General features: G+C 45.9%; 3 protein-coding genes across 8 annotated transcripts; 1 reads left to right on the top strand and 2 right to left on the bottom strand.

Moving 5' to 3' along the window:
- Window positions 1-31,829: 31,829 nt before the first annotated feature.
- LOC123062651 (RNA polymerase II C-terminal domain phosphatase-like 2) lies at window positions 31,830-41,837 on the top strand. Of its 5 annotated transcripts, none has more exons than XR_006429819.1 (17): window positions 31,830-32,317; window positions 32,569-33,039; window positions 34,277-34,487; window positions 35,022-35,179; window positions 35,263-35,333; window positions 35,424-35,529; window positions 35,615-35,704; window positions 36,033-36,081; window positions 36,799-36,929; window positions 37,016-37,069; window positions 37,695-37,791; window positions 39,565-39,773; window positions 39,888-39,968; window positions 40,081-40,147; window positions 40,481-40,546; window positions 41,177-41,250; window positions 41,439-41,837. XR_006429819.1 is itself a non-coding variant. In XM_044486261.1 (16 exons), exons 1-16 carry the CDS (start codon window positions 31,979-31,981, stop codon window positions 41,449-41,451), a joined length of 2,220 nt encoding a protein of 739 aa, XP_044342196.1. In that variant the 5' UTR covers window positions 31,832-31,978; the 3' UTR covers window positions 41,452-41,837. The 5 variants fall into 5 exon arrangements, 1 of the variants encoding a protein (XP_044342196.1); XR_006429818.1 differs by having other exon boundaries at window positions 40,081-40,235; XR_006429821.1 differs by lacking the exon at window positions 41,439-41,837 and having other exon boundaries at window positions 31,831-32,317; window positions 40,071-40,147; window positions 41,177-41,240.
- A 959-nt stretch (window positions 41,838-42,796) lies between these two features.
- LOC123062649 (uncharacterized) lies at window positions 42,797-44,514 on the bottom strand. The gene is made up of 5 exons (XM_044486260.1): window positions 44,167-44,514; window positions 43,960-44,056; window positions 43,716-43,876; window positions 43,286-43,639; window positions 42,797-43,216 (listed from the first exon to the last, which is right to left on the bottom strand). Exons 1-5 carry the CDS (start codon window positions 44,353-44,355, stop codon window positions 42,980-42,982), a joined length of 1,038 nt encoding a protein of 345 aa, XP_044342195.1. The 5' UTR covers window positions 44,356-44,514; the 3' UTR covers window positions 42,797-42,979.
- Window positions 44,515-46,229: 1,715 nt separating this feature from the next.
- On the bottom strand, window positions 46,230-49,905 carry LOC123062648 (F-box protein At5g03100). 2 transcript variants are annotated; one of them, XM_044486259.1, is made up of 5 exons: window positions 49,792-49,905; window positions 49,127-49,262; window positions 48,073-48,936; window positions 47,799-47,954; window positions 46,230-46,623 (listed from the first exon to the last, which is right to left on the bottom strand). In XM_044486259.1, the coding sequence occupies exons 2-5, from the start codon at window positions 49,238-49,240 to the stop codon at window positions 46,315-46,317; spliced, it is 1,443 nt and encodes a 480-aa protein (XP_044342194.1). In that variant the 5' UTR covers window positions 49,241-49,262; window positions 49,792-49,905; the 3' UTR covers window positions 46,230-46,314. The 2 variants fall into 2 exon arrangements, with proteins under 2 accessions (XP_044342194.1, XP_044342193.1); XM_044486258.1 differs by lacking the exon at window positions 49,792-49,905 and having other exon boundaries at window positions 49,127-49,783.
- Between the last annotated feature and the right edge of the window lie 20,970 nt (window positions 49,906-70,875).

Genomic DNA, 70,875 nt, shown 5'->3' with positions numbered 1-70,875 from the left:
ACTACTCACACTTCATCGGAGGGGCTAGGATGATGTAGAAGCCCTCCGTGATGACGGCCCTCTTCCAGTGGAGCTCCGGAACAGGCCCCAAGATGGGATCTCATGGATACAGAAAGTTGCGGTGGTGGAATTAGGTTTTTTGCTCCTGTTCTGATCGTTTGGGGGTACGTGTGTATATATAGGAGGAAGAAGTACGTCGGTGGAGCACCGAGGGGCCCACGAGGCAGGGGGCGCGCCCTAGGGGGGGCGCCCCCCACCCTCGTGACCTCCTCTTTGACTCCCTGGAGTAGGGTCCAAGTCTCCTGGATCACGTTCGGTGAGAAAATCACGTTCCCGAAGATTTTATTCCGTTTGGACTCCGTTTGATATTTTGTTTCTCCGAAACACTGAAATAGGCAAAAAAACAGCAATTCCGGGCTGGGACTCCGGTTAATAGGTTAGTCCCAAAAAATAATATAAAAGTGGAAAATAAAGCCCAATATAATCCAAAATAGTAGATAATATAGCATGGAGCAATCAAAAATTATAGATACGTTGGAGACGTTTTAGGCATCCCCAAGCTTAATTCCTGCTCGTCCTCGAGTAGGTAAATGGTAAAAGGAGAATTTTTGATGCGGAGTGCTACTTGGCATAATTTCAATGCAAATCTTCTTAATTGTGGTATGAATATTCAGATTAGAAAGATTCAAGACTAAAGTTTATATTGACATAAAAATAATAAGACTTCAAGCATACTAACAAAGCAATTATGTCTTCTCAAAATAACATGGCCAAAGAAAGTTATCCCTACAAAATCATATAGTCTGGCTATGCTCCATCTTCACCACACAAAGTATTTAAATCATGCACAACCCCGATGACAAGCCAAGCAATTGTTTCATACTCTAACTTTTTCAAAACTTTTTCAATCTTTACGCAATACATGAGCGTGAGCCATGGATATAGCACTATAGGTGGAATAGAATGGTGGTTGTGGAGAAGACAAAAAGGAGGGGAAGATAGTCTCACATCAACTAGGCGTATCAACGGGCTATGGAGATGCCCATCAATAGATATCAATGTGAATGAGTAGGGATTGCCATGCAACGGATGCACTAGAGCTATAAATGTATGAAAGCTCAAGAAAAGAAACTAAGTGGGTGTGCATCCAACTTGCTTGCTCACGAAGACCTAGGGCAATTTTGAGGAAGCCTATCATTGGAATATACAAGCCAAGTTCTATAATGTAAAATTCCCACTAGTATATGAAAGTGATAACATGAGAGACTCTCTACTATGAAGATCATGGTGTTATTTTGAAGCACAAGTGTGGTAAAAGGATAGTAGCATTGCCCCTTTTTATTTTTTATTTTTTGGGGCCTTCTTTTTTTTTCTTTGGCCTTTCTCCCTTTTTTGGGACAATGCTCTATTGAATGATGATCATCACACTTTTATTTATTTACAACTCAATGATTACAACTCGATTCTAAAACAAAGTATGACTTTATATGGATGCTTCCGGCGGTGTACCGGGATATGCAATGAATCAAGAGTGACAAGTATGAAAAAATTATGAACGGTGGCTTTGCCACAAATACTATGTCAACTACATGATCATGCTAAGAAATATGACAATGATGAATATGTCATGATGAACTAGATGGTGGAAAATTGCATGGCAATATATCTTGGAATGGCTATGGAAATGCCATCATAGGTAGGTATGGTGGCTGTTTTGAGGAAGGTATATGGTAGGTGTATGATACTGGCAAAAGGTGCGCGGTATTAGAGAGGCTAGCAAAGGTGGAAGGGTGAGAGTGCGTATAATCCATGGACTCAACATTAGTCATAAAGAACTCATATACTTATTGCAAAAATCTAGAAGTTGTCAAAGCAAAGTACTACGCGCATGCTCCTAGGGGGATAGATTGGTAGGAAAAGACCATCGCTCGTCCCCGACCGCCACTCATAAGGAAGACAATAAATAAATAAATCATGCTTCGACTTCATCACATAACGGTTCACCATACGTGCATGCTACGGGAATCACAAACTTTAACACAAGTATTCTTTAAATTCACAACTACTCAACTAGCATGACTTTAATATTATCACCTCCATATCTCAAAACAATTATCATGCTTCAATATTTTCTTAGTATTCAACACACTCAAAAGAAAGTTTCGCAAATCTTGAATACCAAGCATATTATTATTAAGCAAATTACCATACTATTAAGAGACTCTCAAAATAATTTAAGTGAAGCATGAGAGATCAATAGTTTCTTTAAAACAAATCCACCACCGTGCTCTAAAAGATCTAAGTGAAGCACATAGAGCAAAATTATAACGCTCAAAAGATATAAGTGAAGCACATAGAGCAAAACTACATAGCTCAAAAGATATAAGTGAAGCACATAGAGCAAAACTACTTAGCTCAAAAGATATAAGTGAAGCACATAGAGTATTCTATAAAATTTTAATTCATGTATGGCTCTCTCAAAAGGTGTGTACAGCAAGGATGATTGTGGCATACTAAAACACAAAGACACAAATAATACAAGACGCTCCAAGCAAAACACATAACATGTTGGTGAATAAAAATATAGCTCCAAGTAAATTACCGATGGAAGTGGACGAAAGAGGGGATGCCTTCCGGGGCATCCCCAAGCTTTGACTTTTTGGTGTCCTTGGATTATCTTGGGGGTGCCATGGGCATCCCCAAGCTTAGGCTCTTGCCACTCCTTGTTCCATGATCCATCAAAAGAATTCACCCAAAACTTGAAAACTTCACAACACAAAACTCAAAATAGAAAACTCGTGAGCTCTGTTAGCGAAAGAAAACAAAAGACCACTTCAAGTACTGTAATGAACTCATTCTTTATTTATACTGGTGTTAAAACTACTGTATTCCAACTTCTCTATGGATTATAAACTATTTTACTAGCCATAGATTCATCAAAATAAGCAAACAACACACGAAAAACAGAATCTGTCAAAAACAGAACAGTCTGTAGTAATCTGTATCTAGCGCAAGATCTAGAACCCCAAAAATTCTAAAATAAATTTCTAGACGTGAAGAATTTATCTATTAATCATCTGAAAAAATAATTAACTAAATATCACTCTTCAAATAAAAATGACAACAGTTCTTGTGAGCGCTAAAGTTTCTGTTTTTTACAGCAAGTTCAACAAGACTTTCCCCAAGTCTTCCCAACGGTTCTACTTGGCACAAACACTAATTGAACACAAAAAACACAACAAAAACACAGGCTAGATAATTTATTTATTACTAAACAGGAGCAAAAATCAAGGAATAAAAATAAAATTGGGTTGCCTCCCAACAAGCGCTATCATTTAACGCCCCTAGCTAGGCATAAAAGTGAGGATAGATCTAAGTATTGCCATCTTTGGTAGGCAATCCATAAGTGGCTCTCATGATAGTTTCATATGGTAATTTTATTTTCTTTCTTGGAAAGTGTTCCATGCCCTTTTTTAATGGAAATTGAAATCTAATATTCCCTTCCTTTATATCAATAATCGCACCAACCGTTCTAAGGAAAGGTCTACCAAGAATAATAGGGCAAGAAGGATTGCAATCTATATCAAGAACAATGAAATATATGGGCACATAATTCCTATTTGCAACAATAAGAACATCATTAATCCTTCCCATAAGTTTCCTAATAGTGGAATCCACAAAATGCAAGTTTAGAGAGCAATCATCAAAAACGCGGAAATCTAGTAAATTACACAAAGTTTTGGGAATAGTAGAGACACTAGCACCCAAATCACACAAAGCATAAAACTCATGATATTTAATTTTAATTTTAATAGTTGGTTCCCACTCATCATAGAGTTTTCTAGGGATATAAACTTTCAACTCAAGTTTTTCTTCATAAGATTGCATCAAGGCATCAACAATATGTTCGGTGAAGGCTTTATTTTGACTATAAGCATGCGGTGAATTTAGCACGGATTGCAACAAGGAAATACAATCAATTAAAGAGAAACTTTCATAATTAAATTCCTTGAAATCCAATATAGTGGGTTTAGCAACATCTAGATTTTTATTTCTTTCAATCCCACTTTCATCAATTTCATCATTAAGATCTAAATACTCCGAATTTTTAGAATGCCTTCTAGGTAAAGGAAGATCATACTCAGTTTCATCAAGATTCATATTGCAAAACAAAGATTTAATAGGGGACACATCAATAACTTTTAGATCTTCACCTTGATTTTCATAGGAATTGGACGAACACGCTTTAATAAAGGCATCTTTGGAAGCACGCATCCTAGCGGTTCTTTCCTTGCACTCATCAATGGAAATTATCATGGCTTTGAGAGACTCATTGATATCATGTTTAGGAGGAATAGATCTAAGCTTTAAAGAATCAACCTCAAGAGAAATTCTATTAACGTTCCTAGCCAAATCATTAACTTTAAGCAATTTCTCTTCAAGCAAAGCATTAAAATTCTTTTGTGAATTCATAAACTCTTTAACACTATTCTCAAATTCAGAGGGCATCTTATTATAATTTCCACAAGAGTTGTTGTAGGAATTCCCATAATTATGAGAAGGATTACTAGGATATGGCCTAGGATTAAAATTCCCTCTATAAGCGTTGTTACCAAAATTATTCCTACCAACAAAATTCACATCCATAGACTCATTGTTATTCTCAATAAAAGTAGACAAAGGCATATCATTAGGATCAGAAGAAACACTCTTAGTAGCAAATAATTTCATAAGTTCATCCATCTTTCCACTCAACACATTAATTTCCTCTATCGCATGCACCTTTTTATTAGAAGATCTTTCAGTATGCCATTGAGAATAATTAACCATAATATTATCTAGGAGTTTAGTAGCATCTCCTAAAGTGATTTCCATAAAAGTGCCTCCCGCGGCCGAATCTAAAAGATTTCTAGAAGCAAAATTCAATCCGGCATAAAAAAATTGTATGATCATCCACAAATTCAAACCATGAGTAGGGCAATTACGTATCATTAATTTCATTCTCTCCCAAGCTTGTGCAACATGTTCATGATCAAGTTGTTTAAAGTTCATAATATCATTTCTAATAGAGATGATCTTAGCGGGAGGAAAATACTTAGAGATAAAAGCATCTTTGCACTTGTTCCATAATCAATACTATTCTTAGGCAAAGACGAAAACCAAGCTTTAGTACGATCTCTAACCGAAAAAGGAAATAGCTTCAATTTAACGACATCATTATCGACATCTTTTTTCTTTTGCATAACACATAAATCAACGAAGCTATTCAGATGAGTAACTGCATCTTCACTAGGAAGGCCGGCGAATTGATCTTTCATAACAAGATTCAACAAAGCAGTATTAATTTCACAAGATTCAGCATCGGTAAGAGGAGCAATCGGAGTGCTAAGGAAATCATTATTATTGGTATTGGTGAAGTCACACAATTTGGTAGTATCTTGAGCCATCGCGACAAACAAGCAATCTAACACACGAGCAAACAAAAAGCAAGCGGGCAAAAGAGGCAAATAGAGAGGGAGGATGGAGAGAGAGGGCGAATAAAACGGTAAGCATGAAGTGGGGGAGAGGAAAACGATAGGCAAATGGCAAATAATGTAATGTGAGAGATAGGGATTGTGATGGGTACTTGGTATGTTGACTTTTTGAGTAGACTCCCCGACAACGGTGCCAGAAATCCTTCTTGCTACATCTTGAGCTTGCGTTGGTTTTCCCCAAAGAGGAAGGGATGATGCAGCAGAGTAGCATAAGTATTTCCCTCAGTTTTTGAGAACCAAGGCATCAATCCAGTAGGAGGCCACGCTCAAGTCCCTCGTACCTGCACAAAGCGATAGCTACTCGCAACCAACGCGATTAGGGGTTGTCAATCCCTTCACAGTCACTTACGAGAGTGAGATCTAATAGATATAATAATTTTGGTATTTTTGGTATAAAGATGCAAAGTAAAAAGTAAAAGCAAACTAAAAGGCAAAGCAAGATTAAAGTGATGGAGATTGATATGATGAGAATAGACCCGGCGGCCATAGGTTTCACTAGTGGCTTCTCTCAAGAGCATAAGTATTCTACGGTGGGTGAACAAATTACTGTTGAGCAATTGACAGAATTGAGCATAGTTATGAGAATATCTAGGCATGATCATGTATATAGGCATCACGTCCGTGACAAGTAGATCGAAACGATTCTACATCTACTACTATTACTCCACTCATCGACCGCTATCCAACATGCATCTAGAGTATTAAGTTAAAAACAGAGTAACACCTTAAGCAAGATGACATGATGTAGAGAGATAAATTCATCCAATATGAAATAAACCCCATCTTGTTATCCTTGATGGCAACGATACAATACGTGCCTTGCTGCCCCTTCTGTCACTGGGTAAGGACACCGCAAGATCGAACCCAAAGCTAAGCACTTCTCCCATGGCAAGAACTACCAATCTAGTTGGCCAAACCAAACGGATAATTCGAAGAGACTTGCAAAGATAACCAATCATACATAAAACAATTCAGAGAAGATTCAAATATTATTCATAGATAGACTTGATCATAAACCCACAATTCATCGGTCTCAACAAACACACCGCAAAAGGAAGATTACATCGAATAGATCTCCACAAGAGAGGGGGAGAACTTTGTATTGAGATTCAAAGAGAGAGAAGAAGCCATCTAGGTACTAACTATGGACCCGAAGGTCTGAGGTAAACTACTCACACTTCATAGGAGGGGCTAGGATGATGTAGAAGCCCTCCGTGATGACGGCCCTCTTCCGGCGGAGCTCCGGAACAGGCCCCAAGATGGGATATCATGGATACAGAAAGTTGCAGCGGTGGAATTAGGTTTTTGGCTCCTGTTCTGATCGTTTGGGGGTACGTGTGTATATATAGGAGGAAGAAGTACGTCGGTGGAGCACCGAGGGCCCACGAGGCAGGGGGCGCGCCCTAGGGGGGGGGGCGCCCCCCACCCTCGTGACCTCCTCTTTGACTCCCTGGAGTAGGGTCCAAGTCTCCTGGATCATGTTCGGTGAGAAAATCACATTCCCGAAGATTTTATTCCGTTTGGACTCCGTTTGATATTCTGTTTCTCCAAAACACTGAAATAGGCAAAAAACAACAATTCTGGGCTGGGCCTCCGGTTAATAGGTTAGTCCCAAAAAATAATATAAAAGTGGAAAATAAAGCCCAATATAGTCCAAAACAGTAGATAATATAGCATGGAGCAATAAAAAATTATAGATACGTTGGAGACATATCAGCTCACCTCCTGGAAAGAGAAGGGCCTATCCTGGGGTTCATCGGTGGAGCTGGATGGACTCCAGAAATGTATCCGGAATATGGCAAGCAAGAAGCTCAAGCTTGTCAACATAGTCGAGGTCATGCTCATCCGCCGGATCCTCCCGTGTCAACAACGGGATTTCAACTTGTGGGAGTTCGACCCGGCCCAGCACCAGACTTTGAGCGAGCTCTTCGACATGACGCACAAGGACGTCTGGAGGGTGCTATTCAAGGGCGTCGAGGTCCCTCCCTCTCTCACCGAGGACCGCAGGCTAAGCGCGAAGCGCCTAGCACATTCGGTGAGTTCTATACATCCGGTAGGATATTTATTTCCCCTAGATTAACCATGTGTGGGGTCTGAGCTCCATGCCTTTGACAGGACTGGGTGGAGACGTCGGGGCAGATTAACTGTCCGGCCCCTCTGCCCGAAGACACCGCGGACGCTCTCCTGACGGAGATGCTGACTCCGGCTCCTTACAAGGTGCCGGAGAAGACCAAGAAGGCCAAGGGAACCCAAAAGAGTTCCCGACACCAGGTGTTATCGGACTCATCGTCCGATAACTCCGCGACGCACTCCTCCCCCGAAGATGAGGAGATGTAGATGCTCCCCCTTCAGTCAGGGGAGACAAGAAAAGGAAGGCTGCCCCGACCGGGGGGGCGAAGGGTCCAAGAAGGGGAGAACCCTCCTTCCGGACTACTCCACCACCGCCGCCGAAGGCGAAGACGACTGGCTGCTCAGGGCCAAGCCCCTGGCAAAGTCGTAAGTATTCGGATACCAGAGTAACTCATAGCATACCTTCGTCGCACTGCTTCCCCTAACGCCGAATATGATTATGCAGACCGCCCCAAGCCCGTATCGACGTATCTTCGTCGGGCGGCTCCTTGGACTCGTCGGATATGGATAGCGATCCACTTCCGACTACCACCTCCCCGTGCCCTACGGACAATGCTGAGGTATTGTCTCAAGAGGCACCGGGTAGAGGGGAGACAATCCCGGAGGCGCCTCAAGGCGACCTTTCGGACTCCAGGAGCAGAAGGAGTAAGGCTCCAGAGGGCTCCGAGTTCGGCCCTCAGCCGAACACCACTCCGAAACCCCCAGTGGTTCCGGACTCGGGCAGGCGGCCTCCTTCCAAAAGGGGCAAGACGCCTGTGCCGGTGACCTCTGCCCATCCAGGGGCACCGGACAATCTGCTGGGAGCGCTTCGCAGTGCTTCCATCGACGAAGAGCACCACACTATTATGAGTGCGGTGATCCAGAAGGTTCAGTCCGCCAAGAGCGGACTGACTGAAGCCTGTGCTAGCCTTCTAACAGGCTTTGAGGTAAGTATTTGAAATATAGGAAAAATATTACCGCATAGACAATAGCCCCTGATGCTCTGTTCGGTGTTCACAAAGAAAAGCCAAACATAGGATCAAACAATATCGCAGGAGTCTAATATAAGTATGTCTATATGCGTATGCAGGCTTCGTTGCTGGCCTCTGTCGCACTGACTGCGGAGGTCGCCACACTGAAGCAGGACCTCGAAGGGTCCAAGGAAGAGCTCGGCCTTGCCAAGAGGCAGCTCGAGGAGAACAAAGGTAAGTAGTACCTAGTCTATGGATATATATAAAAAGAATGCGATTGCAAAATGACAGGATCATCGTAAATTTGCCAGGGGCCACGACCGAGGTGGCGACCCTGAAGCAAGCGCTATCCGAGGCTGAAAACAAAGCGGCCCGGGAGCGCACCGAGCGGGAAAAACAAGAGGCACGGGTGGGCGAGGTGCGGCAAGAGCTCCACTCTCTCGTGGCAAAGCACGAGGCGTTGGAGCTTGACTTGAAGACGCGAGAGTCCGAGCTTGCCGCGGCCCTTGAGAGTGCAAAGAGTGCCAAGGCCAAATCCCAAAAGGCCCTCCAGGAGATTGATGCGATGAAGAAGATAGCAGCGGGTAAGGCATTCTATATGCAAAGCAAGCATGTGAAAGTAAATTACTTGTTACTTACTTGAATCCGGAGCTCTCCAGGAGCATTCTCGGATTTGCCCCGCAGCGTGTCAGATGCCGCACAGTTTTACCAGGCCGAGGAGAGAAGCTCAACGGAGAAGCTGTTCTGGTCTCAGTATACTGGGACCGAACACCCGATGCCTCTGAGAAACCAGCTGAAGCAACTAGTCGAGCTGCACAAGGCGGTCGAACAGGCCATGAAGGGCTTTATAGTTCAGATGTGGCCTGGCGACGCCCTTCCCAACAGCTACTTTGGCCTGGTGAGGCGGCTTGTGGATGCCTGACCACGGCTGGAAGTCATCAAGCGGTCCGTCTGCATCAAAGGTGCACGCCGGGCTTTCGCCCGTGTGAAGGTGCACTGGGCCAAGATGGACGCCATGAAGCTGGTGAAGGAAGGGACGCCGCAGGGCAAGGAGCATCGCCACCCCGAGATGTACTATGAGGGTGTCCTGAAGGGTGCCCGTCTCGTAGCGGACGAGTGTACGAAAGATGTAATATTTGAGTAAACTTGCTCGTGTAATCCTGTATTATGAAAACTTGTTCAGAATTTAAAATATTACCTTCTGTTCGGCTATTTATCAAATCTGAGAGATGGCTAGTCGTCGGCTTCTGCCCCCACACCACGAGTGCTGGGGTGTTCGGGATAAACCTGAGCACTCTTGTTCCCATTTTTGGGTCCTTCGAGGGAGGTGCTCAGCGCAACGAACAAGGCAATCGGACTATAATGCATTATCACTCTCACTTAGCCATAGAATTCTATAATTTTAAATTTCGGTGAAGCCCCTAGTATTTGGAAGGCCGAATTCGGGGCGCAATACATGCCTTAAGACGGACAGGGCCGACTCCTCGCTCTAAGCGGCATAAGTCTTTAGGGACTCGAAACCTCTCGAACAGCGACCAGTCTCTCGCCTTATCATGACAGTCAGTTTTAGCTTTCTCTACTGAGGTGCTTAGCCCAGCAGAACCGGGGCACAATCGCAGTAGTTCTCCCAGTGCTACCTTAACCGATATAGCGGAACGTAAGGCACCAAAACATGGGAGCCGGATAAACCCAACTATTGACCCAAGACATGATTCGGAGCTGATGCATATAATGCTATAAGTTCGAGGTGTCGCACTGTCAAAAGTGTTCAGACTTCTCACGCCGCATTATGGGGTATGCTTAAGCCCCTAGCGTATTAGCCGTACAAGAGTGTACGGATGCTAGATGTCGTGAATGAACATGTATATATATATATATATATATATATATATATATATATATATATATATAAAGGAAGAATGCAATAATAGTCTTAATGCTATGCATTGTTTATTCAAAAAGGTGTGTTAAAGCAGAATGATACAAGTAGTGCGATAAGCAAAAAGTAGGACTGTTTGACATGTCCCTTCCAAGGGCAAGCTGAGGAATGGTATTAAAGCAAATATTTCACTCGTTATCGTAATCCACCTGGGAGTTCCGTGGTGTGACGTAGCTTTCTGCCTCCTTGGTTGTTGCATCATGTGTTCGGCAATCATGCTGCCGAACAGGGTTTCCAGAGATTAAAGTCCTGAAAGAGAAAAATAACAAAGCGGGAAGCCCCTAGTGCGGTTTAAGCCGCGACTTGGAGCGTGCCGCAGTCGTGCCCCCCTCCCCGCCTGTGCCCATGGTATTTTTAATGCGTAATTATGTACGCGTGGCACGGATTTCGCCGTTTGGCTGGGACCGGGGTGGGGGCCGCATTGCTATGCGAGCTCAAACATGCCAGGCGGTCATGTTGCCAATTACTCCGGGCGTGCTTGAAGGTGTCCGGGTCCTTAATCGCCGAACTAGTGGATTGCCTTAAGAGGCTGCTTTGCGCTTCTGCTGCGAGGGCCCCAGTGTGCTCCTCCGTTCGGAGAGAGCGCTCTGTGTTTCCATTGACTGTGATGACCGCCCGAGGTCCTGGCATCTTGAGCTTGAGATATGCGTAATGCGGTACCGCATTGAATCTCGCAAATGCGGTTCGCCCGAGCAGTGCATGGTAGCCACTGCGGAGCGGGACTATGTCGAAGACTAACTCTTCGCTTCGGAAGTTATCCGGGGATCCGAAGACCACTTCCAGTGTGACTGAGCCTGTGCAATGGGCCTCTACACCTAGTATGACGCCTTTAAAGGTCATTTTAGTGGGTTTTATCCTTGAGGGGTCTATACCCATTTTGCGCATTGTGTCCTGATAAAGCGGGTTCAGGCTGCTGCCGCCATCCATAAGGACTCGAGTGAGGTGAAATCCGTCAGTGATTGGGTCTAAGACCAATGCGGCGAATCCACCATGACGGATACTAACGGGGTGGTCCCTGCGGTCGAAGGTGATCGGGTAGGAAGACCATGGATTGAGCTTTGGGGCGACTGGCTCCAACGCATATACGTTCCTGAGCGCACACTTCCGCTCCCTCTTGGGGATGTGGGTTGCGTATATCATGTTCACCGTCTGTACTTGTGGGGGGAACCTCTTCTGTCCTCTGGTGTTCGGCTGTCGGGGCTCCTCCTCGTCCTCGCTATGTGACCCCTTATCTTTGTGTTCGGCATTTATCTTGCCGGCCTGCTTGAACACCCAACAATCCCTGTTGGTGTGGTTGGCTGGCTTGTCGGGGGTGCCGTGTATTTGGCACGAGCGATCGAGTATACGGTCCAAACTGGACGGGCCCAAAGTGCTTCTTTTGAATGGCTTTTTCCGCTGACCGGGTTTAGAGCCTTTGAATCCGGCATTGACTGTCGTATCCTCGGTATTGTCGCTGTTAATGCGGCGCTTATGTTTCTTGCGACGTGACCTGCCATTGCCATCCTTGGTATCCAAAGTCCCATGGTTCTTTGATATGTTATTGCTGCGAGCCAGCCACCTGTCTTCTCCCGCACAAAAGTGGGTCATGAGTGTCGTGAGGGCTGCCATAGATTTTGGCTTTTCCTGACCAAGGTGCAGGGCGAGCCACACGTCGCGGATGTTGTGCTTAAAAGCTGCTAGGGCCTCTGCATCTGGACAGTCGACGATTTGATTTTTCTTTGTTAGGAACCGTGTCCAGAATTGCCTGGCCGATTCCTCTGGCTGCTGAATTATGTGGCTCAAGTCATCAGCATCTGGTGGTCGCACGTAAGTGCCCTGGAAGTTGTCGAGGAATGCGGCTTCCAGATCCTCCCAACAGCTAGTGGACTCTGCTGGCAAGCTATTGAGCCAATGTCGAGCTGGTCCTTTGAGCTTGAGTGGGAGGTATTTAATGGCGTGTAGATCATCACTGCGGGCCATGTGGATATGCAGGAGGAAATCCTCTATCCATACCGCAGGATCTTTTGTGCCGTCGTATGATTCTATATTTACGGGTTTGAAACCCTCTGGGATTTGATGATCCATTACTTCGTCTGTGAAGCATAGGGGGTGTGCGGCGCCTCTATACTGGGCTATGTCGCGACACAGCTCGAATGAGTCTTGCCCGCTGTGTTTGGCCTGGCCGGACTTACTTTTACTGTATCCGGCGTGACGATTATCATCTCGCATAGTGGCGCGCCCTCGTGATCCGTAGATCGATCTTGCATGTTTTGCTTTGTCCTCCAATACATCTCGCAGGTCTGGCGTATTCCCCATGCCTTTTTATTTGAATGGCGTCGGGGTGCGGGCTGAGCTTTTGGCTGGAATGTCTCTCTGTTGCGGCCACGAGGTGGCCGATCAGCCGTGTCATACGCCGGGGATGTAGGTTTCGGTGCTTCCTCCTCCAGTTGGGGTAGCAACCTGCACTTTGGGTAACTCTTGAAGGGGCGTTCGAGTTTATATTCCTCGACCGCCAGGACTTCAGTCCATCTGTCAGCTAGCAAATCTTGATCAGCTTGAAGCTGCTGCTGCTTTTTCTTAAGGCTATTTGCCGTGGCTATAAGCCGGCGCTTGAAGCGCTCTTGTTCGACGGGATCCTCTGGCATGACGAATTCGTCATCGTCGAGGCTTGCCTCATCTTCGGAGGGAGGCATGTAATTATCATCCTCCGCCTCTCCATCTACCGCTCTCTCAGGAGGGCTGGCTCCTCCATCCTCCTGCTCTAAATCTTGCTGGAGGGGATTGTTGTTGTCTTCGGCACTGTCCGGAGTGCTATTATCTCCGGTGCCGGTATCACCACTTTTGCCTTGGCGGGACTTAGAGCGGCGCCGCTGACGCCGGTGCTTGGGTTGCTTCTTGGAGGGGTCATCCTCTGTTGTCTCGTCGCCATTGCCTTCTTTGGGTGTGTCCACCATGTATATATCGTATGATGAGGTGGCTGTCCAGTGCCCTGTGGGCAGTGGTTCCTCTTCGTCTCCCGCATCGTTGTCCATACCGTCGATGTCTTCGGAGTCGAAGTCGAGCATGTCGGTTAAGTCATCGATAGTGGTTATTAAGTGGGTGGTGGGTGGGCGGCGAATTTCTTCGTCATCCGCATCCCAATCCTGCTGGACGTAGTTCGGCCAGGACTCTCCTGACAAGGAGAGAGACCTTAATGAGTTCAGTATGTCGCCAAAGGGCGAGTGCTAAAAAATATCCGCGGAGGTAAACTCCATGATCGGCGCCCAATCGGATTCGACAGGAACGGGCGCAGGCGGTTCGGAGTCCGTGGCCGGAGAAGGATCCGACAGTTTGGCAATACGGCTCTCGTGAAGGGTAAGGTCGATATTCGGCTCGATCACCGCTGAGGATACGGCCTCCGTGACGGGGTCTATCCACCCGTCCATGGATGGCGCAACTGGCTCCGAATTGAGGCTCGGAGCGGCTGCCGGCGCGATCTCCTGAATACGGTCCGATGGTAGAGCTAAATCATACTCATTGTGACTGCGTGGCGCACAAGGCAGGGGCTCGAATCCGTCGAAGATCAAGTCTCCGCGGATATCGGCCGTGTAGTTTAAGCTTCCAAACCTGACCTGGTGGCCAGGGGCGTAACTTTTGATCTGCTCCAGATGGCCAAGTGAGTTGGCCCGCAGTGCGAAGCCGCCGAACACAAAGATCTGTCCGGGAGAAAAGTCTCACCCTGGTCTGCATCACTATCGATGATCGTAGGAGCCATCAAGCCTAACGGCGACGACATAGAGGAACTCTCAATGAAAGCACCAATGTCGGTGTCAAAACCGGCGGATCTCGGGTAGGGGGTCCCGAACTGTGTGTCTGAGGCGGATGGTAACAGGAAGCAGGGGACACGATGTTTTACCCAGGTTCGGGCCCTCTTGATGGAGGTAAAACCCTACGTCCTGCTTGATTTATTCTCGATGATATGAGTATTACAAGAGTTGATCCACCACGAGATCGGAGAGGCTAAACCCTAAAAGCTAGCCTATGGTATAATTGTTTATTGTCCTTCGAACTAAAACCCTCCGGTTTATATAGACACCGGAGGGGGCTAGGGTTACACAAGGTCGGTTACAAAGGAGGAGATATACATATCCGTATTGCCTAGCTTGCCTTCCACGCCAAGTAGAGTCCTATCCGGACACAGGACGAAGTATTCAGTCTTGTATCTTCATAGTCCAACAGCCGACCAAAGGATATAATTCGGTTGTCTAGATACCCCCTAATCCAGGACTCCCTCAGGGTTGTCTTCTTTTATTTTGGTTCTGTAGTGAGACCTTGATTGTTTTCTGGATGATGTATGATCTATTTATGTATTGTGTGAAGTGGCGATTGTAAGCCAACTCTTTATCCCTTTCTTATTCAGTACATGGGATGTGTGAAGATTACCCCTCTTGCGACAAGCTTACCATGCGGCTATGCCTCTAAGTCGTGCCCCGACACGTGGGAGATATAGCCGCATTGTGGGTGTTACAAGTTGGTAACCAGAGTCATCCCCGACTTAGGAGCCCCCTGCTTGATCGAATCGCTGACGTTGTTGAGTCTAGAACAAAATGTTTTGAGTCTTAGGATTATATATATCGGAGAGTAGGATTCTTTTTACTCCTCAGTCCCTACGTCGCTCTAGTGAGGCCTCCTGACATAGAAGTTTTGACTTCCCTCTCCTCAAATTTCACGAAATTTTTTTAAGATCACGTGGGTATTTTGGAATCGTTTCGATAGTCTTGTGGCGAGAACATTGTTATTGGTGCCTCCTGACATTTAGGGGTTGTGGAAGTGTCCCGGGGAGTTGAGCTCCGAGGTGTTGTCGTCACAATTTTATCGTTGCAGTTCTGGAATACCTGAGTTCGCCGACATCGAAAATCTCTTTTATGTAGTTGTTGGTGAGATAACCTCGACGCCACCCAGTACTGGGGTGGGAGTTCGGGAGTATTTCCATAACTCGTATAACGGATGCTTTTTCGAAGGTTGAGGTAAATGATTTCCGAAGGTTTCTTGGTTATGTGTTGAAGGATGGATACAGCTGGATGTAGGATTTGTTAGTTTGGGTGAGATATTATGCTTCCCCTGTATCCCCAACACCTGATTGCATAACCAAAAAGTTTCAGGAGTTTATAAGTGGGAATTCTAGTAGCTCCTAGAATATCTTTCCAACAGATACATGATACGATATGGGATCTATCATATGTTTGTTTCCGGCTTATTCTGCAAGCCAAATCCTTTGTTTTGTTTTGGTTTGTGGTATTCGAGTTGCTTCAATGTCAAGTGTTGAATCCATACCTTTTCCTAAATGGTGTTCTCATATTTCTACGGGAATATTAATCCTTCTTGATCATCAAGTTTGTCATCTCAATTTCTTCTCAACCGGTGTGCTCCTCTTCAAGTGGATCTGATCATTTTCAACATCCGCAAGATCAACTCAAAGTCTGCTCAACGTTATTAGTTTCATCCGTCCCAAGTTGCCTTTGTTTTCCCGCCCTTCCACCCTTTTCCTCCAAGGACTCATATTTCTGAATCAAGTATCCATCTTATGGATGTGAAGTTTCTTCATTCTTTCCTCAATGTTCTTATCCGGTGATTCTCATGACGATACTAAGGAAGCCTCAAGTTCGTCACTCTTCACTCATTTTCTTCACTGGTGGATTTAATTCAAGCTTTGCCGATCATATCCTTTGCTCGGTTCTAATGCTTTCTCATGTCGGTGCACCTCTTAATCATCCACTTCTCGCTATTCAATTGTTCCGGAGTGCTCAAGATATCTCAAAGATTCGTGTTTCCACTCTGCTTTTGTTCAAGCTCTTTCGAGGATGTTATCTCATACAAGCTACTTAACTCAACCGGTGCAATCTCCTTTTCAAGTAATCATTCAACGGCGTTTCTTTTGAGTGGGCCCTAATCCACAGGTCTTTTCCCAGGATCTTACCTGACTCTTCTAATTTTCCGAAGTTATTTTTGAATTCCTTTCAAAGTATGACGTAAGTATGAACTGTCATCAGTCAAATGTTTTTCTCCAAGATCTGTCAAATCCTTTTCATTGTTGACACAACCTTTCTATTCTTCATTCCGGAGTGTCTCAAAAATTCATGGTGGTGTTTCTTATCGTCATTCTCGACAGTTGAAGACCGAAGAAGAGTTTTTCCTCCAAATCTTATCCGTTCTCTCAAAGACTCGTGATTCTAGCTTGTTGCCATCCTCTCATAGTTGTTTTCGATTGTGAGAATTCTTTTCACCCATCCAGAGCATTTCATGAGTTGTTTCCATTTCTTTCCATCGAAGGCCATATTTTCAAATATTATTCATTCCAGCTTTCAACTCTCGTTCTCCAAATCTTATCGGTGCATCGTTCAAATATCCTCTAATCAGTTCTTGATCCCTTCGTTCTCTTGTATCTAAATTATCTCATGTATCTTCTTTCATTTTCAATTCTTATGGTGGTTCGTTCAAGAGTTCTCTTCCTTCATTATCATATCAATTCATTCGTTCTTTCCCGGAGTTCAAAGATCTCTCAATTATATCATCGCGAAGCTCCATCTAATCATTGCAAGGCTTAAATCTTATTATTTTCATCCTTTACTTCTTTTGATCATTCTTTTATTACCGGAGTTCTTCATGGAGCCTCTACATGGTGGTTCGTCAAGGATTCTTTTAATTCTTCAATTGTTCTTCAAGATTCCTCTCGGAGTTAAGATCCGTCAAGCTTTACTCTAAAATAAACGTGGTGTTCAACACATGTCTTGTTTTGAGGAGTTCAAGCATTCTTCATCTCGCATTCCGAGGTGCAATTCTTTCATATCTCATCTTTTGAGGTGGTGTTATGTCACTTTTGATAATTTCCTTCATGTTTCATGATTCACAAGTTGTCTGGAATGACATATTTTAAACCCATCATTTTCTATTCGTTCATGAGAGCCTTTGCAACCCATCAATCTCTTCATTGGAGTTATCTTGGGTTATATTTCACCTAAAGCCTTCCCCAAGGATTGTTGCTATTTATGGTGCTTATAAATGACCCAAGTTCTTCACTTATCCTTCCGGCGAAATAAGCTTCTCGTCTCCTTGTTGATATCAATCCAATCTATTGTTTCCATTAGTGGCAGAATTTCACCTCATAATTTCAAGATGTTTTCCATAAGCCCACAACAAGCTTACTCTTTCCGTTGTTGGTTTTCCAACAACTCCGTTCGACCCTTCTCCTAAGGATGCCTTCAAATTCAATTGTGGTAGATGATATCATTTTCTTCTCAATTCTTTTCTTTCCAACGGTCCAACTTCTATTCCTTCGTTCCGGAGGCATTGTATTGTTGCTCTCTTCATCCCATCACCTCATTTTTGCCAAGATCGTATGATTTTCTAACTTAGCCATTCAACCGGAGTGTCGTGTCCTCTTTTCAAGTATCCTCTCATCTTATCAAGTTCATGTTCAATTCTTTCCATTTACAGTTGGAGTGTTGTCCAAATTATATCATTCTTATTCCTTCTCTATCTTGTTTTAACCGGAGTGTTGTGTCTATCATTCCTCTTCTAACCGGAGTCTCATCCAAGTGCTTTTATTTTGCCAAGCTCATATTCTTCACCTTCCATTTCCAACCGGAGTGTTGTCGTAATTGATCTTTATCGTTCCTTGTACATCACGTTTGATCCGGAGTGCTCGCATGTACTTCTTGTCCATTGCAACCCTCTTCTTATGCCTTTCAACCTACAAGGTTCTAGTAATGTTCCTTGTTCCTCTTTTCTAACAGAGTGTTCTCAAATTTGTTCATCTTTGTTGCATTCTTTCTTTCAATTTGTTCAACCTCGCAAGGTTCTTTGGTTTCACACATTTGTCAAAGAAGCAACTTAGTTTTACCTCTTCCCCTTCCTCTTTCGTTTCCCCCGATGCCATCCTAGATCTCGGGATGAGATCCTCTTGTAGTGGTGGAGTGTTGTAATGCCCCGACGACGGTGTTCAAGGAGGAGGAGGAGGTTCGTCCGACGCGGGCATGCCCAGATCGAGCGGGAGGAGCTCGGGAGCGGCGTACGGGCGATGGTGGTGAGATTCGGGCCTAGGCGGGCCCCGGATGGGCTTCACGGGCCACGGCGGTTGGTAGTGGAGGAGGCGCCAAGTGGCGGCGGGGGAGAGGGTGGCTGTGGAAATTGAGGAGGGGGGTAGGTGGCTGGCGGCTGAGAGTAAATCTGGGAGTGGTTTTAGAAAAACTGGTTTAAACAGTTTGGTTTTTTATTATGGGCTTGATTGGTTTAGGTTTTATTGGGCTGAAGCTTTCTTAAGTTCGGTTTGGTTTGGGTTTGGAGGGAAACCAGTTTGGGTTAGCTGGTTATGGGCTGAAACCGTCTGATGTATTATGGGCTACAAACTGTGGGTACAACCCGGTTCGTTGTATTGGTTCGTTGCCTTCGACTACTCCTCAACCCAACCCACGCGTTGCCCCCTGTCTTCTCCCCCGTGCCGCCGCCCGCCCGCCCCCTGTCTCTTCCCCCTCGTCGCCCCTTCCTCGCGTCGCCGCCTCGCCGTCACCCTCCGGCGTCGTCCCCTCCTCGGCACAGCATGAGCTACCCAGAGCTGGCCCACCCATCAGTGCCGCTGCCCCTCCCCGCCCGCTAGGGTTGAGGTCGCCGGGCCGTCTCCGTCGCGCCACCTTCCCTTCGCCGGTAGGTAGCTCTCTCTCTCTCTCTCTCTCTGACCAGCCTGTTTCTTCTCTTTTGACCAGGTTCTGCTCCTCCTGCGACAAGGTCCTGGTCCTCCTCTTGCTCCTCCAAGGTGCTCCGGCGGCAAGGTGCCCGCCCCCTCCTCGTCTGCAGCAACAACAGCAGAAAACAGGTCTGCAACAACAGTTTAGGTGCCCGTCCCCTCCTTGTCTACAACAACAACGCACGAACCACTTCAATTTGTTCTTTGTACATGTTCGGTTCGGGTTCAGTTTCAGTTTGCATCTGTCCATTACAATAGTTTGCAAATTTATTTGAATGCAATTTTGATGGACACGGCAGCAAGTGTATGAGATGCAGTTTGTTCTTCCTTGTGAAGAGCTTTGATGATATAAGTAGCATTTTTAAGTTGCAGCTTAGGATTACAGGAGTTTGTATTAGCACCAAAATTCTCAGTAGGAACAAAATTGCATTCAAATACAGGGACAATAGGACCAAAATATGTGGCGCTTTAAGACATCTGCAGGGTCTCTAACGGGACAACTTCAAATATTTGACACTCGTTGCTTCCCAGATTAGATTGTACTACTCTTCTAAATCCGGCTTTCATTTGTTCAAGTATTTGGCGCTAGTTGCTTCTCAGTTTAGATCCCATATCTGTACTGAATCATCCTTCTATTTGACATTCGTTGCAATATGTAGAAGTGATGGAATTCTCCCGCTCAGGCGAGTACAGTGTCCAATGTTTTGGTTTCCCGATATTCTTTTTGAGAAACTTTGTAGCGATATTGGTCAATCTCTAGAGCAGGAATTATGTTTTGGTTCGACTATTTCCCTTGCTCAAGTTTCTCATTGCATGGAGTGTATGTATCTATACTAAGACTAGAACAGAGTAGCACAGAGTATTCTGTAATGGAATTTTCTCAGTAAGAAATATTAGCAAGACTATAAGATATGCAATTTAATCGTTAGATGGTAAAGCTTAGTTCACAATTACAAATTTCTTTGTTAGGAATAGTGACTTTTATTGCTACTAGTACTAGTACTAACCTGCTTGCACCTTGCATCTGCATTCACAGGCCACGCACCAAGGACGGGAAAAACACACCAACCCAGACCACTCGACCGATCGATCAGTCACTGTAGTAATTACTCACTAGTAATTTGAGGCATGTCTACATCAGAGGGTTCGGAGAGTGCTGATTCCATGGATGAGGATACGAGTCAAGTACCACATGCTAGAAGGTCCAAGGCATGGGAGCATTATGAAGCAGATCTGGTTCTCGTAGAGGGTGATCTCAAGGCTGTGTGCAAATACTGTGGAGTGCAACTTCACACCAAGTTTGGGACAAGAAGTTTGAGGACCCATATTGCAGAGGCTTGCCGATCAATTCCGGATGCTTGCAGGAAGAGGTTTTTGTTGACCATGAAAAAAAACATTCGAAGGTCTGTTTGTGTTTGATGAAAAAGTTTGTCGTGAACTCATGGTGAAGTATTGCATCCATGCTGAGATCCCCTTTCTTAAGTTTGAAGATCCCCACCTCCAGCCATGGATTGACTCAATGCAGCGAACGTTTCAAATCAAGGGTCGTCACACAATTCGTGATGATGCAGTGAAGATGTATAAGGGAATGAAGAAAGATATTGAAGTAGAGCTACAAAATTTGGATTCTCGCATTTGCTTAACATCTGACATGTGGACATCATCACAGGACTTGGGCTACATGTGCATCACCGCCCATTATATCAATGCAGAATTCAACTATAAGAAGAAGACCATAAGTTTCGCAGAAGTGAAGTATCCCCACACAGGCTATGCGATAGAGGAAGAAATAGTTCGTTGCTTAACAGAATGGGGCATAAGAGGCAAAATATTCACTTTGACACTAGATAATGCCAGCAATAATACTAATGCATGTGAGGAGTTAATAAAATATCACAAACATGAGCTGCTCCTTGAAGGTCAACATTTGCATGTCAGGTGTTGTGCGCACATTCTTAATATCTTGGTTCAGGATGGGATGAAAATAATCCATGAAGCTATTGACATGATACGTGAGCTGATGAAGTATATTGACTCTTCTCCTTCAAGACTTCAAGATTTCAATACAATTGCAAGTGGGATGGGTCTACGTGCAAAGAAAGGCATCTCTGTTGATACACCAACCAGATGGAACTCAACCTGGAAAATGCTTGTAGAAGCATTGACGTACAAATCTGTTCTCACTAGTTATGCCAACAGAAAGATGATAGATTCTCCAAGTGAGGAGGAATGGGAGAAGGCAAAAGCTATTTGTGAGTTTCTAAAAGCTTTTGAAGAGCTTACTTTGATTGTTTCAGCTCATAGGAAGCCAACTTCACATAAGTTTCTGCCAGTTGTGCTTTCTATTCGCCATGCATTGAAAGACCCGGGTTGGCAGACCTCTGATGTGTTGAAGGAATTGGCGGCAGTGATGCAAACGAAGCTTGATAAATATTGGGATCCCGAGGAGAAGGACAATGCAGATCCTAACCGTCGTAGAGAAAGCAAGGGCGTTGAGTTTAACCATGCACTTGTCATTGCTACATTCCTGGATCCAAGGAGGAAAGAAGATTACTTGGATTTCTTCTATTGCAAGTTGTTTACCGACGGGGAGCAAATTACAAAACTAGTGGAGATTGCTTTAGAATGGGTGAGAAAGTATGTCAAGGAATATGAGCTACTTGCAGCGACAAGCACTGCACACTCGACACCTTCTAGTCAAGGCAATACCATTATTGGATCACCTGTTGCAGGGAAAAGGAAGTTGGAAGAAGAGTTTGCCCAGCACAAGTCTCGTCGGAGATCACGTGTACACAAATCTGAGCTTGATGCATACTTGGAAGAAGCATCTGAGAAGGTCGGTGATGACTTTGATGTCTTGGGTTGGTGGAAGAGGCATGGCGAAAAGTTTCCTATATTGGCATCTATGGCCCATGACTTTCTTGCAATTCCTTTGAGCACAGTGGCATCTGAATCAGCCTTCAGTTGTGGTAAGAGGATACTCGGCAACAAGAGAAGCTCTTTGAACCCTGATATGCTAGAAGTGCTTGTTTGTGATAAAGATTGGTTGTTCAAACCAACGGAGGGTGAGTTAACCGCTTACATTTTGGTTCTACTACTTGTGTAGAATGGGATATATAAAACCTACAGTATAGAAGTAGTATAGAAGTGTTGATATGCCTTTAAATTAATATTTTGTTTCATTTGCAGGAGATGGACAGTAAGGACGCAGCTAAAAGTTTTGAACCAATGAAAGGTAAAAATATAATCCTGATCATCCATATATATATATATATATATATATATATATATATATATATGCAATGGCTAGTGAAGTTTCAAAGTTGGTGGCCAAGTTGGCTCTTTAGAAAATCCTGATCATCGATAAAATGCTAGACACAAGTTGACATTTTGTAACGGGACAAGCAAATTGTTATGTTTATAAGTCTACCTTTTTGTGATGTTGCACAAGTTAGTGGCACCTCTTTGGTATCCGTTCTTTATTTTACTAGAAAAGGCTAAAGAATCACATCCATGCTTGAGATGTTCTCAAACCTGGGAGAAGCTGGAGCATGGCATGAGCAACTAGTGATCCAGACTCATAGTTCTAAAAATTGTGTCTTTTCAGATCAAGGTACAAGCTGACTACTACCTCTTTGAGAACTTAGTGACATCCATCTTTGGCAGATGGCGTAACGCAATCCCGGCTTGGAATCCATTATCAGCCTTAATTCAGCTCCGTTTGTTATTAGTTATGTACTTCAAGTGCTGGTAGTGCAGAATGTGTAAGCTATCAAGTGTAATATTTGTGCTTCAGAATCTGTGTTTTGTACATGTTATGAAGCTGTCAAGTGTTCATGTTATGAAGCTGTCAATTGTTCATCAATTTAAGTGTTGGTAGTGCAGAATATGTAAGTTGTCAAGTGCAATGTCTGTATATGTTATTAAGCTGGTGCTATGTTTTAGCAGTGAAGTGCAGGATCGTACATATATTGAGTTGTACATGTATGGGTGGGGAACTGATATAGAACCATAGGCTAAAACCATAGTTTCTAGAATGGGTTAGTTTGGTTTTGGGGGATTTGTCATGTGGTTTAGTTTGGCTGGGTGCCAATGCCCATTACGTGGGGTTAGTTTGGTTCAGTTTCCAAAACATCATCACGTGGGTTCAGTTCAGGTTTGGTTTGGTTACCCACCCATTCTCAGATTTAGCTGAGAGGTTAGGGGAGGGTCTAGGGGTAGGTTTAGACTAGGGTTTTGACAGAAATGTGAGGATGGGCGTCTATTTATAGATAGAGGTCTAGGAGAGGGGTTTTTAACTGTTTTCGGACTGTTCGATCAACATCGGATGGTTCCGGATAGAGGGGGAACTAGGTGGGCTGTGTAGGAGGGAAGAGAGGGCAGCCCGGCAACAGTTTTCGGAGACCAAAAATGTCCGACGATTAGACCGACTATATTGTCGCTATAGTTATCGGTTGGGGCGTCAAACGGACTTCGAATGCGATGAAACTTGGCAGGCGAATAACTGGAAGACACCTGGCGCATCGGTCTCGGGGCGTTATAGACTCCTCAAGAGCCAAACGATGACCACACTCTTCCTCAAGAGCATTAGAGAGATCCGATATCTCACCGGCATAGTCACGACTATGTCCCACCATCTTAGAGATGTTGTCTTCGTGAGCCTCGATCATGTCATTGGTTTCACCAAGTTGTTCCAAAAGAGCAACAAAGTGCTTCTTGGATTTACCTTTAAGCTTACTCATAAAAGACTCAAATTCATTTTCTTCCTCATTGTACCCCTCACTTTCATCAATGCAATCCGTCAAAGAGGGATTAGTAATGATGGTAGTTTTTATGTTGGAGGTTACCATGTTGGTGGCTTTAGCCATGAGGCACTTGGCGGTGATGTTCTCATTGGGTGAGTCGGAGAGGGACACCTGTGGAGTTGTCGCAATGGCAACGGAGGCCATGGCAACCGACTCACCATGTTCATCATCATCATCATCCTCATTGTACTCTTCTTGTGCCACCAAGCCCTTGGGAGGAGTCTTCTTGGTGAAGTTGTTCTTGTTGGGGAAGGACTTGGCCTTGTCTTTTCGGATGAGCTTGCCACCATTGTCTTCCCTCTTCTCATATGGACACTCCGCAACAAAGTGGCTCACATTGCCACAATTATAGCATGTACGCACACGTTGCTTGCCCCTGGAGCCACTTGAGTTGTTCTTGTTGAAGTTGGGCCTTGAGTTCTTCTTGCTCCAAAATTGCCTTAAAGCGAGAGCCATGTGCTCATGATAAACATATTTTGTATCTTCGGGCTTACTCTCCCCTTCTTCCTCTTCATCCTCTTTTTCCACACTAGCCTTGGCCTTAAAGGCAAGGTTGGGCTTCTTTGCGCGTTGAGAACGCAACACCGCATTGTCGGTGGTCTTGTCCAAGATTCTCATTGCCACAAACTCATCCAACACTTCACTTGAGGACAAGGTGTGGAAGTCCGGCCTTTGACGGATGACGGAGGACATGGCCTTGTGGTAGGGCATCATGGTCTTGAGAAATTTGCGCTTGATCCAATTGTCATCCGTATCCTTGCTCCCATGATCTCGGAGTGAGACCGCAAGAGTGGTTAATCTCCGGTAAAGCTCACGAGGTTCTTCATCTTCATTCATTGCAAACTCATCGGCTTGATCTTGAACCACTTCATAGTTGGAGCGTTGAATGCTTGCGCTTCCCTTGTAAATGGAAACAACATGTTGCCATGCTTCCTTGGCCACGATGAAAGGTCGGAGATGCGCAATATCTTCGGGAGGGATGGCCACTTGGAGAATGCAAAGAGCGAACTCGTTGAATTGATGATTCGCGGCTTCTCTAGGAGTGAAGTTGCTTGGGTCATGAGGATAGAAACCTTGCTCAATAATTCTCCAAAGGTTAGTAGAACTATGATTTAAATGATGTTCAAAGCGATAGACCCAAGAGGCAAAACCTTCATTTTTCACAAACTTGGGAGGAGGACCAACATGATTCAAATGACTGGAGGGAACCGGTCCTCCATAAGTAAGCGGAGGTTCAACATGGGCAAAGATGCCATTTCCACTTCTACCACTAGATAAACGAACTTTGTCACTCGTAGCTTCCCCCTTGTCGGAGTTAGCATCCGTCACCTTGTTAGCGGGATCTCCCACTTTCATTGGTGCGGTGGATAATTTAAGTCCTTCTAAAAACTTGTTGAACATGCTTTCAACCTCGGTCGTCATGGAGGTTTTCAATGTGTCCAAAGCCGCATTGAACTCCTCACGAGAGACCGAGGAACCCCCATCGGCCGTAGACGAGTACGGAATCACACCGGGGTGCTCCTCCCTACCGTCTATGGTGTCAACCATACTCTTCGGACGGCAAAGTCCTTAATAAAGAGACGAGGCTCTGATACCAATTGAAAGGATCGATATAGTTGACTAGAGGGGGGTGTGAATAGGCAACTAAGAATTTTTAGCTTTTCTTTACCAATTTAAACTTTGCATCAAAGTAGGTTGTCTAGATATGCAACTAGGTGGGCAACCTATATGATGCAACAACAACAAGTACACAAGCAAGCAAGGGATGCAACACAATATAAGCTTGCACAAGTAAAGGTACGAGATAACCAAGAGTGGAGCCGGTGGAGACGAGGATGTGTTACCGAAGTTCCTTCCTTTTGAAAGGAAGTGCGTCTCCATTGGAGCGGTGTGGAGGCACAATGCTCCCCAAGAAGCCACTAGGGCCACCGTATTCTCCTCACGCCCTCACACAATGCGAGATGTCGTGATTCCGCTATTGGTGCCCTTGGAGGCGGCGACCGAACCTTTACAAACAAGGTTGGGGCAATCTCCACAACTTAATTGGAGGCTCCCAACGACACCACGAAGCTTCACCACAATGGACTATGGCTTCGCGGTGACCTCAACCGTCTAGGGTGCTCAAACACCCAAGAGTAACAAGATCCGCAAGAGATTAGTGGGGGGGGGGATCAAATTTCTCTTGGTGGAAGTGTAGATCGAGGCCTTCTCAACCAATTCCTAGAGAATCAACAAGTTTGATTGGCCAGGGAGAGAGATCGGGCGAAAATGGAGCTTAGAACAACAATGGAACTTGCAGATGGAAGAGGTAGACTACTCGGAGAAAAAGACTCTCCTTATGTAGCGATAGGACAAATCCAACCGCCACCCATTTACTCGGCCAGCGACATGCGGTACTACCACACCAGACATGCGGCACTACCGCAAGGGCCTGCGGTACTACCGTGGGGCACAACGGTACTACCGCTTGCGCGACAGGAGCTAGACCAACCCTGTTGCGTTGAAGCAAAGAGCGGTAGAACCGCCGGAGTGGTACTACCGCTCGCCCTTGCGGTACCACCGCAAGGCAGGGTTTGTCTGGGCCGGGAAAGCACAGACGAATAAAAATACATTTGTGGCTACTTCCGCTGAGTATCAGTCTGTGCAAAACTCCGATACGGTACCGCATACAGGGAGCGGTACTACCACGTAGGGCGCGAATGTAAAAAAATACATCCTCCCCTACTTCGGCTCGTGCTACTGTGCTCGGCCCGAGGCCACGGTACTACCGCGCCCGGGGAGCGGTACTACCGCAAGGGCCTGCGGTACTACCGCGCCCCCGATCGGTACTACCGTGGGCCTCTACGGTACTACATCTCCCGTGAGCAGTACTACCGCATGCCACAACACAACAATCACTAGGAGTCCTTCATTTTGCAGAGACACGGATAAACAGTAGTTGCTCCAAAGATGCAAAGGAAAGGTGGTGCAAAAGGAACAGATGTGTACGTGATGATTCCACCCAAACCTTTCCAAAGCGGACCCCCTCGTAACAGTACGACTTTCCTATGACTCAAATCCACCGAAAAGAAACGTAGGGAAAACTCCGTCTTCACTAGACTCCGAGGGGCAACAAATTGTCTTGTGCCTAAACATGAGATATCTGAAATGCTCAATGCACACGATTAGTCCGTAAATGCATTGTCATCAATCACCAAAAACCACTCAGGGATAAATATGCCCTTACATCAGTTCTAGTGAGTTCGTACATCGTAGTATCAAGGTGTCTAGAAACTGAACTAACGAGTAGCGGGTTGTAACAATGGTGGCCCCAAGGTGGTTGTGTGTGCGTGGGTGGGGGGGGGGAGGGGGGGCTGACATCGGCATAGCCTTGCAACGTCACCTGTTTACTTCGATATCACATTTAACATGGATGCAAGAAGAGAGGTGAGTGAGAAGAAGAAGAGTTGAGGAAGAAGCACACAAGGGTCTGAGGGGGAAGAAGACCAGATTCTTTCGAAGAGAATAAGGAAAGACTAGGTGCAGGGCCTATGAAGGCACATGGCGCGCAAGAGCGGTGGCCACCGAAAATGCGCCATGCCGCCATCACACCCTTGGGCAATTGTAAGTAGTATCATTCTAAATTAGGTTCGATGTTTTTTGTATAGAGAATTTACGACATGTTTATGGGCAATCTCAAAGTGCAACAATCATGCACGCACTTTACGTTGTCGTGACACGAAGTCCAAAATCATGTTATTATTTATAATCATTTGGAAATATGGTTAGACATCGAAAATCCATCTCTACGCCCGAGCTCATCTACACCCGCACTGACGAAAAAAATCAAATCAAATACTACAAAAATTCTTGTGTGGTAGAAAATTTGATGCGTGAGGTCCGCTCCGATTTTCAAATCATTTGGACATCTGAGGAGATCTCAGCAAAAAAACACAAATTGAGGGTCTGTAAAAATTTACTGTTTATGTATTGTTTTGGTTTGATTTGTCTTTTTTGCTGAGAGCTGCTCAGATATCCAAATGACTCAACATTTGGAGCGGGTCCCACGCATCAAATTGTCTACCGCACAATTTTTTTTGAATTTATTTTGAATTTTTTACAAATTTTTTTCTAACCGGATGCAGATAAGCCTGGGCACCGAAACACCCTACTCGTTAGACATACTAGTTTGCAGCAAAACAAAAACAGCTCAATACGGTTGCACCAAAACAAAAACAGGTCAATACACCCAAGAATAACATGACTAGAAAAATGAAACGGTTGATCATGTTATTATTTTCGGGTGTAGAATTTGTACTTTTCTAGCCAGTCTCACTAATGTATTATTTTTCTGACACTCGGAATTTCACCTCTCCTCATAACTTGTAACCCCAGCCTCGGTTTTTGTGCTCATATTCCCCCTCTTGCTCTGTTTTTTTTGCAGTTCATCTACTCTATTTACCCTCAGTTGATCAGTTCTGACGAGTTCGTACCGTGTAGCACCAAGGCGTGTAGAAACTAGAAACTGAACTGAATTCGCGTGCGTCCTTGGCATTCGATGCCTGCTACCTTGTGAGCTCCGCGCACATCTCCATGACGAGCCTGCGTGGCTGTATCACTGGCACGGTGGGCCCGAGCATTCAACGACATGCCGCATGATGGTGCCATTCCGAACTGCACGGCTGCTATTCATAAAACTTGGTAGTATTGCCAATCACTGGCCACTCACCGGGTCCAGTCACGAGTCACACGCAGAAAAATGAAACAACTGATTGTTTGGCTCCAAAGAATTTCGTCACTGATCAGACCAGCTAAGCGATCCAGCCTGGAGTAGACCACCTCTCCCTCCGCTCACGTGATCGTTGTTGCCCCATGGCTCTTTCCGTGCAGTTTCGCCCTCGACTCGCGGTACGAGCAGTCACACCAATATTAGACTGCCACCGTATTTTGCTTTTTTGGGGATTGGCAGTGTATTGGACTGTAGCGAAGATCAACAGCGCAGCACTGTAAGTCTGTAAGGCCAACTCCACCGCGCGACCCTATCCTGTCCGCCCCCGTCCGTTTGGGATAAAATGGACGAATAGCGTAGCCCAGCGCACGGCCTCAAACGGACAAATGTCCGGATTCCATCCGTTTTCGACCCATCCCCGGTCCAAACTTGCGCTCGGTTTGGGGTGAAACGGACGCGCGCGGACGGCTTGGACGCACGCCCTTGTCCCTCCTGGCCCGCCTGTCGAGGACACTAGCAGTCCCTCCGTTCCCAAACGCTTCCACCCTCTCTCTCTCGCCCCGCCCCGCCGTCGGCGCCGCCGCTATTTTCCGGCCGCCTCCTCACCGCGCAGCCTCCGGCCGTCCCTACCAAACCACTCGACATGGCCGCCACCACGCCCGTGCTGTGGCCGTAGTTTTGGCCGTCGATCGGAGGTTTGGCCGTCGACGTATTTGCCGGCCGCAGAGGGGACATGACCGCCGGCGACGTAGCACGGCGTCCTCGGCAGCTCCTGACGAGAGCTCCACAGCGGCCAGTAGCCGGCCGGCAACCACCCCTGCCGCGTCGAGGTGATCTTCGCCACCACGCCCGCAAGGTGTTCGGCATTTTGCCCACAAAGGTATGGACAGTGGAGACGAGTTTTTCTTCCATCACTTTCTTTGTTCATCGGATGATTCGTCGTCGGATGATGAAGATATTGTGGTGGCTGCACTGGTCGTTCACGACCACATTCAACGGCAGCTTCCTCGGTACAGGGGGTCACTCCCTGGCCGTGCTCCCAACCTGAACCGCAAATAGGGAGAGAGGGCACGCCCTGCTCTATGCCGATTACTTTGCCAACACCCCGCTCTTCAAGCCGGATAAATTCCGTCGCCGTTTCTGAATGGCAAGACATGTGTTCAATCGTATCCGAGAGGGAGTGGTTGCTCATGACCCATACTTCGAGTGCAAGACGGATGCCCTTGGCAAGCTTGGATTCTCCTCTTACCAGAAATGCACCGCGGCCATCCGCATGCTTGCATATGGAATTCCAGGCGATCTGGTGGATGAGTACGTGCGTATGAGTGAGACAACATGTCTGATGTTAATCTACAAGTTTTGCCAGGCTGTGATCGAGGTGTTTGGCCCAGAGTACTTGAGGCAGCCAACTGCCGCTGATACAGAGAGATTGTTGGCGACCAACGCAGCTAGAGGCTTTCCAGGCATGCTTGGCAGCATAGATTGTATGCACTGGGAGTGAAAGAACTGTCCATTTGCTTGGCAGGGCCAGTACAAAGGGCATGTCAAGGCGTGCACTGTCATATTAGAAGCGGTGGCATCACAGGATCTTTGGATATGACATTCTTTCTTCGGCATGACAGGTTCTCACAATGATATTAACGTGCTGCAGCGTTCTCCAGTCTTCGCGAGGCTTGCAGAAGGCCACTCCCCACCTGTCAACTTTGAGATCAACGGCCACCATTACAACAAGGGATACTATCTAGCAGATGGTATATATCCTCAGTGGTCAACTTTTATGAAGATAATCTTGAAACCCCAAGGTGAGAAGAGAAAGAGATTTGCTCAAATGCAAGAGAGTGTTAGAAAGGATGTGGAACGTGCTTTTGGTGTGCTTCAATCCCGGTGGGGTATCGTTCGAAACCCTGCACTGTCATGGGATGAAAGGAAGCTTTGGGAGGTGATGACTACTTGTGTGATCATGCACAACATGATCTTCGAGGACGAGCGTGATGAGAGTATCTTCGACCAAGGATTTGACTATCAAGGTGAAAATATTGAGCCCCTGCACCAAGACCCGACCATATTTGAACAGTTTGCTCAATTCCATCGTGAGATGCGTGATTGGCACTCTCATTTGAATCTTCAAAATGACTTGGTTGAGCACGTGTGGATCACATTGGCAACCAATAAATGTATTGGTCCATTTTATGTTTAGTCAAGACAATTTCGATTTGGTTGTAAAAATATTTTATTAAAGACAATTTTAATTGGGTTGCAAAACTATTTTAATTTCCATACAAATATTTGGGTTGTAAACTAGTTTTGATGAAAATTTGGGCATTTTGGGTCCTGACGAACAGAATAGGGCAAAAGGATGCGTCCGCGCGGTGAGCGCACGGCCACCGCATTTCAGGACACGCCTGGACACGACCTCAAATCGCTACCCAAATGGATAGAATCCGGACAAAACGGACGTCCGTTTGGGATCGCGCGGTGGAGTTGGCCTAACTCCACACCAACAGCAACAGTGCCTGGACAACTCTAGCAGGATGTTCACGAGACGAGACGTGGCGACAACTCGTGGAGGGTTTCATCATCTTATGTCAACTGGCTATCATCCGCCCAATTTCCGGCCGGCCCAAAAGGCCCGGCCTCGTTATCCACCGCCGCATGATTCCTCTGTCCGCTACGAAACCGACGGATAAAAAGTAACGAGAAAAAGAAACAGAGAGGATAAAAAGGAAGAAAAAACATTCGAGAAAAAAGGACACATGCTAGATAAGAGTCCCGTTAGGCAGGGGCATGGCCCGCGTGCATCAAGTCAGAAGAAAGCGAGGCAGTCCCAGTGGCTCCCACGCGGCACCGCAAAGCCCACACACTGACGTCCCTCCCCCGCCCAGGCTCGGCGCGCGACGCGACCCGACCCGGTCCGAGCGACCGGAGCCAGACCCAGACCCAGACCCAGACCCGGCGGCCGGACCGAGCGGGCGGAACCCTCCTCCTTCCCCCCGGCCCCCGAAACTTCTATATAAGCGCACCCAGAGACACCCCTCGCCCAGTTCCCCTCCGCCCCCTCCCCCCCCTCCCCCCCAAACGCCAAAACCCGCGGCTCCGCGTCCGCCGAGGCGAAGCGGGGGCGCGCACACGCCGGGCGTGGGCTTCTCACACTCTCCCCCTGCCCCCACCCGCTCCCCGGCCCCTCCGATTCCCCGCCCCGCGCGCCGCGACGGCGATGCTCCGCCCCTCCCCGCTGCTGCCCGTGCCCGGCGCCTCCGCCTCCGCGACGGCGGCCCCGCCCGGCAGGGCCGCCAGCATGCGGATGTTCCACGGCGACGTGTTCCTCGGCGAGGCGGACGTCTTCCCGATCAAGCCCGGGCCCGAGGGCGCCCTGCCCTTCCCCAGCAACGAGATCCGCATCAGCCACCTCTCGCCGGCCAGCGAGCGCTGCCCGCCCCTCGCCATCCTGCAGACCATCGCGCCCTTCTCCGTGCGCTGCAAGCTCCAGGCCAGGCCGCTCCCTCCCCACTCCAGCCTCCACCGCCTCTACCTCACCTGCTTCAACGAGTACAAGGTTTGCCTCGCCTCGCCTCGCCCCCCACGGTTTCGTTTCGTACAAACAACGAGTATGCCTGCCCTTCACGCCCATTTCAAATCGAAGCGAAATCAGCGACCAACCGCTGAATGTTATTTACTCCATTATTACTGAATCGCGGGTCGTTTACTAGGGATTGAAGCATTTTCCACATTATTTAGGGTGTACAATTTCGTTAGGTAGATTTGGGAGAGGGTTTGTAAAATCCTGTCCTCCTTTTGGTTGTGTAGAGCGCGGTGGTGGTGGTCGGAGACGAGGAGCTGCACCTGGTGGCAATGCCGAGCAAGGTGGAGAAGGTGCCGTGCTTCTGGTGCTGCTCTGTGCGGGCTGGGCTCTATGCAGCGTCCGTGGGGATGCTCAACCTCCGCTGCCTTGCTATTGTGTTTGATCTTGATGAGACCCTCATCGTTGCTAACACGATGAGGTCCTTTGAGAGCCGGATCGAGATGCTTTCCCGTAGGATGGACATTGAGGATGACCCTGTCAGGGTAGCGGGGATGTCTGCAGAAATCAAGCGGTATATTGAGGACAGGGAGCTTCTCAAGGAGTTCATTGACACAGACACTGTTACAGACAATGGCAGAATTGTTGGCACCCAGAAGGAGGAGGTTCAGCCTATGCCTGGTGTCCAGGAGCGTCTTGTTCGGCCTGTAATCAGGTTGCCCGAGAGGAATGCTATTCTGACCCGCATCAATCCAGAGGTACGAATTAGTTAACCTTGGTAGGTAGTATCTGTTCTGCTGCTCGTATATCACTCAATTTTTGCTGCTGTTTTTTCTTCTGGGTGGGGTGGGATGGCCATTGAGGTTTACAGTTTATCCAGAAGAATATATTTACATTCTAACCTATGCCATGGTTGGAGAAAATGATACTCCCTCCGTCCCATATTAATTGACACTGAAATGGATGTATTTCACTGCTAGATACATCCATACGTATTTCACTGCTAGATACATCCATTTCAGCGTCAATTAATATGTGAAGGAGGGAGTATATAGATGGGTTCCCATTTGTCTGGTACAACCTGACTTTTTATGTTCGATTGTGAGGCCATGGATGATTTCTAGCATTAATTTGTTTGTATATGTATTGTAAAATTGCTGCAGTATTTGATCTTCTGAGTAAAAGTGTGCATGCTCAAGTTCATTATTTACTTCCTGCATTCCAAAGTATATGACGTTTAACGTCATATATTTTGGAATGGAGGTAGTATGTGTTTAGGCATGTACGAACTGTTTGGGTGCAAAAATTGCAACACTCTTTGTATGCAGGATGTGTTGCATATTCGGTAAATATAGCAATGAGTTAACAACCTGAGGGATGGTAACAAGTATACTAAGCAGCATGAGTTTTAGGCAACCTATAATGTTAGGCCTTTGACCTAGAATCTAGATAGCAAACACATTATGCTCTTTATATATGCAGTCTTCAGCAAAAAAAAACTTTATGTTCTATTATTGAAGTTTGCATATTACTTGGCTCTCATGATATGGGCTCTTGATTAAAACAGTAAGTGCGTACGTGCAATGCACGTTCATATCTGGTAGAATATATTTTTGAGGGATGTTTGGTAGAATTTAATTGCGTGCTGATATTAGGTAAGATATTAATTATATGATAATTATGTGATTATTGCTAATATTGATATTTGGTATAATATTTATTGCGCGCTAAATATGCTGAGCGCTCACCATTGAAGCAATCTTGGTCGTCGGATTCACATGAATTGATGGCCGAGATTAGTTGGATCTTGCCCCTTTGGGTCTGTAAATATTGATATAGATATGGGGTTGACATTAATTTCTCCACAAACTTTTATATTCTGATGCATCAGAATAAAGACATTGATTAGATTTTATTCTTTTAGTTGCCTCAGCGTTTTGCACTTTGTTTTCCTTTTACTAATCCTCATACCCATTTCAATGTTATTGCATGTAGATTCGCGATACCAGTGTTTTTGTGAAGCTAAGGCCTGCCTGGGAGGATTTGAGAAGTTACCTAACTGCCAAGGGACGCAAAAGATTTGAGGTCTATGTGTGTACAATGGCTGAAAGAGATTATGCTCTTGAGATATGGAGACTTCTTGATCCAGAAGCCAATTTGATCAGCTTGAATAATCTTTCAGATCGTGTAGTATGTGTAAAAGCAGGTGAGTTTTCAAGAGTTTGAAATTTAATTTTTCGAGCTATTGTGCAGTGCTCTACTGTCTCAGCATTGCTCGGTTCTATAAACATCATCGTTAACACAATCTAGTCATTGTAAAATGCCCAATCCGAATGTATGCCTTGTATTTTTAGAAGTACCAAGAAATTCTGCATAATGATTTCCAAAATGTTGATTGTTAGAATGATGGTGCTACTACTTGATTTGCAGAAACGCAAAGTTGTGTGTACATATAGTTGTGTTTAGTTTGCTTGCTTCAGTTGTATGTTTAGTTTGCTTGCTTCAGTTGTATTGTATTTTATTTGTACGGTTATAAGTTATGAACTCAAATAAAGTAATCTTGAGTAGTTCCATTTGTTAGTGCTACATTGTCTGCATTCTTGTTTCCAGTGAAACTGCTAGTTTCCACCATTGTGTGGATGGAACGGTACAATCTTTACTTCCTGTAGCCTCAGGTTCAGTTCTTGATCATGTTTGTTATAATTTCACCTGCTTAGCCACTTATCTTACTCATTGACAGGTTCCAAGAAGTCCCTGCAGCATGTTTTTAGAGAAGGAGGATGCCATCCAAAGATGGCCATGGTGATTGATGATAGGCTGCAAGTTTGGGATGAGAAAGATCAGCATCGAGTTCATGTCGTCCCTGCCTATGCTCCATACTATGCCCCACAAGCCGAGGTATTTCTTTTGTTGCTTACATGTTCTCTGTTGAACATTATTGCTGTGCTGGAATGATGTGTGTATTTCCTTGCATATCTTAGATGGCAAACGCTGTTCCAGTGCTCTGTGTTGCGAGAAATGTTGCTTGCAATGTTCGTGGTGGTTTCTTCAGGTTGGTATAAATCGTTATTGAGATACAATCTATGCATTCTGATGATATCATACTTACAGCTTTAATATTATCTCTGTTTTGATAAAAAAGGGAATTTGATGAAAATCTACTGAAGAAAGTATTTGAACTATTGTACGAAAATGAGTTACTGGATCTTCCCTATGCTCCAGATGTCGGTGACTACTTAGTCTCCGAGGTAATCTTCTTGATACTTTCATGTCGTATATGTATAGCATTTATGTCGTTTGAAGCTTTATGCTTGTCTGCTAATTCCTTTCCAGGACCCTAATTTTCCACCAAGCAATAAAGATCCTGCCCCTATACCTGAGGGTATGAGTGGAACTGAAGTAGAGAAGAGATTGAATGGGCGGGTAAGCTTTGATGCGATGTTTCTGCTTTAATTGGTTTGATAGGAAACCTTTTCTTGTTCTTCTACTTACAGCAAATGGGCTAATGATGCCATATTTGCTATGGGTAAGCACTGTTCTGTGGCATCATATGATTGCTCGAATGCTGCTTGTTTAATTATCAATAAAACCTACCTTTTGTGACATTTGAAAATAAAGTAAGCCCTACTTTGGCTTGAGCTTGGACCATATTTATTTATTTAAGAACATTAGTCCAAACTGGACTAATGGCCCTTATTAAGCTCTTAATTTGGAATGAACTTTTAAGGATGAACGTGAAATGTTATTTCAGGCATATCAGGGGGACCAAAAACAGATATCGTCATCAATCCGTCCATCAGGTACTTCTAATACTGTATTTATTTTGGTCACTTGCCTTTGGACCTTTTTCTTGCTGGCCTTTCCTCGTCTTGTATTAGTCTGGTATTTTCATTTTGAGGATATACATTTTCTTGCCAAGGGAAGACTACTGTACTGTCAAATGGTCAGTTAAATATTGTCTTATATTTATATTTACTCAAATTTAGGAGTTGTGACTTCAGTTAGTAATTTAGTTTTTAGGAACCAGGAATGGAACCCACAATAACATTTTATTATAAGAATGAAAAAGAAAGGAGTGCATGTACAAGTTCAGAGCCATCTTGTTAAGCATATTAAGGAATCTGCTCATCTGTCTTTCATACCAATCATTATGCATTTCAAGTAGTTCTGTTATTACTCCATTTCAATATGTAAGGTGTATTTTGACTACCCAAATTCAAACTTTAACCACTAACTAATCCAATAATATGTGGGCTATGTTACAAGAAATTGATACTATAGGACTCATCTTCAAAGGTACTCCCTCCGTCCCAAAATAAGTGACTCAAGTTTGTACTAACTTTATACTAAACTTAGTACAAAGTTGAGTCACTTATTTTGAGACGGAGGGAGTATTTTCTAATGGTCAAAGCTCATACTTGGATAGTCAAAATACAATCTACATTCTGAAATGGAATTAGTACCTTATTTCACTGCATACATTCTGAAATGGAATCTATGCCAACCTTTTGGTGTAGATGATGCACGAGTGGCAATCCGGGGAACTCTAGGCAGTTCAAATGTGCAACCCAATGGGGGCTCAATGGCAATTGTCCCTTCTTTGTTTGTCACGGTATTGCAAGAAATTGGACGACTATGCAATTCGAAGGTTTGTTGTTTCCTTAATGTTTTGGTGTAGGTTTGGTTTTCCTGTTCTTGACTTTTGAATTAATTCCCTGCTCTTGCTTCATATAGGTGGAGTTTAGGTCTACTGTAAGCACCAGCAAAATTACACAATTTTCTGTTGAGGTTGGTGTTTCACATTTGTAACTGATTACAGTAATACCAATTTATTTTGCCAACAACCTGGTTTGAATCTGTACTCAAGAGCCCAGACAGTGACAAATTCAGAAGATAATGGCCTATATTACCTTAATACTCAAACCTTAATTTTATTGTAGTGGTTTGGTTCATGATGATCTGATGATCATCCAGATGTTCAATACTGCTCCCTCGACTCCTTTATGTAGGGCATATTAGGTTTCAGTAAGTCGAGTCTTTGACCAAGAATTACTTTGTTAATATGTGGTTTTATGACACAAAATTGGTATCATTAGATTTGTTTTCAAAAGTACTTACTGGTCATTGTGATTTTGTATAATATGAACCATGTATTGATGGAGTCTGTGAAGCCTTTTCCTAGTGGAACCTAATCTGCCCTACATACATGGAGTGAGTAGATGCTGGTGAATGAACTACTTAGACTATCTGTTCTAGATTCCACCTTATTTTAGAGCTGCTCTGAATTAGCTTTTTAATTTGACAGGAACTCAATTAGCTTTCTTTGTCCGCTTGCTGTCTTAAGACTTATATAAGCAATGTTGCCAAATTTCTGCTTAATTCTTTCACCTTCATTGTACATGCGCTTCTCCAGGTTCTATTTAGTAATGAAAAAATTGGAAATGGCATTGGAAAAACAAGAGATGAAGCTCAAGTACAAGCTGCTGAAAAAGCTCTCCAAAATTTGCAAAGTGAGTGTATATTCTTTACGTCTTGAATTATGTAAGCTTGTCAGCACAAGAATCATTTTATTTTCCCTATTGCTATCTTTGCATTCATTCAACTTCTATTGTTAGAGAGTGTACCTGAGAAAGTAAAATGACTAAAATGATGTCCTTTGCTCTACTGCTTCTATGGAAAACATCCTGTAGGGAGATCTTGACTTATTCATCATTCAGGATATCTGGTGCACATGCACATTAACCTGTCTTCCAGAGTGCAAACCAAGTGTACAAATTGCACTCCTATGCAACATAATGAAAAGCTGGTGATGAGTTTCATTGTTTGTGCTCAATACTGGTAAATGGGTGCATGTCCCTTGCATATTTCAAGATTACCAAAAATGGTACTCCCTCCGTTCCAAATTACTTGTCGCAGATATGGATGTATCTAGATGTATTTTAGTTCTAGATACATCCATTTCTGCGACGAGTAATTTGGAACGGAGGGAGTAGTTGTGGACACACACACAGCTCAGTTAATTTCCAAGCAATCCTTCACTAATAAACCAATTACCACATTTGGCTATTTCTAATGAGCCATCCACCTTGGTCTTGCTAACATGAATGCGTAGGGACATGGAAAATGAACTCTATATATCTTAATACCACCATAAGAAAATATTCCTGCATCTTAACACCACCAGCATGGGCACCAAACTAATTTTATAGTCAGTAACTGCTAGAGAGCTGCGCAAGCATCATTCATTCTTCTGGTGAATGAAGGCAGACTGGGTTATCATTCACTAGTAGCATAGACAGGTCCTAGCATGTTCACTTTTCAGCTTTGCATTACAATTCATGTATTGATTTTCCAGTAAAAACAATGACTGCTTACTTTTGAGCATTTTGCATACAAAATTTGCGAGTAAATCACGCTGGAGGTCAGCAGACCTGTCACATTGACATTGATCCAACCAGGTGACCATACTCCCGCTATGCATGTTTAGGCCACAAAAGGTGTTTAAGTGAATATTTGAAGGCCAATTAATAGCCAATCCGGTTAGGATGATGATATGACAATGCCACTGGCACACGGAGGTACTCCGATGCTTATATATTTGTCAGTGGATTATCCTAATCTCAATCCAATTTCTTCTCGAGCCCCCCTCCCCCCTATCGTTGTGCTGACTCCGCTGCATCTCCAAACCCTGTGCCCCGCACGAACTTCCCTGTCCCTTGCTCTCACCTCACATCTGGTTGATATGGAAGGTTGGGCCTGCTTATGATGCATTAATGTTGGAGGTGGTTGCAAAACACCCAACTTGGCTGGGGGTTCCCGGATTTCCATCACCAGTTTCATATTCACCGACAGGTTACTGCGCTTCGGGTGGGAAAAAGTTGTTGGTGTCTGTTGGTGACTTTGGGTCTACTAAGCGATACATATCTCTTAATTTAACCATGGACAGACATGTGGGGAGGGAGGTATTTGCAGCCTGACCCGTCCACTATGTGGATTATTTTAGTGTTATTTCTGTGTTGGAATGCCCTGTGTGTCTTTTGGCTCGGTTGCACTGCATTTCATTGTTATAAGCAGGCTGGCATTATTAAATGACCTTCATTGATTCATCATTCACTTGAATGTTTTTGGTGATGCAAACGAACATATTTGTAGTTTGGCAACCTACTTGAACCAGTACGATGAGTTCAATGTTCCATAGTGCAATGCACTGAATATTTCTTTGTTCTAGTTCATTGACTAGAAATTTGCTTTCTCCTAAATTCTCTGAACTGACTGACATGTAGGCAATTACTTGTCATATGTTGCTCCTATCGCTGGAGTTCTTAACAAAGACACAAGCAAGTCTTCTAGGAATGGAAATGGCTTTCTGGAAGACGATCTGGATTCAGATGGTGATACTGCCATGCAAGAACCATCTGGAAGTAAATCAGAACAGAAGGATCATTCAAATGTGGATAGGTTGCCCTCTGTATTAAGTCTTATTAGAGAACTTGTAAGACATGATGCTACACCTGATATTTCAATTTCTGATGTACTGTACCTTCTAAATGTGATGTACTCTTATTCTTTGCCTCATTGAATTCTAATGTGCTTTCACTGCCTCTAGTGCTTGGAGGATCAACATGTAGTATTTCGAGATCAAGTTCGGAATCCTGGCTCAGCAACCAATGAAGAATACCATTTCCAGGTTACTAACTTTAATAGCTTAATATATTCTCGCTATTATAAAGTTCTACAAGAATAGTTGTCAGCCTTCTGGCTTATACTGCAATGTACCTGAGTGTTACAGTTGTGACCAGTTCTCATCTGTGCGGCTGTGCCCAGTACCTGTCTTTGGCTGGACGCCGGTGGGTGCTGCCAGTATTGGTAAATGATCCGCTGGGTCTGCTAAAGGGTTGCAGTATAAGCCAGAAGGCCGACGACCTTTTCACTGAAACAAACTGGTGTCTTCAAAGTTGGACCAAACCGGTTTCAGATTCCAACTTTCTTTCAACCTGGCTTATACTGCTTTTTATTTGTTGGTTCCACCTGATTGCCATGCCTTCAAACTTTAAATATTTTAATCCTTACTTGAAAATTATACTTCCCAGTGAGTCCATAGTAAACCAAATTGATTTTGATAGTCTCTAATAAGCATTTGTATGTACCTTCTGTGAGCTTGTTAATGCAGCTAACATTGCAGTTGTTAATATTTTGAAGGTTGAACTAGCGGGACAGATTCTTGGGAATGGTATTGGTGTGAACAAAGATTTCGCGAAGCTTCAGGTAACATACTTCCTAGTGGTCTGCCCTTTTTGTTCATGGCTTTTTTATGCTTTTGTGCCCTTGCCATTTTAAAGTATTTTTGCATCAGACAATGCACTGATATGGCACAATATGACATCTGCAGTATTTCAAAGATTGTGCATTGTATGCATATGTCTAGATGACATTCTGTTGTTGGACATAAAACCTGGTATAAGTTGGGAGTAGATTGAAATATTTACAACCTTCTACTCCCTACAAAGTTGAGTCATCTATTTTGGAACGGAGGGAGTATAAATCTTTGTAAAGATTTCACTATGAATCATATACGGATGTATATAGATGCATTTGAAGTGTAGATTCATTCATTTTGCTCCGTATGTAGTCCATCTAGTTGAATCTCTAAAAAGACTTATATTTAGGAACGGAGGGAGTACCTAGAATTTTAGTGTATGCACAGTTATTGGGGGCCCACTCCACAAATGGTTCAGTCACTACTCACTAGTACGTTTAGATGATGGCATATTGCACGAATGGATGGCTCATCTAGTTTATTTTCTTGTGCTCCACTATACTAGGTTAAGTGCGGTGACTTTCTCATCTTCTAACAAAAAGTTATCCCCTGTTTTTTGGGACATTATGTTGTTTCAGGCGGCAGAAGAGGCGCTGAGGTTCTTGAAAACAACCACTGACCCACAGATTAAGAAGCATTTGAGACCAATAAGGTAATTATTGTTCATAGAACAGCATGCTCTGGATACCTAGCATTTTTTTTTTTTGAGTTAACCTAGCATTTGTTTCAGTGTGTAGTACTTAGTTTTAGTGCTAGAACCAGTTTTCCTTTCTGAGATGCTATTGTTTTCGAAATAACAGTGCCGTCTTACAAATTCTGCTGTTTCTATATTTGTTGTAGATGCAGCAGTTGATTTCTTCACCCTCTGGCCCCAATCAAATGAGTTGAAAGAAAGTGGAATGTGGAATCAATCCCTCAGCCATTAGCACACCTTTAGCCTTCGGATAGGCAACTTTTGGAAGTGGCATTACGGAGAGCGGGACGTGGTGCTCCGTCGAATCTTGTGACCACCTTCGCCGGAGAATCTTCTCGGAGACTATTTTGCCTCCGGGCAACTACAACTGCAGCCGTAGTCATCTCGGTAGGATGCTGGCGTAGTTGGCTGTAAACAGGTAGGAATGTAGGATTAGTCGTGAATAGTAACTGTTTGCTTGTAAATTGTTCAGGGGCATTGAAACTGGAATGCTCGTGCTGATTTCAAAGTTTATATGTTCATAAGCGGTGGTGATGTTCTCTGTCGATCGTGCTTGTGCTGATTTTGGATCGCACAGGAGGCAAACTTGGTCTAAGCTCCTTACAATCTAAGGTGCTTAGAAAAATAAATTGTTTTTCAAGCACTAGTGCTCATCTCTTGATTAGGCACCTGTTCTCTATAAATAAGTATCGATGCTTGAGAGAAAAATGATTTATTTCTCTAAGCACCTCTCATTAGGATAATAATATCTACACTAATATATTACGAATGTCACGTTGAGGTGAATGTCAGGTAGGATAAACACTGCGGTGAAGGATAAAAAACCTAGAAGAAAATGCTTGTTTTCTTTTAGTAGTTAAAGGACGATCTCTTAGCAACAATATTTGTCACTACATGTCCAAGTATTTTCTTTTAGAAGCACAGTACAACTTATTTTCTTTTAGAAGCACAGTACAACTGTCATATACATGCACATACACTTATCCTTATAAAAAGACACACATTCTACCTCTATAAGTAGACGAGTCTTGAAATTGATGAAGTCACCACCATAAGATCCGAAACAATATTCCTCATTTACGAGACACACATATGATAAAGCTAAAGTTTGACTCTTGATGAACCGGGGTACAACCACCCTCTTAAGTCATAAGTCATAAACCGGTCTTCATATTTAGGTATATCTAGTTACTAATGATAAGACAAAGATAATTCATTGTACAACATATTTCATTGCCATATATATTATGTGACAGACGTAGGATAATACTTACTATTTTATCAACCATTGTCCACGCCCTCACAAGGATAGACACGAGTACATGTTACTAGACCATGATTGTACGCCTACGAAATCGCCCTTGTTCTGTTTTACAATAACCATATGGGTGCCGAAATGCCGCAATTTTCTATATTCAGTATTACTTCTAGCTATACTCATGACGGAATAGCAATCGCATCTGCTCCTTGTTTGAAATAAGTAGATAAGAAGTCGAAACCACTGATAACAATATTAACAGCTTCCATTGGAGGAGTTCCTACCGGCAACAGCGTGCAGCGACTGTTTGCGTTGCAGCTCCGGGCAATCTCATTCCTTCGGGGTTGCACGCATCGTGAAAAGGAAAAATGGTTCTCAAATACAGTAAGAAACATTATATGATCTGTACCGTACACAGGATCTTATTTTTCATGTTTTTGTTGTGCCGATGTGGAAGCCAAGGTTCCGGAGCAACCCCTGGAGGGCTTTCCTGATCCAGACCATGTCGTTTTCGAACATACTGGCCGGCCTGTTCGCATCTTCCTCGTACAAGATGATGTCGTCGCCGTCTTTTCCGGCAGAAGCAAGGCCGCCGTTTTGTGCTGCCGCCATGTTTGCTCTCCTGCGAAGCACCTCTGGAATCCTCTCATCTTTCTGCAAGGTAAACTGCAGCTAGGATGAAGCAGTCTTATGATCATATATCAACGAAATGAGAGTTGGGGGAATCCATTTCACCTGTGGCCGGTTCGCTCCGTTTAGCCACATCGTGTCCGCGTGCAGAGAAGCTTCTGCAGCCGCACGTGCCTTCTCGGCATGCATGAAGCCCTCGTAGGTCGCCTGATCGTCGACATCGGTCCGGCCATCATCTGCCAGCAGCAGCGCGTCGGTCCCCTCCGCTCCGATCGGCAGGTGTAATGCCGCCTCCGACACTTCCTGGCACCCGGCGTCGTCCCAGTCTTCGTACACGACCAGTGCGCTCGAGGCCTCGGTTACCTGCAGAGCCCTGTTGCCGCCGTGCTGCCAGCGGACGTGGCCGGAGGGGTCCTGCAGCAAGAACTTGAACTCGACCAGCCTGTTCGCTGGCAGATCCTAGCCCAGACCAAAGACGGTGAGAGTGAAAGAATGTGAGTGACTGGCTGGGACTTGGGAGGGGAGGGGAGATTACCGCCCTCGCCGTCCAGACGTGGCCTTCCGACCAGTCCAGGGCCGTCGCCTTGGCCGGGTCCCAGAGGCCGAGCGCCGGGTCGTCGCCGACGACCAGGAACCGCTGCCCGAACGCGCACTTCTTCTCCAGCACGAACGTGACGCGCACCGTGCTCGCATGACCTGGCGACGGTAGGCACTAGGCAGTCAAAATGGGTCTCCTGATCGCCATAAATCACACCAGATTTGTGGCATGTGGAGCTCACCGTCGGTGGGCGGCGGGACTGCGGGCGAGGCTGGGCCGAAGGCCATCATCAGCACAACTCTGACGGAGGCGACGTCCTCGTCGGCAGCCTGCGCGATCTGCGCCGAGCCGACGGATATCGTATGTGAGAAGAGCTGGCGTGATTGCGCGGGAGCAGAGCAGAGCAGAGCCAGTGAGGCACTGGCGCAAGAATTTCGGAGCAAATTACCTCCTGCGCGATCGCCACGGCGCTGCGCGAGGGCGCGGAGGGGGTTTCTCCGGGCGACGCCACAACGAGGAACCTCCGTCGGGTGGCGGGTCCCGCGCCTACGCCGTGGCGCCGGGCCCGGTGGCCGGGACGTGCCCGCGCGAGCACCACGCCTCCTCGGCACGCCACGGCCGCCGCCGCGGCTTCCATGGCGGCGCCGGCGCCTGGCGCGTTCCTCGGGAGCAGAGTGCCTGGGCGGCAGCTGAGCAGCACAGTGGTCAGTGAACGCTGGCTGTGCTGCGGCCGTGCTTGTTTCTGGGGAGCGGCGGGCGCGGGTGCGTGTGTGGCCGTGGTGGCTGCTGCTGCCGGGTAAGCAATTAGGCCGCGGGGGCGGGGCCCTCCTGGTTTCGCGTCTGGATCCGCGCGCGCCGAGAGGCCCGGTCATCAGCTCCCGCCGTTCTTTGCGTGGCAAGCAAAGGCCGCCAAGTCGGTCCCAACCGGCAGTAGTACAAAGTTCACTCAAACGGAGTTTCAGAACATGGGGCAACGGAGCATTTTATTTTGAATCTTTTTACATGAATACGCATGCATGTGGTCTACATATGTGTGGAATTTCGTTCGGAAAAAACGTTGTATTGTACGCTGCACGAAAGAGACAAAATTTCAGTCCAAAAGCGGAAAAAAAAAACTGGCCTCAAATTTGCATGTATTTTGTCGTTTTTGTATCTCTCACATGCAAGCACGTATATTAGTGAAATTTGGGCACGTTATATTGCACTGCTGCACGTGCATGCACACAAAATTTTGGAATTTTTCAAGCCATACAAATTTGTTTTTTTAACTTCAAATTAACAGTCAGAAATTGCCCGTGCTCAGATGTCAATTTTCAAAAGTTCACCTGCTTTTTCAGATGTAAACTCAAAGGAAATTTGGAAGGTCTTTGATCGCCTGGAGGACATTATTAATAGTTCATTTCATGCCGGCCAGCTCGTCCGAGGTCTCCGACGACGAGAACGACCCCACGATGGAGACGGGGTCCGATGGCACCGCACCGGAGCCCGCGTCTGTGCATGCCGGCTTCACCATGGAGCAGGTGCAGACACACTTCAATGCCGTCATGGTGGAGGAGCAGGCTGCGCTGGCGCCTATGTCGGCGTTCCAGAAGACGCAGGAGAAACAACGGCACAACATATTCCTCCTAGAGCAGCACCGAATGGCAGAGGGCCAAATAGACGGTGAGCGCACGAGCGAGGAGGTCGTGGCGGGCGAACCCTAACTTCGTTGCAGAGCAGCATGCTACGAGGCCGCCCGCGCTCAAGCAGCCTCTCGCCAGGAAGCGGCCGCCGCGGAGGCACAACTACAGGCGATTGCTGACGAGAACAACGCTCCTACGCGCCGCCGAAAAACTTTCGGGCGGCCCGATGGGACGACGAGAGCATTGGCGCCACCATTTTCATCGTGGACCTCACGTCCACTGGCGACGAACAAGGCGCGGACTGCTCTGATGGTGAGTATGGCATGGGAGGCGACATGTCCTTATGTCCCATGTGGGCCGGTCCATCTCCCATGTTCTACTCCTCGCCGGAGACTGCAGCTACATTTCACCAGTCTTATCGCCGGTGCTCATGGAGACGACGGATGAAGGAGGCGGTCTAAGGAAGGGAATAACAAGGGCTTGGACGCCAGCGACCGTCGTAGGATAGGTTTAGGGTTGAAACGGTTTTTTGTATGTTCTAAATACAATGAAAATCCGTTGTGTCTGCATGAATGTCGTCTGATTTATACGAAATCCGTATTGTTTGCACGAATTTCATTAAAAAATTGCTGAAATGTATGCGGTCAACATTGGATGGAGGCCTCCGGCACCGGTGTCCAAGGACCAACGTTGGAGATGCCCTTATTACTTATATGATGATGACATCATGCAGACTTTGTCCATGGCTTAGCATTAGCAAGTATCCCTCCTACCATCTAGTCTAATAAACACAAGATAGACAGCTGTGATTCAGTTTCCTATTTCTCTGACAGATGGTAAGGACGGCATTTCCTGAGCTCCTTCCTTCAAACAAACATCTATTGGCATCTCCTTTAAAAAAAACATCTATTGGCATCTCTCCTTCCTTAAAACAAATAATCTAGAATACACCTGCAACATAGTTTCATATCCCCTTAATACAGAATGTCAAGGACCTTTCTGAACTCTTGCCTCGAAAGTTTATTGAGGGCAATCGACGTGCCCCGGTCTATATCTTGCTTTGCTCCACCCATGGGTGGAATAGGCCAATTATTCCTCACCACCGGATCTATGATCATACGCTCGAGAGAAGTCGCATTCCGAAGAAGGTAGAGTGCTAGCTCAACCTGACCAAGTAATCCATAGAACCCCGTCATTTTGATAGTCTTGAGATGACGGTGAGGATGTGGCTGGTAGGCATCTTCTCTTGGTTCACCATAGATTGCCGAGTCAAAACAATGCATCTGCATGATTGTATTGGTGTGTTAAGACATACTTAACCAGAAAAGTATTCTATTTAGAGCCAACAAAACTGATTAAGTGTTTGGCATCCCATATGTGGTTCATGAAAAACGCAAAGAAGAAAATGGCAAAAGGGCGACAAGTTTGAGAAATTTATATAGCGGAAGGTGGATGACGGAAAAACAAAATCTATTCCATGCACCCAAGAGTCCTAGACAATTCAATACTAGCACATTTAGGGTGTAGAAAATTTCAGGAAAAATTCATAGATGTATAGTTCCTTTTTTGTATGTCGTTTTAGACAAATAAACAGTCTCCAATATGCAACCTAGAGCATAGTAATGGATATATTTTTGAGAAATCTGACGGTGAATCTAGGTTCATCTAGACAAAAGAATCTCACAATATGATACCTTGTTGAGATTCGAGCATGGAAATAATATAATATACTAACCAGAGAAGCAGCGTTTTGGCTCCCCGGCTTAGATGAGCCCAGGAGTGAACATGAAATTCATTAGAAATATATAAAAAATATATAAATTTCTTTTTTTTTTGTGGTGAAACATGCTTGAGTGCGTGATGTCTGTGCCAAATTTGATATGGTTTCGAGATTTGAAGAGCTCTCAGGAAAAAAAAATCAGGCCTCTGAGAAAGTTTGAATTCTACATTGTTCGGAGGTCATTTTGTCTTTTTGGCCACGGGCTCTTCAAATGTCCGAACTTCACAAAATTTGGCACGGGTATCACGCACTCAATCATCTTGCACCACAAAAAAAATCAGGATTTTTTTGGCCATTTCTAATGATTTTACTGTTCACAGGGAGTAGATGAACCCAGCCTCAGAGAATTATCGACTAACCATCCACTTCTATCTATTACTAAGAAAATATGAATACCATGCATTTCCAATGTGAAAAACTCATCAAGTTGCAGCACATTGGCGTGCAACACAAATATGTATATAAAGTAATTCGCCGATGCAGGTAGTAAATCTAGGACCGAAATTGCCCCCTGCCAATATTTGCACAAAACATTGCACATGCACCGACAGTTCCTCAATACTATACATCTAGCATTATCTATTCCACACACAAAAATATCCAAACTTCCATTTGTTTTCTGACCAAATGCACCCAAGATCATTTTAGAATTTTCCATGGTAATGTGAGATCACTTACATGGAGTACTAACTCTTCCAAAGCAGGGGCTAACTCCAACAGATAGGCCAAACGAAGAATCCCACCAGTGACTTCCGGCGACCCAACAATATCGATTTTCAGGACCAGACGTCTCAGATTTGTGAGCATGGTCCGATTTTTCACAAAATTTATCACCTGTAAGACAAGCATGGCAGCAGTGAAACAAGAATGAGCCAATGGCTTGCTCATAAAGCACAAAGAAATGGAAGCTGGATCACGAAGGCAGGCACCTTCCAGTATTTAACGAACAAACCTTGGTTTCAATTCGGAAGCCTATGGAGAGGGACGGAACATGCGAAAGAGCATCGACAAGATCAGTGAAGACGTAATTGAAGCAGTCCGAGGATGTGACCAAGTCGACCGTCGCCTCTGAAATCTTCACAGATTCACCAAGCAATATAGGTATCACACGACCAGCGAACACAAACATGGCGAGGTTTGGAGCTCGGACATGCAGCTTCTGCAGCATACAGTACTTGACCTGCAAACAACGGAGCCTGCTCAGTTCCTCACCTATGCTTAGCTCGTCCAGTCTACACCTGGTGAGGCTTAGCCACTCAAGAACAGCGCATTTTGGGAGCAGGCGCCCGAGATCCCCTGTGACATGAACTATTTCCAGAGAGAGCTTCTTAAGGTTTGCAAATCCACGGTGATCAGGAGGCAGTGCTAAATAGACGAACCCCAGACTAAGAGACTTCACGCAAGAACCACCCGAGGCGCCGAGAAGATGCAGCGGGAAACTGTACTTGTCATCTGTGTCGGTACTGCCTTTCGGCCCTGGACATAAATCGAGAACAACATGCTTCGCCATCGACGAGGCACAGAAATTGACCCATCTATCAATGTGAGGTGTGTGCCTTTTGCGAAGCGCAAACTTGACCACAAACTTATTCAGGTTGGATGACTTGAGCTGTCGCTGGATGCTGTTGACCCCCCTGATAAACCTTGTCCGCAAGGGTTTTGCAGGGCCTGTCGTGGCGTTACTGCGACACATCATGGCTCTGGTGAATACTAACTTTGGGTAGCATTTCCAAAGCCTTCTCCACTTCTTAGATAGTATGCTCATTCGCATGGCTTCTTTCATTGTCAATTGTGATAGTATACGATGCAGTACATCCTGCGGAAGGAATTGGAAAACAAATCAGTGGCTCTCATCAATGTGGTTGAGCCACCAAAAAAATACCATGTAATGCACCCATGTTCAAGTCTCAGTTCTTTCTACCTTAATTAATGTGTGAGGAACAAGTATTATCACCCTTGCCTGAAAAAAGAAGGCCCATTAACAAAGATGCAAGAAATTAACTTACTGTAGGTAGATGGTGAAGCTGAATATCCTTGGATCTTGTCATCTTAAAAGGTTTTATGGAACGACGATCAATCCTTGGTCCCTGCCCACAAACCACGGGGGCACTTGTTTTCATCACCGGAGTAAAATTGCTAGATCTACAATAATCATGTTATCATGAAAAGCCCAGCAAAAAAGGAGGCTTGCCTTAGCACGGAGTATTATTCTAAATAATCAACTTTTTGCATAACTAATTGGTTCATCTGAACATTTGTTGCCGGTAGTTTGATTAACATCCAATCCAATCCAATCCATTAGGATGAACTTTTCTTTGAGCAGGGTCAAATGCCCGTAGTGCATCAGAGCATGCTAGCAGGAGAGTGCACATTAATAACACTAGTAGTTTTTCTTTACTGACCCTGAAGAATACAGTACAATGGTAATTGCTAGGAGAAGCCCATCTCAAACAACTACTCCAGTACTCAACGTTGGGTGCAAAACCTAATCTGAGGGCCGCCGCTCCCAAAATACCAGTCGATCTGAGTACACTATCTGACAATACGATTTTGGAACAATCGATTTACTGCAAAAATTTCGGACCCATCGGTATTCAGATGCGAGCCGTGTAAGACGCGACGAAAACGAATCCAGGGCCAGAAAGAAAGAGGGGAGGGAGGGAGGGGAAACCTGGACACTCCTCAAGTCGCCGAGGAAGGGAGGAAAACCTGCGCGCAAGTCGCCGGCTAAGGAAGACGATGGAAAGACCAAAAGAGTAACTGGAATTTGGGTGTTGCTCGCTCGCTTCGGCCCGGCCGGTACTTTTATATTTCTTTAGAGACGGAGTACTTGTTAATGGGCCTTCGACTCAATAACCATTGCAATGTGAGATAAAAATTTCGCACGCCTTTCAACCCAATAACCTGAGAGCAGCTAACTTAAAAAAACCTAATTTTTTTTTGAATTGTTTGGATTGCTTACCATATGTGTCAAAAAAAGGAGTATTCCTTCAGAAGACCTCCCCTCAAAAAAAAGGGGCACTGGGGGCGGGCTGGGAGCGCGCCACTTGACGCGCTCTGGTCGCTCCTTTGGATTTTATTTTTTATTTTTATGTGTTTTTTTGGCTTTTAGATAATTGTTTTCTGTTTCTATTGACTTCTCGGTTTTTCCATGGTTTTTCTTAGCTTTTAGAATAAAAAAATAAAAAAATAATAATTTGCGTGAAAAAATGCATTTTTTCTTCCGCGGGAGGCACATATTTACTTCTTGTGAAAGCACAGATTTGCTTCCACGAGAGGCACAGTCGTGTTTCTTGAAAAGTGAAAAAATATGTTTTCTTTTTCTTTTCCTTTCACGAGAGGCATGGATTTACTTCTTGTGAAGGCACAGATTTGCTTCCGTAAAAATGATTTTTTTTCTTTTTTTCCTTCCGTGAGAGGTATAGATTTACTTCTAGTGGAGGCACTTCCGCGAGATGCACGACCGTGCCTCTCGGAAAAGGAAAAACACGTGTTTTTCTTCTTTAGCGAGAGGCACAAATTTACTTTTCGTGGTGGCGCGGATTTGCTTTCGCTTCTCGTGGAGGCACAGATTTGCTTCCGCGAGAGGCATGGTCGTGCCTCTCGGAAAGGAAAAAAGAAAACATGTTATTTTCCTTCCGCGAGAGGCACGGATTTACTTCTCGTAGAGGCACAAATTTGCTTCCGCGAGAGACACGGTCGTGCCTCTTCGGAAAGGGAAAAACGGACTTCCGGTTCGGGTTTTTTCGTTCAGTCTTTTTCGTGAAAAAAAGTTCATCAAAACCTGTCAAATGAGATCTAGGTTTGAAGATCTTGACACAGGTGATCTAATAGTGAAAACTGTTTGAGATTCGGATGCATGATTTGAGAGATAAAAGGTCTTAATAAGCAAATCTACGAAAAGAAAAGAAAACTCACATGTTGCAACAAATGACGCACACACAGTGTGACATTTGTCGCAACATGGGAAGGTGGAAGTAACCTTTGCAAAGAATACTTTTAGTTAGTGATTTCACAATAACCTTACTGAATAGATCCAATACCATGACTCAAGGCCCCAATAGATTCACGTCCTTTATTTCAACACATGCTATCTCATCTATGCTGCCACTTATCCTTCTTCCAACCACATGAGTCAAATTAAGGTGGGAGCATGCGGTCATCATCAAGGAAATTCGAGCTAGTTAGTTAGAATTCTTGGAGTGTGATTCTATGTACAAGAGAAGGTCTTGATATTTTAAGGCTGATAGTATAGGTAATTTTTGTCTCTAGGCGCAGGAAGACATGTGTGATCCTTTTCAACCACATGACATTATAACAATTCCATTGAACTTGGTTGAATCAAGAATCATTATACCCCTAAAAAATGTATCCTTCTTTCCATCCTCGCCGACGGCGGTCTCAATGCTCACACAATCACAAGGCTTTTGAATGTGGTCCATTCTAACACGTCTTTCTTTCGACATAAGATGAGAAATCTGTTTTTTCCCTGCAAGATTTTGGCGAGGCGTGCATGCATGGTTATATATGGTTTCTTTCGTCTCTCCAATCTGGTCTTGTTGAGTGTTCATTTCCAATCCGGATCCGCACCGGATCAACACCAATAAGAAAAAAAGACGGATCATGCGCTATTGATTAAGATTGCCCTCTAAATATCTCATATCTCTACTCCTAAAGGGGGAGTTGGTAGTCTCGCCTCACTCCCACTAACCCCTCGGCAAACTCTATATTACGCACATGAGCGTCTTAAAGATGTCATTTCGCTCAAGTGCAACCAATTTTGGCAGGCCCATTTGACGCGTGTATTAACTCAATCAAAATCAACCACTTTCTCAAAACAACTTCATGCATTAACTCATTCAAATCAAATCTAAAAAAATCCCAACTAACTCCAAACTTTCCTCACCTTCCACTGCTCATACCCAAATTAAATCAAATCTTACCAAAACATCAACTATAATCAAAGTTGGCCGATCCATTTGACGCGTGCATGCGTTTTTTTCTTTCATTTTTTTGGTTTCCTTTTTTTATGTTTCATATTTTGTATGACCAATAGGTTTATTTTTCCTCGGCATACTACTAGAATCGGCACAGACCTGATGCCATGGTGAATTGGTAGGGTCGCCTCCATTCCGGTTAAACCTCCCCCACCGGTTTTCTGTATCCCACCAATTTATTTAAACTGGTTTTTAGCCCACTAATTTATTTCATCCGATTTTTATCTACCAAATTTAGTAATGTTGTTATGTACTTGAATCAATCACTGTGATCCTCAATCAATCTTTAAAGACCAAAATCTATGTAAAGAAATCAATGTTTGATACTCCCTCCTTTCCGATTTACAGGGCTTAATTTGAAAATCTCTTCAAACAAGGTAGATGATGAATGGTGGAATTAGTTTCGTAGTTTGCAAAAGTACTTAATTTGTATTTTCGTTTTCTCAAAAAGTTGTGTATACCGATGTATTAATTACACCACATCCATGCATGACCACTAAATTGCCAAGAACTACATGCATTGGTGAATTTTTTCTTCATTCTTGCATGTAGTGATTTAATACACCTTAAAATCTTAACATGTGATGGTAATTAATAGAACTGCACTAGTACGCGTCGGTGCTATACAAACGGTTTTTAACCCCTTTCCGCGAGGGCATTTGGAACCATCGCCTAGTGAGTGACGGCGATAGGGGGGGGTCCTCCCCACACGACCCAGAAACCGTCGGGGATAGGGAGCCTTGATGCATACAGTTGTCCCTATATAACCGTTTCCAATATCTCGAATATTCCAAACGCTTCATCCTTGCTACTCATTTGTGCTCGCATTGCCGTTGCAGTCGGAGTTTTGTGGTTTTACCTAAAACCAGGCAGATTCCAGGCACGGGAGTTTTCCTGGCAGATTCCAGGCACGAGAGTTTTACGATGCCTGGCACATCACAAACAGTTCATGATTATAAATCGTGTACGATAGGTAGACAATCACACACATTTAGTTTTCTCGCCCCGTATGTGATAGTGTCTGACATCACACACGCTTTGCAAACGGCAACTGTGTGCATTGTTACACACGTTTCCTCTCCGTGAACCATGTCAGATTATGATGTATATCACACATGCTGTGCTATATTAACCGTGTGCACCGTAATGACCTACACACCGTAATTTCGCCTTAATTTAATTGTTGCTATTTAAAATTGTACCTAATTTAAACTTAAAAGTAGGCTATAGCTTTATTCATATCCACCAGGTTCAAACAACCAATGCATTATTCGATTCACGGGTACATATGTTTAAGAATTACATAAGCACCAAATAAAGAATGATGAACCAGTGTTCTATACTTGTACTATTACAGATGGTAAAGAAAGAGGCGACAGACATTCCGATTGCTGAACAAGGTGAATCGAAATGGCCTTATTGTGCGCTCCTGGATGCAGAAGGCATGCAAGACTCTAGTCCAACCCCTTGTGATGGTCGGCCGCCAATCATGTAGTTTGAGAGGTAATCTTGAGTAAACTGCTTCAGGATCTATTGCAAAAAAAAGATTCAGACATTGTCATCTAACACAACTCATTACAGGCAGTAAAAAGAAGGCTACAGGATTCTTACTTACCATCTTGCAGTTCACTGTTGTCTTGCATAAAGTATAAACAAATAGTTCGATTGACGTCTTTGGACCCATTTTAATAACAATCGTTATTAGTTTCCTCACTTGATGCTGGTTCATGAATATCTCATTGCCCCAGAAAGGGTCGAAGTGTGGAACTTTGGCAATGATATACCCCCTCCGTTTTAAAATAGATGACTCAGCTTTGTACTAACTTTTGTACTAATGGGATGGAGGGAGTGTTGGAACGAGAGAGTATGTACCTAAAAGCACCAAGTTAATATTATAAGTTAAACAACAATTGAAAAATGATGTACTACAACACTCCCTTCACCCCGTTATATAAGATTTTATTACATGTATATGTAGACATCATCATAACATTAAGGTAACACTCTTCCTTGTTGCTATGTAGCCTGGGATTGCATATTTAGTCATTCAGTATAATGCATGTTGCTATGTAGCCTCAGATATATTAAATATGACCCTAGTTAACCTACTGATAAATGGGTTACAAATATATTTAGTGAAATGTCCGATTCGACGATTAATCCCTTATCAGCCCCAGGCTATATGGTACTAGCTACCGATATTCTGAACAGTGAGTACATATAAGCAATGCGATGAAACTAACCTTAATGGAAAACAACATTGTTCTCAATATTGTCCTGCATGAGTACATATAAAGGCATGTTAAGCACAACATGCTAAACATCAACCAAATATATCCATGGTAGACAACATAATCTACAAATGATAACTTCAGTGTGCAGGCTTAAGCACGCTAGTTAAGCAAAACAAGAAGTGGAAAGGTGTGTTAACTGCATCAGGCATAACATTTAAAAACAAGCAAATAGTCATTCAAATTGGTATTGTGCAGGTCTAAAGTACACTAGTTATTGTTAAAAAAACAAAAAAGCATGTTAACTGCAATATCCTTAACAACAACCAAATATCGTAATTCATAGTGGTATTGTTGAAACTGTTATTGATGAAATTGAACTGCACGGTAAATAGTTGCACATATAGAGTATCACATTATGAAGAACTGAAATAAACAAGTCATAAGGCTATCTCTAGCCGATCCTTTAAAAGTTAAAGGACTAAAACTATCGGTGTCAAAACCGGCGGATCTCGGGTAGGGGGTCCCGAACTGTGCGTCTAAGGCGGATGGTAACAAGAGGCAGGGGACACGATGTTTACCCAGGTTCGGGCCCTCTTGATGGAGGTAATACCCTACGTCCTGCTTGATTGTTCTTGATGATATGAGTATTACAAGAGTTGATCTACCACGAGATCGTAGAGGCTAAACCCTAGAAGCTAGCCTATGGTATGATTGTATGTTGTCCTACGGACTAAACCCTCTGGTTTATATAGACATCGGAGGGGGCTAGGGTTACACAGAGTCGGTTACAAGGGAGGAGATCTACATATCCGTATTGCCTAGCTTGCCTTCCACGCCAAGGAGAGTCCCGTCCGGACACGGGACGAAGTCTTCAATCTTGTATCTTCATAGTCCAATAGTCCGGCCAAAGGATATAGTCCGGCTGTCCGGAGACCCCCTAATCCAGGACTCCCTCAGTAGCCCCTGAACCAGACTTCAATGACGATGAGTCCGGCGCGTAGTATTGTCTTCGGCATTGCAAGGCGGGTTCCTCCTCCGAATACTCCATGGAAGATTTTGAACACAAGGATAGTGTCCGGTTCTGCAAAACAAGTTCCACATACCATCGTAGAGAGAATAATATTTCCACAAATCTACTCCGCTGACACGTTTTGATAGCATGACATTACGCCCTAGCCCGGTCATTATTCGAACCGTTTTTCTCAACCGGCACCGCACATATCGCGAGGCGGTTTTCTTGACACGTCTTGTCAAAGCAGAGATCGTGTTCCCCTTATTACGGGATTCTCATCAATACGGACGTGGGTAACCCAACCGTGCCATTAATTATGGCGCTTGGGGAATAAGCGATTTTACCAGGCAAGTGGGGAGGCCTATCGCCCCCTCCGCCCTTATAAAGGGACAAATATTCACTCTTTTCACCCACGCCTTCTTCATCCTCACTTATCCATTCCCGCACACTCGAGATCTAGCGCCCAAGCTCGCGTTCCTCTTCTCAAACCACTCCAAGTATGTCCGGAGTAGGAGGCAAGTGGATGGTCTCCTCCGTCACGGAGGAGAACATCAAAAAGTTACGAGAAGCCGGATATCTGGCCGCGGATATCGCGCACCGGCTGCCAGATGCAGGGCAGATCATCCCAATGCCCGAACCCCATGAGAGGGTAGTTTTTCTTAACCACTTTGTCCGCGGACTAGGATTTACTCTCCACCCGTTTGTCTGCAGGCTCATCTTCTACTATGGGCTGGATTTTCATGATCTGGCCCCCAATTTCATCCTCAACATCTCGTGGCGTTTATCGTCATGTGCGAGGCCTTCTTCCGCATCAAGCCCCATTTCGGCCTGTGGCTGAAGACCTTCAATGTCAAACCGAAGGTGGTGGTCGGCCAGCAAGCGGAGTGCAGAGGCGCCATGGTCGGCAAGATGCCTAATGTCACCTGGCTTGAAGGCTCCTATGTGGAGACCATAAAGGGGTGGCAATCGGGGTGGTTCTACATCACCGAGCCGCGCGACACCAACTGGGTGACGGCCCCGAATTCCGATCCAGAATCCCCACACGGCTCACCTCCTGGAAAGAGAAGGGCCTGTCCTGGGGTTCCTCGGTAGAGCTGACCGGACTCCAGACCTGCATCAAGAACATGATGAGCAAGAAAATCAAGCTCGTCAACATGGTCCAGGTCATGCTCTTCCGCCGGATTCTCCCGTGTCAACAACGGGTATTCAACTTGTGGGAGTTCGACCTGGCCAAGCACCAGACGCTGCAAGAGCTCTATGACACGACGCACGAGGATGTCTGGAGGGCGCTGTTCAAGGGCGCCGAGGTACCTCCTTCCCTCACCAAGGACCGCGGACTCAGCGCAAAGCGCCGCACCAATCCGGTAAGTTTTTATATTTCACAGGGTATCCATTTGCCCCAGTTTAATCATATGCGGGATCTAAGACTTCCATGCCTTTAACAGGACTGGGTGAAGACAACGGAGCAGATCGATTGCCCCGCCCCTCTGCCAGAGGATCCTGCAGACGCTCTCCTGACGGAGATGCTGGTTCCGGCACCTCACGAGGTGCCGGTGAAGAAGGCCAAGAAGAAGGCCGCGGGGACCCGAAAGGGTCTCCGGCGCAATCGCGCAAGGTTGTATCAGACTCATCATCCGATAACTCCGATGCGCCCTCCTCCCACGATAACGAGGAGGAGGAAGAGGAAAGTTCTCCCCCCAGCCGGGGGAGACAAGAAAAGGAAGGCCGACCCAACCGGGGAGGCTGAAGGGTCCAAGAAGGGAAGGACCCTCCCTCCGGACTACTCCACGACGGCCGCCTATAGCAGCGACGAGTGGCTACCCAGGGTCAAGCCCCTGGCGAAGTCGTAAGTATCCGGACACCATAGCAATTCATGGTATGTTTTATTGCATTGCTTCTTCTCATGCTGAACATGATTATGCAGTCCATCCCGAGCTCATCTCGATGTATCTTCGTCGAGCGGTTCGTTGGACTCGTCGGATATGAACAACGGTTCTCTTTCGACCGCCTCCACCCCTTGCCCTGCATACAATGTCGAGGTGTTGTCTCAATAGGCACCGGGCCAAGGGGAGGCAGTCCTGGGGGCGCCTCGAGGCGACCTTCCGGACCCTGGGCGCAAAGGGAGCCGGACTCCCATGGGCTCCAGGTTCGGCCCCCAGCCGAACACTACACCGGTATCTTTGGTGGTTCCGGACTTCGGCGGGTGATCCCCCGTTAAGGGGGGCCAGCCGCTCGTGCCGGTGTCCTCTGTCCATCCAAAGGCACCGGGCAACTTACTGGAAGCGCTTTGCAGCGCCTCCATCGACGAGGAGCACCGCACTATCATGAGTGCGGTGATCGAGAAGGTTCAGTCCGCCAAAAACGGACTGACCGAAGCTTGCGCCAGCCTCCTAACAGGCTTTGAGGTAAGCAATCAAAGTATAAGAAAGTATTACTGCATAGATAGTAGCCCCTGATGCTCTGTTCGGTGTTCGAGAAGAAAGGTCGAATAGAGGATCAAATGATGACTCAGGAGTCTAATCAGAATATATCTATGTGTATGTGCAGGCTTCACTGCTGGCCGCCGCCGCACGTACTGCGGAGGTCTCTGCACTAAAGCAGGGCCTGGAGCGGTCCGAGAACGAGCTCAGCCTTACCAAGAGGCAGCTCGAGGAGAGCAAAGGTAAGCAATACCTTGTCTATGCTTTTAAAAATAAGTTCGGTTGTAAAATAATAGGATCATCATGAATTTGTCAGGGGCCACGACCGAAGTGGCGGCCCTGAAGAAGGCACTGTCCGAGGCCAAAGATGAAAGGATCGATATGGTTGACTAGAGGGGGGGGGGGTGAATAGGCAACTAACAATTTTTAGCTTTTCTTTAACAATTTAAACTTTGCATCAAAGTAGGTTGCCTAGATATGCAACTAGGTGAGCAACCTATATGATGCAACAAGGATAGGAACACAAGCAAGCAAGTGATATGATACAAATAAGCTTGCACAAGTAAAGGCACGAGATAACCAAGAGTGGAGACGGTGGAGACGAGGATGTCTTGCTGAAGTTCCTTCCCTTTGAGAGGAAGTATGTCTCTGTTGGAGCAGTGTGGAGGCACAATGCTCCCTAAGAAGCCACTAGGGCCACTGTATTCTCCTCACGCCCTCACACAATGCGAGATGCCGTGATTCCACTATTGGTGCCCTTGGAGGCGGCGACCGAACCTTTACAAACAAGGTTGGGGCAATCTCCACAACTCAATTGGAGGCTCCCAACGACACCACGAAGCTTCACCACAATGGACTATGGCTTCGCGGTGACCTCAACTGTCTAGGATGCTCAAACACCCAAGAGTAACAAGATCCGCAAGGGATTAGTGGGGGGAATCAAATTTCTCTTGGTGGAAGTGTGGATCGAGGCCTTCTCAACCACTCCCGAACAAATCAACAAGTTTGATTGGCTAGGGAGTGAGATCGGGCTAAAATGGAGCTTAGAGCAATAATGGAGCTTAGGGTTGGAAGAGATAAGTCAACGGGGAAGAAGGGGACTCCTTATATAGGTAGGACAAAGATCCAACCGTTACCCACCAACCAGCCCGCGGCCAGCGGTACTACCGCAGGGCTGCGCGGTACTACTGCTTGCTACCAAGCGGTACTACCGCACGACCATGCGGTACTACCGTAGAGGCTCGCAGTACAGCCACAACCCCAGCGACAGCAAGGTCGGATCTGACGTGCAAGATCTAAGGGCGGTACTACCGCGCCTCCATGCGGTACTACCGCAAGGCAGAAATCCCCTAGCCAGGGGGGAGGAAACATCCGTGCCTACTTCCGCAAAGAAACGGAAGAAGCAAAAACCCGACACAGTAGTACTGCCGAGGGGCGGTACTACTGCCTGACAGCATAGCGCGGTACTACCGCGGAGTGAAAGCGGTACTACCGCGGTAGGTGCAGATGTAAAAAATTACATCCGCCCCTACTACCGCTAAGGAGCGGTACTAGCTTGGTGGGCAGCGATAGTGCAGCTCCAGGGGAGCGGTACTACCATGGGCACCTGCGGTACTACCGCGCCACCGCACGGTACTACCGCTGGTGCCTACGGTACTACCGCTTTCCTGGGAGCAGTACTACCGTGACCCAACACAACAGCCAGAACCAGAGAGGCGAGAAAGCGGAAGAAGCTCCAAGGGAAAAAGGAGGGGACAAGAAGGAGACATGTACGTGATGATTCCACCCAAACCTTTCCAACGCTGACCCCCTCTTAATAGTACGGCTTTCCTACGACTCAAATCCACCAAAAAGAAACGTAGAAAAGACGCCGTCTTCAACAGTCTTTGAGGGGCACCCAACCGTCTTGTGCCTAGCGATGAAATGTCTGGGATACTCAAGGCACACGATTAGTCCGCAAACGCGTTGTCATCAATCACCAAAAGACCTTAGGGATAAATATGCCCTTACAATCTCCCCCTTTTTGGTGGATTGATGACAATACGGGATTTGCACAAGGGAAAAAATATTAAGTAACCGCAAACCCCTCCTCTCTAGAATATAGACGGGCTCCCCCTAGATGTGTGCCACCTAGATGAGTGCTTTGGACTGCATGGCACACATACTAGGATCAAAGCTCCCCCTATATTATAGAGACAAGGCATATCTATCACTAGACAAGATAGCACAAACATAAGTTAACTAAGATAGATAGAGTGCATATGTCTTACACCATATGTAGGATAGGTCTCGAAGGCACAAACCAAACAAAAGCAAACGAGGTCCAAACGACAAAGCAAACAAACACACCAAGCACGACACAACGCAAATCCCTACACTCTCTCCCCCTTTGGCATCGAGACGCCAAAAAGGCAGAGAGGACACCTACACACACAGGGTGGCTCAGGCAGAGAAGTCGTCCCACTGCTCCTCGTGCTCCTCGTCAGACTCAGCGGCGGGGATGGTCTCCTCGATGTCTTCCTCTGAACTGGTCCACTTGTATCCTTGATTCGACATCCAGGCAGCCTCAGGTGTGATGATGTCCTCAGACCCGCCAGACACATCCTCTCCAAAGAGCCTCATAACCTTCTTGTCACAACGGCGACTCTCCTTGTCTGCCACGTGAGCCCTGTACTGTCCCTTTGCCTGCATGCAGAAGAGAGTCTTCATTTTGTCCTTTAACTTCTTGGCCCACGACGGCTCAGAGGAAGGTGTGGTGGACCTAGCAGCACGGTCCTCAGCAATATTCTCAGCAGCAGCCTCCTCCTCACCAACAGTCCTCCTAGCAGAAGAGGCCTCAGCACGGGTAGTGGTGTTGGCCCAGTTGGGCTTGACGCGGAGGCTGATGGACTCATGGCGAATCCAGTCTGGAGCAAGGAACTCAACACCAGGGTACATCTTCTCCCAAGTGGTGGAGAGCAGCAGAAACAAGTATGGTCCATAGATAGGTACCTTGCGAGTGAACACCGCAAATCGAAGCTCACACCACATGATGTGTGAGACATCAAGTGGCTGAGTCTGAGATGAACGTGCCTCTGCACACAGGAGCAACATGTCCACTAGATAGGCATGGACCTTGTCCTTGTCGCCAATGCGTGGGAACAGAGTGTTGCGGAAGATGCGATGCATGATATTCAGAAAGGAGTTAAACACCCAAGTTGACTTGCCATTGGGGAGCACCTTATCAACAAGGAAAGGCTGAAGCAGGTTCTTGTTGGCAGACTCAGAGTTGGCGTGGGGGCGAACACCAACGGGGGTGTGAAGCCCGTCATCAGGAATGTGAAGCAGATCCATGAACTCTTTCCATGTAGCAGATAGCTGACGGCCGTTGGTCATCCAGGTCATCCTCCGCTCATCCCCAGGATGAAAGTACACTGAGGCAAAGAACTGACAGATAAGCTCAGGGTCATAGTCAAGGTGAAAGGAGATCACCGGCTCAATAGCAAACTGCTCCACCAAGTCCAGAGCCTCTCCAAAATAGTCACGAAACTTGTCCTTCCGCATGTGATGCATGTCTATCCACTTGACATCCACGAAGGTATTCTGCTTGCTCTTGATCACATCCAGATAGATGAGAGCCTGTTGCTTGGTCCAGAACAACTCGGTGCCTCTGAGGATAGCCCGAGTATTCACATAGGGATTGATCCTCCGGTGTTCGACATACTCAGAGACTGAAATCTCGTCCATGCCCTTAGCAGGTTCCTTTTGCTTGCTGGCAGTGGTCTTGACATTGCGCTTGGGGGCATTGGAGCCCTCTGGGGCTTCACCTTGAGGGTTGCGCAGACGCTTGGAGCCAGTGTCACGATTGGGATTGGAACGGCGAGAGCCACCACCTGAGACACAAAACGCAAAACACCCACGACAAACAAGAGGGATCAATGCAAAGACCACAACAAAGCAAAAGAAACATGTAGAAAGCACACAAGATAATTGCCTAGAGAGAGATTTGACCCCTACGGTAGTACTGCCAAGTGCTGTGGAACTAAGATAGTAGTACCGCTCTTAGACGTGGTAGTACCGTGTAAGGTCACGGTAGTACCGGGTCTAGGAGCGGTAGTACGAGCTTAGTGCCTCAGCTAGGGCGGCAGTACCGCGTCTGATGAGCGGTAGTACCACACGAGCTAGCGCGGTAGTACCGCACCTGATGGGCGGTAGTACCGCACAAGCGGTAGTACCGCACATGAGACACGGTAGTACCGCACCACGTCAGATCCGAACAAGTTCAAATCTGAGAAAATCCCGCGAAACTGCGGCGGTACTACGGTTGGACAAATCTACCATAAGACAACATATCAAGTATGATTCCTACGCAACACGACTCTCCTACATCCTACTCTTGCATAGATTTGGCCTAAAATCTCAAGAACAACAAGCATCTCCCCAAAAACCTAAAAGCGAGAGAACAACCAAGAAAAAGAGGGATTTGGGGGAAAACCTTGGTCCATGGCAAGAGGAAGTGGTGGGGAACGATCCCACCGGTCAGAATCCGAGGAGAGTGGCCGGAGACGGAGATCCGGCGAGGGCCTCCGGTGCTGTTCTTGAGCAAGAGAGAGAGAGAGAGACGTGGGGAGAGAGACAAGTGAATGGGTATGGGGAGTTGGAACTCCCCTGCCCGAGTCATAACCCCCACGCTCACTCGACGGCGTGGTAGTACCGTGCCCCATCGCGGTAGTACTGCTCGGCGCGGTACTTCCGAAGTACCGCACCTGAGCGGTAGTACCGCGCTATGGCGCGGTAGTACCGTGCCTCTCAAAGCGGTAGTACCGCGACAAGCCGCGGTAGTACCATGGGCTCAAGAAGATGCACGTTTCAAGCACATGAAAAACGGGGTCTTTGCACAAACACTCCGAGGCAACACGACACCACAAGACCACGCTACACACAAAGGCAGAAAGGCACACGACAAAACAAAACAACCACGAGACACCACCTCTCCAAAGAGAGGGCGGTGGCCGTAGCCACCTACATTTGAGTCAATTGGTATGGTACCGTGAAGAATTATCCTTGGGTCCATGACGAAAACTCGTCTTTGAAGCACAAGTACCATCAAACATGGCTAATGTGAAAGACTTGATCAATTTATGCATAATGGGGGAGGGAGAGTTCATTGAGAGAACAACACTCCCCCTATGTCCATGCCTACATCTAAACAAGACAACACGTTGAGTATGGTGGGGTGTGCAAGGGTTCAAGCAACATTGCTCGAATCAATGATATTTAGCTCATGCCTTAACTCGCGAAATCTTGCTTCATCCAAGGGCTTCGTGAAAATATCTACAAGGTTATCATGAGTGTTGACATAGTTGAGCTCAATCTCTCCTCGCCTAATGTGATCCCGGATGAAGTGATACCGGATCTCGATATGCTTCGTCTTGAAGTGTTGCACCGGGTTGAGAGAGATCTTGATGGAATTTTCATTGTCACACCAAAGAGGCAGTTTGTCACAAATGACACCGTAATCCTTTAAAGTTTGCCTCATCCATAAGAGTTGTGCACAACAACTACCGGCTGCCACATACTCCACTTCGGTGGACGAGAGAGAGACACAACTTTGCTTTTTGGAAGACCAACTTACCAGAGAGCAACCAAGGAATTGGCACCCTCCAGAAGTGGACTTCCTATCCACTTTGTCTCCCGCCCAATCGGAATCCGAATACCCTACAACCTTGAAGTTTGCTCCTCTTGGGTACCATAAGCCAAAGTTTGGGGTATGAGCCAAATATCGAAAGATTCGTTTGACCGCCACATAGTGACTTTCCTTAGGTGCGGCTTGAAACCGTGCACAAATTCCCACACTCAACATGATATCCGGTCTAGATGCACAAAGGTAAAGCAAGGAGCCTATCATGGAGCAATATACCTTTTGATCCACCGCTTTACCATTGGGATCTATGTCAAGTTGGCACTTGGTGGGCATTGGAGTGGAAGCCTGCTTGACATCACTTAGCTTGAATCTTTTGAGCATGTCTTGAGTATATTTGGCTTGATTGATGAAAGTTCCTTCTCTTCTTTGCTTCACTTCGAACCCTAGAAAGAACTTCAACTCTCCCATGGAAGACATCTCAAACTTTGAGGTCATGAGAGCGGCAAATTCCTCATTGAAAGCTTTGTTAGGGGAACCAAAGATGATATCATCAACATATAATTGGCACACGAACAACTCCCCTTTGACCTTCTTAGTAAAAAGAGTGGGGTCGATTAGCCCAACTTCAAAACCACGGTCTTGTAACAACTCGGTAAGGTGGTCATACCACGCACGTGGGGCTTGTTTAAGGCCATAGAGTGCCTTATTGAGTTGATACACATGATCGGGAAAGTAGGGATCCTCGAACCTGGGGGGTTGCTTGACATAAACCAATTCATTAATGGGACCATTAAGAAAATCACTCTTCACATCCATTTGTTTTAACTTAAAGTTATGATGAGAAGCATAAGCAATCAACATGCGAATAGATTCAAGACGAGCAACGGGAGAAAAGGTTTCACCGTAGTCGATACCCTCGACTTGGGAGTAGCCTTGTGCTAACAAACGAGCCTTGTTGCGAATGATAATCCCATGGGCATCTTGCTTGTTCTTAGATATCCACTTGGTTCCAATGACACTGTGGTTCCCCGTCGGTCTTGGCACCAATCTCCACACTTTGTTGCACTCGAAGTTTTTGAGTTCTTCATGCATGGCATTGAGTCAATCCGGATCTTCTAGCGCCTCATAGACCTTGTGGGGTTCGACACAAGAGACAAACGCGTGATGCTCAAAATAGTTTGCTAATTGTCTACGAGTGCTTACCCCCTTTCTTAAGCTTCCAAGCACATTCGTCATGAGATGATCCTTGGTGGAGAGCTTGGAAGCAACCTTGGCGGCACGGCGCTCCAATTCCTCCTCGGGGGTGAGACGAGGAGTGGTCACTTGATCATCTTGAGCGTCGTCTTGAGCTTGTTCTTGTTCTTGAACTTGCTCGGAGGAGAGAACTTGACCTTGGGCATCACTTGATGTGTCAACACCGTCTTGAGCATGATCTTGCCCTTGGTCATGTTCTTCAGGATGAGGGCCTTCATGTTGTTCTTCGGAAGCGTGTGGGCCTTGGGTTGGTGATGGCTCCACTTGAGTGGAGCTTTGTCCTTCTCCTTCGGCCACAAGGGGTTCCTCAATGGGTAGTATAAAGCCAACACCCATTCTTCTTATGGCTTGAGGAGGAATTTCATCACCCACATCACAAGTGCCACTTTGCTCCACTTGGGAGCCGTTATTCTCATCAAACTCCACGTTACATGTCTCCTCAATAAGTCCCGTGGATTTATTGAGGACACGGTAAGCATGAGAGTTTGTAGCATAACCAACAAATATGCCCTCATAGGCTCTAGCCTCAAATTTAGACAACCGAACACCTTTCTTGAGAATTAAACACTTACACCCGAACACCCGAAAGTACTTGAGGTTGGGCTTGTTACCGGTGAGTATCTCATATGGAGTCTTGTTCAAGCCCTTGCGGAGGTAGAGCCGATTGGATGCATGCCACGCGGTGTTGATGGCTTCGACCCAAAAGTTGTACGGAGACTTGAACTCCGCCATCATGGTCCTTGCCGCATCCATCAACGTCCGGTTCTTCCTCTCCGCAACACCGTTTTGTTGAGGGGTGTAAGGTGTAGAATATTGATGCTTGATCCCCTCATCACTAAGAAACTCATCCAAGGTGTAGTTCTTGAACTCGGTGCCGTTGTCACTTCTTATTGTCAAGATCTTTGCATTGTGTTGACGTTGTGCTTCATTTGCAAAGTCAATGACGGTTTGTTGGGTATCGCTCTTCCTCTTGAAGAAATACACCCAAGTGTATCTTGAGTAGTCATCCATAATCACCAAGCAATACTTCCTACCCCTAATACTATCGAAGGATGGAGGCCCAAAGAGATCTATGTGAAGGAGCTCCAAAGGCCTCTTTGAGTAAATGATAGTCGTGGGAGGGTGAGCCTTCTCATGTAGCTTTCCTTTGATACAAGCACTGCAAGCACGTTCTTTAGCAAAACTAACATTCATTAGTCCACGGACATGGTCCCCCTTGAGGAGACTTTGCAAAGATCTCATATTGACATGGGCTAGACGGCGATGCCAAAGCCATCCCACATCAACTTTAGCCATTAGGCATGTCGTGGTCTTAGTGGGTCGCTCCGAAAAGTTAATCACATGTAGACCGTTCTCGACATTCCCAACAAAGGCTACTTTAAGAGTCTTGCTCCACAAGAGGGCCACTGTATCGGTATCAAAGAAAGTGGCAAAGCCCATGATTGCAAGTTGACGAACGGAAAATAAATTGTATGCAAGGGACTCAACAAGCATGACCTTCTCGATCATGAGATCACGAGAGATGACCACCTTGCCAAGTCCCAATACCTTAGAGGGTGAGGCGTCACCCCACTCGACATTGGTGGGCATAGATGGAATCTTGTGCACGTCCACCACCAAGTCCTTGCTTCCGGTCATATGATTTGTAGCTCCGCTATCGAGCAACCATGATCCCCCACCGGAAGCAAACACATACAGGAGATTAATGCTTGGTTTTAGGTACCCATTTTGTAATGGGTCCTTTGATGTTAGTAACAAGGGTCTTTGGAACCCAAATATACCATTCAATGTATTCATGAGGAGAACCAACGAATTTGGCATAGACATGCCCATCACTAGCACGGGATAACACATAAGAAGGATTAAAGTCGCCGGCTTTGATGCGAGGAGTGACATTGCCCTTTTTGACAACGCCACCCTTTGCATTGTTCTTCTTGTTCTCCTTGGTGGCACTTCCTCCCTCCTTCACAAAGGTTTGCATGAGAGGAGGAGGTCGTTTGATCTTGTCATTCTTCTTCTTGTTCTTGGAGTCGGGCACATACCCAACCCCTTCCTTGGCCACAACTCCCTTTTGGTTGATCAAGAGGTCGTTGAGGTTCTTCTTTCCTTGTATGCAAGTCGCAAGACCTCTCTCAAGTTGCCCCTTTAGCTTAGCGTTCTCCTCAACGAGATGCACATGCTCACAACACGGGTTAGTAGCATTTGCATTATCAATTAACATCATACGAGGGAAAGTGGCTTTTTCCTTGGTTAGCTTTACTTGAAGTTGATCATGAGACTCTTTGAGGCTAGCATGAGCACACTTCAAGACCTTGTGAGCCTTGTCAAGTAGATCAAACTCCTCTTTGAGTCTAGCAAGATCAACCTCAAGTTCGGCCTTCTCGAAGTTTAGCACATGAGAAACAATGAGGACATGATCATAATCTTTCTTTAACTTAGCATGATCAACGTTGTGTGACTCCTTAAGAGCCAAACGAAGACCACGCTCTTCCTCAAGAGCATTGGAAAGATCCGAAATCTCATCGGCATAGTCACGACTATGCCCTTCCATCTTAGTGATGGTGTCTTCGTGAGCCTCGATCATGTCATTGGCTTCACCAAGTTGTTCCAAGAGAGCAACAAAGTGCTTCTTGGATTTTACCTTAAGTTTGCCCATAAAGGCCTCAAACTCATTTGCCTCCACATTAGCTCCCTCAAGTTCATTAGTGCTATCCGTCGGAGAAGGATGATTAATGATGGTAGTTTTGATGTTGGGGATTACCTTGTTGGTGGCTTTAGCCATGAGGCACTTGGCGGTGATGCTCTCATTGGGTGAGTCGAAGAGAGACACCCGTGGAGTCATCGCAATGGCAACGGAGGCCATGGCAACCGACTCATCACCTTCATCATCGTCATCATCCTCATTGTACTCTTCTTGTACCACCAATGCCTTGGGAGGAGTCTTCTTGGTGAAGTTGCTCTTGTTGGGGAACGACTTGGCCTTGTCCTTTCGGATGAGCTTGCCACCATTGTCTTCCCTCTTCTCATATGGGCACTCCGCAACAAAATGACTCACGTTGCCACAATTGTAGCAAGTCCTTACACGTTGCTTGCTCTTCGTGCCACTTGAGTTGTTTTTGCTAAAGTTTGGCCTCGAGTTTTTCTTGCTCCAAAATTGCCTTGAAGCGAGTGCCATGTGTTCATGATATGCATACTTTGTATCTTCGGGGTTGCTCTCCTCTTCTTCCTCTTCTTCTTATTCAACGGTGAGCTTGGCCTTCAATGCAAGGTTGGGCTTCTTTGCCCTTTGAGAATGAAGCACCGCATTATCGGCGGTCTTGTCCAAAATGTTCATGGCCACAAACTCATCCAACACTTTGCTTGAGGTCAAAGTGTGGAAGTCCGGTCTTTGACGAATGACGGAGGACATGGCCTTGTGGTAGGGCATCATTGCCTTGAGGAATTTGTGCTTGATCCAATTGTCATCCGTGTCCTTGCTCCCATGATCTTGTAGTGAGACCACGAGTTTGGTTACTCTCCGATAAAGCTCACGAGGTTCTTCATCTTCTTTCATTGCAAACTCATCGGCCTCATCTTGCACCACTTCATAGTTGGAGCGTTGAATGCTTGCGCTTCCCCGATAGAGAGAGACAACACAATGCCATGCGTCTTTGGACAAGGCGAAGGGCCGAAGATGTGGTAGGTCTTCAGGTGGAATTGCATCTTGAATGATGAAGAGAGCATTCTCATTGAATTGATTATCCGCGACTTCTCGAGGAGTGAAGTTGCTTGGATCATGCGGATAGAAACCTTCTTCAATGATTCTCCAAAGGTTAGTGTTCACATGATTTAAATGACGTTTAAAGCGGTACACCCAAGAATCAAAGTCCTCATTTTTCACAATCTTAGGGGGAGGACCGGCATGATTCAAATGAGTGGAAGGAACCGGTCCACCATAAACAAGTGGTGGTTCCACATGAGCAAAGATGCTGGTGCCATTTTTACCACTAGAAGAAGGAGCCTTTTCACTACTAGCTTCCCCCTTATCGGAGATAGCATCCGTCACCTTGTCGGTGGGATCACCCACTTTCAACGGTGCGGTGGATAGTTTAAGCCCCTCAAGGAATTTAGTAAACATGCTTTCAACCTCGGTCGTCATAGAGGTTTTCAATGTCTCCAAGGCCACATTGAACTCCTCATGAGAGACCGAGGTTCCCCCATCGCCCGTAGACGAGGTCGGATTCGCACCGGAGTGTTCCTCCACACCGTCTACGGTATCAACCATACTCTTCGGACGGTAAAGTCCTTAATAAAGAGACGAGGCTCTGATACCAATTGAAAGGATCGATATGGTTGACTAGAGGGGGGGTGAATAGGCAACTAACAATTTTTAGCTTTTCTTTAACAATTTAAACTTTGCATCAAAGTAGGTTGTCTAGATATGCAACTAGGTGAGCAACCTATATGATGCAACAAGGATAGGAACACAAGCAAGCAAGTGATATGATACAAATAAGCTTGCACAAGTAAAGGCACGAGATAACCAAGAGTGGAGACGGTGGAGACGAGGATGTGTTGCCGAAGTTCCTTCCCTTTGAGAGGAAGTACGTCTCCGTTGGAGCGGTGTGGAGGCACAATGCTCCCCAAGAAGCCACTAGGGCCACCGTATTCTCCTCAAGCCCTCACACAATGCGAGATGCCATGATTCCACTATTGGTGCCCTTGGAGGCGGCGACCGAACCTTTACAAACAAGGTTGGGGCAATCTCCACAACTCAATTGGAGGCTCCCAACGACACCACGAAGCTTCACCACAATGGACTATGGCTTCGCGGTGACCTCAACCGTCTAGGATGCTCAAACACCCAAGAGTAACAAGATCCGCAAGGGATTAGTGGGGGGAATCAAATTTCTCTTGGTGGAAGTGTGGATCGAGGCCTTCTCAACCACTCCCGAACAAATCAACAAGTTTGATTGGCTAGGGAGTGAGATCGGGCTAAAATGGAGCTTAGGGTTGGAAGAGATAAGTCAGCGGGGAAGAAGGGGACTCCTTATATAGGTAGGACAAAGATCCAACCGTTACCCACCAACCAGCCCGCGGCCAGCGGTACTATCGCACCAGGCCAGCGGTACTACCGCAGGGCTGCGCGGTACTACCGCTTGCTACCAAGCGGTACTACCGCACGGCCATGCGGTACTACCGTACAGGCTCGCGGTACAGCCGCAACCCCAGCGACAGCAAGGTCAGATCTGACGCGCAGGATCTGAGGGCGGTACTTCTGCGCACGTGGTACTACCGTGCCTTCATGCGGTACTACCGCAAGGCAGAAATCTCCTAGCCAAGGGGAGGAAACATCCGTGACTACTTCCGCAAAGAAACGGAAGAAGCAAAAACCTGACACAGTAGTACTACCGAGGGGCGGTACTACTGCCTGACAGCATAGCGCGGTACTACCGCGGAGTGAAAGCGGTACTATCGCGGTAGGTGCAGATGTAAAAAATTACACCCGCCCCTACTACCGCGAAGGAGCGGTACTAGCTTGGTGGGCAGCGGTAGTGCAACTCCAGGGGAGTGGTACTACCGTGGGCACCTGCGGTACTATCGCGCCACCGCACGGTACTACCGCTGGTGCCTACGATACTACCTCTTTCCTTGGAGCAGTACTACCGCGACCCAACACAGCAGCCAGAACCAGGGAGGCGAGAAAGCGGAAGAAGCTCCAAGGGAAAAAGGAGGGGACAAGAAGGAGGCGTGTACGTGATGATTCCACCCAAACCTTTCCAACATGGACCCCCTCTTAATAGTACGGCTTTCCTATGACTCAAATCCACCGAAAAGAAACGTAGAAAAGACGCCATCTTCAACAGTCTTCGAGGGGCACCCAACCGTCTTGTGCCTAGCGATGAAATGTCTGGGATACTCAAGGCACACGATTAGTCTGCAAACGCGTTGTCATCAATCACCAAAACACCTTAGGGATAAATATGCCCTTACAGAAGACAAAGCGGCCAAGGAGCGCATTGAGCGGGAGAAACAAGAAGCCCGAGTGGACGAGGTGCAGCAGGAGCTCGAGGCTCTCGCCAAAAACACGAGTCCTTGGAGCTTGACTCTAAGACGCAAGAGCCCGAGCTCGCGCAGGCGCTTGAAAGCACCCGGAGCGCCAAGGCTGAAGCCCACAAGGTCCTCCAGGAGATTGATGCGGTGAAGAAGATATCAGCGGGTAAGGCATTCATTAT

The sequence above is a fragment of the Triticum aestivum genome, chromosome 3A, assembly GCF_018294505.1.
Source record: "Triticum aestivum cultivar Chinese Spring chromosome 3A, IWGSC CS RefSeq v2.1, whole genome shotgun sequence".
NCBI classification, from domain to species: Eukaryota; Viridiplantae; Streptophyta; class Magnoliopsida; order Poales; family Poaceae; genus Triticum; species Triticum aestivum.
The sequence above is the reverse complement of the archived record's forward strand: the minus strand, read 5'-3'. Positions and strand labels throughout refer to the sequence as shown.

What these genes read in the sequence shown, in the direction of transcription:
- LOC123062649 (XM_044486260.1), bottom strand. Translation starts at nt 44,355, where the DNA reads ATGGAAGCCGCGGCGGCGGCCGTGGCGTGCCGAGGAGGCGTGGTGCTC. An exon ending in CCGTGGCGATCGCGCAGGAG is followed by an intron (nt 44,057 to 44,166) that starts GTAATTTGCTCC and finishes GGCTCGGCGCAG; the next exon opens with ATCGCGCAGGCTGCCGACGA. An exon ending in AGTCCCGCCGCCCACCGACG is followed by an intron (nt 43,877 to 43,959) that starts GTGAGCTCCACA and finishes TACCGTCGCCAG; the next exon opens with GTCATGCGAGCACGGTGCGC.
- LOC123062648 (XM_044486259.1), bottom strand. Translation starts at nt 49,240, where the DNA reads ATGAAAACAAGTGCCCCCGTGGTTTGTGGGCAGGGACCAAGGATTGAT. An exon ending in AGCTTCACCATCTACCTACA is followed by an intron (nt 48,937 to 49,126) that starts GTAAGTTAATTT and finishes TTCCTTCCGCAG; the next exon opens with GATGTACTGCATCGTATACT. An exon ending in GCTTCCGAATTGAAACCAAG is followed by an intron (nt 47,955 to 48,072) that starts GTTTGTTCGTTA and finishes CTTGTCTTACAG; the next exon opens with GTGATAAATTTTGTGAAAAA.
- LOC123062651 (XM_044486261.1), top strand. Translation starts at nt 31,979, where the DNA reads ATGCTCCGCCCCTCCCCGCTGCTGCCCGTGCCCGGCGCCTCCGCCTCC. An exon ending in GTCATCAATCCGTCCATCAG is followed by an intron (nt 36,082 to 36,798) that starts GTACTTCTAATA and finishes CTTTTGGTGTAG; the next exon opens with ATGATGCACGAGTGGCAATC. An exon ending in AAGATTTCGCGAAGCTTCAG is followed by an intron (nt 40,547 to 41,176) that starts GTAACATACTTC and finishes ATGTTGTTTCAG; the next exon opens with GCGGCAGAAGAGGCGCTGAG.